The following is a 72089-nucleotide window of genomic DNA, read 5'->3' on the forward strand; positions in this document are numbered from 1 at the left end:
GTCTAGCTGCCGCCATCGCCAATCTGCATATCTGCATATTATGGCCCGAAGGCTGGCTTTCATTTCCTACTAGAGCAGATAGTAATCACCTTGTTTAAACAGGGGGGACAGGACTGATACTTGGGACGGCAGAAGGGAGGCGCTGATTAATGCGCCGCTCCCACGTGCGTTTTCATTGCGGTGGGAGTGATGGGGGCTGGGGGTCGAGGCCCATACGCAATTTATGAACCTGATTGATTTATTTGTTGTTTTGGTTTGGGAATCAACGTGCCTTAAACCGCCCGCAAAATACAATTAATGCCAGGCAGGCGAGGGTCTGACCATTAGCTTGAGAATAACCATGGTGGGGGGTGGGGGGGGGTGGGTAAGGTGAGTTTGTGTTACACAGAATCACAGTCTTGTAATCCACATCTTCTTCTCACACATTTCTATTTTTTATAATTACACCTATAGTGCCCCTGGGAGAATCTTATTAAATTATTTTTAAATGCATGTAGACTAGGTCCCGTGAAGCCACCTGTGAAGCCGCCTGTGAAGCCCCCTGTGAAGCCTAGGTCCCGTGAAGCCGCCTGTGAAACCGCCTGTGAAGCCGCCTGTGAAGCCTAGGTCCCGTGAAGCCGCCTGTGAAGCCGCCTGTGAAGCCGCCTGTGAAGCCGCCTGTGAAGCCTAGGTCCCGTGAAGCCGCCTGTGAAGCCGCCTGTGAAGCCTAGGTCCCGTGAAGCCGCCTGTGAAGCCGCCTGTGAAGCCTAGGTCCCGTGAAGCCACCCGTGAAGCCGCCTGTGAAGCCACCTGTGAAGCCTAGGTCCCGTGAAGATGCCTGTGAAGCCGCCTGTGAAGCCGCCTGTGAAGCCGCCTGTGAAGCCTAGGTCCCGTGAAGCCGCCTGTGAAGCCGCCTGTGAAGCCGCCTGTGAAGCCACCTGTGAAGCCTAGGTCCCGTGAAGACGCCTGTGAAGCCGCCTGTGAAGCCTAGGTCCCGTGAAGCCGCCTGTGAACCCACCTGTGAAGCCTAGGTCCCGTGAAGCCGCCTGTGAAGTCCGAAGGGCACACAGGTCGCTCACGGTATACCGAGGAACCCCACAATGGGGTTTTGCTTCTTGTCGTGCCAAATGAGAAAATGAAATTGTTGCTGCTGCAACTCTGCCCTGTGGGGAGTGACATAAGCCTCCCTTCACACGTGGAAAAGGCCTTCTTAATTAAATCTCACCGATGGGGAAATCGTCGTTTTTCTTCCGCTGAGGCTCTGAGCGGCCCCTGCTGCGAAAATTGTAGCAGTTTGGAAAAAAAGTTTTTGAAAGCAGTGTTTAAGACCCATGGCACCTATTGTCGGCCTACTCCGAGGATCTTTGGAGGCAGTAGATGGTGGTGTGTTTCATCTACCTTCTGAAATGAGCTTCATGTAAAGCAAGTTGTCCATCTCGTGTCCTCCAGGCCCCAGAAGCAGTAAAGCGAGCTGTGAGGTCAACGACCCGTGCTTCATAACTGACTGAAGACAAAGACAAACAGATGCTGATTTACTTCAGCTTTAAACACCTGAGCGGTCTTTTGTCATGATCGTTGAACTCATGCAAAAAAACTTGGGTTAGCATGAAAGGGTATTAACAATTAACAATGTAAACCGGTAAAAATCTAAAATCGTGGAGTAAAATGCAACCTGTTGTCTGCTCTTGTGTTTCTGAGAATGAATGTATCACTTGCCTGAATAATAATTATAATAATAATAATAATAATTCTCAATCCCCTGGGTATCCCCTTTGCGGTGACCTCCGCCAGGCCCCCCCAGGCCTGTAAAAGCCCTTACGATCACACATGCCTTGATAACACAGCTTTCTTGGCTCTCATGCCAAATGAATTGGGAATATTATTGCTTTCTTTTTCTCTCTCGTGGTTTTTAATATCCAGCACCCGGTGAATGAAATGGCTTTTAAAGGTGGAGAAGATGCAGATTAAAACAGAAGCTCCAACCGCCCCCCCCCCCCTCTCTCTGCCCCAAGATGTCAAACAGCTGAATTCTGAGGTTCTCTTTGAAACTGATGCCTATTGTTCAAGTGGATTTCATGCTAAATCCACAGGGCCTTTTGTGTGTCTCTTAAACAGGGACTTGTGGGCTCCTGCTCTCTACTGCATTATTTTGGGAATGAATGTTTGGGAAATGAAAGTGGACAATTCTTAGAGACACACTATGAATCGTGTATCTGAGTTGGGATTACAGAAAACTGAAATATAATGCAGTGATTCAGTAAATAATTTGCATATCTAGAATTTACTCAGAATCTTTGTATGGCTTTTTGTGACCATGCATGGAATATAGGCCTATTGTCATTTAATGTGTGGCAGATTTTCTCACTTTATTGTACTAGAGCTGGTATTAAAGGTCTTTTTTTTGTCACAAAGGGCTCATGGCACAAAGACACTAGTAGGTAATGATGGCTGTTGTAACGGTGTTTGCTGAGGCTGTGAGGGTGACGCTTTGCTAAGTGCTTCCTCAAACACATCAAAAGCTCATCCATCACGGAGGCATTCTGCTCGCTGGCTGTGGGGAAACTCGGCGGGGTAGCGGGGCTTATCTGACATCTGCCTCCCTGATCGGCACAGATGACCCGGCTGCCGGCTCGCTGGGCACCTTCACACCGGGGAACGACTCAAACTCGCTCGTCGAAGCTTGATTAGATCCACCGGGCTGGTAAACTGGATTACACCGTTCGAACACAAGGGCCTGTTATTGCTTATTGATTTGATTTGAATTTAGGCCACAATGACCCCACCTCCGTGACCTCAGATGGGAATACATCCAATTATGATAGGATCTTGTGAAGCCTGCTTGGCCGCCGATGGCCTCCTGTCCTGAAGGGAGGCGCTGTTACACCTGCCCCAGGATCCATTGATCACATTGACTGGAAATGGTGAAGCCGTATACACAAACTGATCCGTGATGGGTGGAGAGAGAGCGGACACAAGGTGCGAAATAACCCGAAACAACCTCTGTGGGCCTGTGAGTGAACAGTGGATCCAATGGGGGGGGGGGGGCTGGACCCTGTTACTCTCTGATCTACAGTTCAGATGTTGATTACCAGCATCTTGTCCATGCACAAATGAGTTGCTCTCTCGTTATTATCCTGTCAGACAGATTGTATCTGTGTGCCCTGGGTCTGTACCATGGGGGGGCGGGAGGGGGGGGGGGGGCGGGGCTGGGGGGAGGGGGGGTAATAGACCTGCCATGATGTGACAGGACCCAGCATTGGCTGGTGCAAGTGTCACCGGGTGAAAGAGGGACAATTTACATTTAGAAAAATTAATAACAATGTGCAGGATGAAAAGGGACAACCTTTCTTGTGTTTTTTTTTCAGGAGGGGAGAGGTGGGTGCAGCTGTGACAAGGCCGGTGGAATTAGTTCAATTAAAAGTGCTAATCGCTTCGCTAATTCTTCCAGTAATTTCTTTTCTTGAGTACCGGCGATGATGGCATAATAGCAGGTGCTTCATGTCTCGCCTTCAGACCCCCTCTTGCTCCAAATAGCTCCCCGGTGCTTCCAAAGTCCCCCCCAGTGTCGTTTAAAAAGCCAGACGTGGACCCCTGCTCTCCCCTTGTGCTTTTCACCCCAAGATCTCAGGACCAGCCCAGAAATGCTGTGGGTTTAGCCGCAACTCAATTTTGGGCACTAAAATTAATGGAGCCCCCTTCAGTCCGAAGGGTATCGCACTGTACTGAACGCTGCCGCATTGTGTGATATTGCATCAGACCATGCTATACTGCATCATACTATGGATTGTTATAGCAAAGAAAGAGGTGTTGGATCAAACAGAACCTGGTTGATTGGTCACTGTGCCTTTTGTCCTTTTAGTCCAGACAAATGTTTGACTGAACCGGGAGCTAAAGGAGTCTTCTTTGGTGTCAAAGCTGTTAAAGTCTGGTGTCAAAGTCCTTTAATTGATTTTAAATATATTTTTACATCTCACTTGCCAGTTGTGCATGTATGTAAAATGTGCTCAAGCAAATGGATTTATACTACCTTTATAGCCAAAGAAAATGCAGAATAAAGTTTCACACCACCACTCAAAAGTTTTTGCCCACCATTGGCTTTTATCACTTTTAATTTATTTCATAAACTGCAGATTTTTTATTCCTATTAAGTCTCCTTTATAACATGCAAAGAGAATGTAACAGCACATGTCTGACATTCTATTGTCTTGTGTGGTGATGGCAGAGTCAAATTCTAGGCTGTCCTTTAACTTCAAATGCACTAGTTACCTGTTTCATCCCATGAAACAGAGCAGTATTTAATGTCCCTTGTAGAAATAATGCCTCAAATTTGGTCTGCTGTTATAACTGCTAGAGTAGGTTATTTTGATGAATGAAAGATATGAATTTTTTTGTTAATAAAGGTACTGAAATGGTGAACATAGTGTAAATTAATTTGTTAGCAAAGAATGTGTAGTATATTTTTAGGAAATGTTAAGTGAGTAACATGCAAATATAGAAAATCACAGAGCGTGCAAAAACTTTTGACTGGTAGTGTGTGTCTTACATGGTAGGTGGGAATAGAAGAGATGCGAGGAGATGGGATTGGGTGGGAGAAAATGCTGGGGGGGGATTGTAAGATGTTACGTGATTGGTGGTGATATATTCTAATTATTCATGTTTCTGCAGGAGCTGGATGTTGTATGGTCTCTTGGTTTCCTGCTGTCTCGGATCAGATGAATGTGTTCATGCGATTGCACGACACACAGGCCGGCTCTTTACCGGCAGTCCATCAAAAACTCATCTGTCTTGATTTCTTTTTCATTTCTCATCCAGTTTGCTGTCTTAAGGTGACTGTTGACCTGACACCATCTATTTTGGACTCAGGCCTCTTTAAACTGATCAAATGAGATGCCCTGCCAGTGTTAATCAGCATGAGCTGCGATAATCTATTCTGTAACACTCATAAGTGCAGATTGTAGAACATCATAGACCTGTAGGAGAGGCTGAGATGGTATCTACGCTGCAACCAGTTGTTTGCTGGTCCTAATGGTGGCCCTCTGGAGTACTACTGAGTTTCCTTTTGTTCCATTTATGATTTTTCAAACCATTGAGACTGATCACCAGTTTCTCCCACACGGAGGCATGAGGACGTGTTGCTCTTTACACCATGTTTTTAACTTCTGCTGGCTTTCAAGGAGATGGGAAGGTGAATTGGTGTGGATATGGACTTCTTGGAGATCTTGAACTAACATGTCAAGGTCATCGAGTTCTCCTTGGACCTAAACCTGTGGCCTTCAGCATATCACAAGGCCTGTCTTTCTGCAGAACACTGCAGGGTCTTTGTTACTGTCCTGAATAGTTGCTTCTTCAATACTTCTAGTGTCCCAAGGTTATTTACAGGCTCATTAAAATACATATAAATATCTGCTATTAGATGATGTGCACAGTTCACAGAGTAGATAGATAGATAGATAGATAGATAGATAGATAGATAGATAGATCACAAGGCATTTTATCACAGCATCACAGATTCACCAAAGCATGGCCATATAACATCACAGCATCGCTGTGACAGCAGTAGGTGTACTTATACACATACCCCCTGCGTAAAAGCATCATTTATTGCTTTGATTTTGCCATTGTTATGCAGCATGTTTATTCTGGCTGTTAGAAACAATAGTTATAAATTCTCGTATAATTAAACATAGGTGAAAACATAGATAAACACTGACTAGCCTTGTGGGGCAGGTTGGGCTGACAGATGTAGCTGGCCGTGGTTTTCATTCGCTCCCACAAGCCACCAAACATAAATACACTCTCTCAGCTCTAAGATCTTGAGGTTAGGACAGTACTTGCATATGAGATAGATATTGATACTTCCTCTGCCGCCCCCTGGAGGATGGGCTCCCCCTTTGTCTGGTTCCTCCCAAGGCTTCTTCCTTCTGGGGAGTTTTTCCTCGCCGCTGTACCCTGCGGCTTGCTCACTGGCGGCTTTGGGCGGGAATGCTGTAAAGTGCTTTAAGACAATGTAATGTTGAAAAAACACGCTGTACAAATAAAATAGAATTTGAAATTGAATTGAATAGCGACAGGCTGGCAGGAGCGAGGGTGAAAACCGAGGGAGAAAAACAGGGGAAATTTCAGTGGTACTCTCTTCCCACCTCGAGTCGAGGTAGATAGGCCCATTTGCAGCCCTCAGCTCTGTCTCCTATAAGGAGGCGTCGTCTTGTAGATCCTTCTCACCTCTGGCTATCTCCTTGTTTTAAGCAGTTTACATGCTAGAGCAGAAACCAAGAGCCAGCGAACCCCGCTCTGCTCGGTCGGTAATGTGTGAAACACCTCGATTTTCTTGTTCTCGTAATTCTATATGCCACGGATCACATATCCTTCCTGTAGTGTCTACGGCACATCTCCTTAAGCCACGTCACAAGCCGTGAACACATCACCTTCATCCGTTTCCATGAGTCCCATCGTAATTTCTGCTCACATCTGACTTCCTTGCTGCGGGTAATGGTGGCAGTAAAGCTGTTTGCCATCCGACACTCTCGTGAAGAGCCTCATGGAATTCGCCCGAGTCCTTTCAACATCGCTGACTATGATCAAAGGTAGCTGCACGCTGGTGCACCTGGGAGAAATGAACGACCCATTAATTATAGAGCCGGTGAGGGTTTCTGTCCTGCTTTGTTACAGCTGGGAGGCGGCTTGTGACTTCATGTGACAGAAACGTTTGTCTTCTTTTGTGAAGTGCACCGGAGGAGGCGTGCAAGGGACTACACCCACAGATCTCGCCAGGTTTGGACACCTACAAAATGATCGAGGTCGAGGCCCCAATAGCCTTTAAGAACCATGAGGCTCAGTAGCAGCTTGTGCGGATTAATTTTGTCATTAAACCTCAACGTGATTAAGTGGATGCAGTTGTGTGCAGTGCGACGCCACCATTAGCCCAAGCGAAGTCCTCTTAATGTGGCTAATTCTGCATTCCCAGCCTCACCTGGGCACGGCAGAGTTGCACCTAGCAAACAAACAGAAAGCAATATCAAAGGTGAAAAACAGCATTAAAAAAATCAGGTTCGGTGGTGACGTCGTGTCACAAGGTTACAGGAGCATTGTTAGAAAAAAAAAAACGTGCATAGAATGTTATGAGAGTTTTTGTGGTTGAGCTGCAGTGACGCAAGCTTCGGGTCAAGGTTCTCCGCTCGTTAGCAGGCACAACGACCCATAAAAAAAACCACAGGTCCAACCTCATTCTTTCTGATCCTCTGCATCCAGAAAATCGTTTTGCATGCCCCCTTACATCTCTGCTGAGCTTGTTGACAGGCAAAGATGGTCTCTGCTAACCTGTAACAGGGCTTATTTTGGAGAGTAGCATTTGGCTTTGGTATGTAGCATTCGGTTAGAAAGACAGTCAATTCTCCCAAACCCTGAGGAAGTGTCAGGTGACAAACACGATTCACTTAACCTGTGCCTTATGACTGATCACATAAAACTGGCTTCTGTTTCTTCTCATGGATTCAGAGCAAGCAACAAGGCTTGACACCTAGTTTGTTTTCCAGTCTGTGACTCCTTTGTGCTGATGTCAAGCCATATTTCTTCCTCCCATGGTTCAGTTTACCTTTCCATCAAGAGCCAGTTTTCCCATAATGCTCTTGGTTGTAATTGTCAATGTTAAGAATCTTGTCATTGATTTGTAAGGTCTTAGCATAAGGTCCTTGTCTTTTACTTCCAGTGAACATTATTTACACACGTCACTAGGATAAAAAGTGGTAAATAAAATGTGTGGCTGGGCGTTTGGGTAAGGGGGGGGGCTTTTGTCAGCGGAGAAGCCGGGAGTTTGTTGGCTGAGAAGCATGAGCGCGTGTGAGGATCGGGGGGGGGGGGCACTGTCGGGCTGGCACGATTCTCATGGGAGTTTGGCCCCCTCTCCCAGAGAGGCCCCAGTGTGCCTGCGGCCCCTGCCCCCCCCCCCCCCCCACGCCCTTGTCTCGCAGCTGTCACCACACGCGCGCACGCACACACCCTCTACAGCCGTCAGCTCGCAGATTCTCAGCCCAAGGACATTCACCAATTGAAATGCTTTTTCAGAATCACATCAAACTCACAATTTCTCTAAATGCCTGAGCTTTCAATTAACATTTAGCTCATGTGAAACACCTTGAGCCTCGCCGAGCTCAAAAGAAGTATAGAATTGGTTTTGTACGGTGTGGATGCACACAATAGATGGGGAAAGGATTTGCAAAATGATGAGAAGACCTTCAAAGTTTTTTGTCTTTCTCCCCTCCCTTATTAAAAGCTTTCCTTTCTCTTTTGTTTGTTTGTTTGTTTGTTTGTCTTACACCCTTTTCTGTGCATATTCGCCCTGTGGTCCTGTGTCAATATGTGCATTTGTACATCTCCCAGGCATAAATAATTAATGCCTTGGGGACACAAAAAGATTTAAACAAGTGAAGATGTTTCTCCCGGAGTCTGCAGCTGTCTGCTGAGACCTCTCGCCCGTGGCTCCGCCGTGTCTGCGCTGACGTTCGCGCTAAACCGCGATAGTCTTCACGGGCACGGTGATGCTTAGCGACAGCGTCTCAGTTTTTGCAGACGAGCTGCGCCGCGTGACGCGTTAAACGCCTCCGACGTTTGTTTACAAGGTTTCTCGTGTGAAACAAGCCAGGCTCTATTACTGTGGAAATGAGAGGCGTTTGCGCCCCGAGTGACATTTTGGAGGCCAGACTTTTCCAGCGAAATGAGCATTCCTGGATCGGCAAAGCTGGATTTCGGCACAGTGACCGGAAGCGGTGCTAAAAAAAAATAGGCTCACGGACTCATTAATTCAGAGATTTGCTTTTATTCCAATTTTTACATATTTATAAATCTGTTTCTCAGTCCTTGCTTTTTCTTTTCAACTCCAAATTAAAGGTATGGGAATGAGCCAGGTCTTTTATCTCCTGGCTGATAAACATCAAGTAATGCTGAAAATGAGGACCGCAGGAGCTGCGAGACGGAGGCTGGTAGCCTCCCCATTCACTCCAACACCTGGCAAAATTATTCATTAATTCAACAACCGCATTTTGAAAGCGGCAGTTCAAAGGCTTCGCAGAATGGTGGAACAAGGTGTTCGAAAAAAATAAAATCTAAAGTGCACTTCAGCCCTGGCTGTGGCAGATAGAACCATTTCCGGGGAGAGATGAAGAGTCGAGGCTTGGGGGAGGAGGGGGCGATGGGTAGGGGGAAGGGGTGAGGGTGGTTGGATATGAAACATGCTTAAACCCCATTTCCCCCCCCCACCTCCACCTCCTGTCCTGTGATTTCTTTACTTCTTGCATTTATTCTATTCTGGAGGAGACACAGAACCAGGAGCAGAGGCAACTTAACCCCCTCCCGCCCCCCCGCCCTGATTCTTCCTCTCCATCTCCTCGCTTTCCGCATTACGCATTACCATCTTTTACCGTTCGGTTATGGCAGAGTTCTGCTTTGAAGATAATGCTTTTGTAACTGCCACCCTATAGGGCCGGGGACTATTTGCAGCTCCTGCACGCTTTTGGGAGGTGGGGGGGGGGGGGTGTCCACTGGTGGCCCAGTTGAGTCATACTTGAAGGGTCCCTAGGGACTTTTCGCCTGAGGCGTAATTGCCATAAACATGGAAGGGACGTTTTATATGCTAACCTGATACATTCCCCTGGACGACGGTCACACGAGAAGGAGCCGTATCAGCCTGTTGTTAGAAATTTCTGTGTGGTTCTTAAATCGGCAACGCCTCAGTTCAGAAGGAATTAGCAGTTTTAATGGATCTTCACTCGGTAGTAACCACAGATTTTTTACCCCTTAATTTTTTTCTGCCAGTCCGATCGCTCTGTTTGTTATGCAAGTGGTTGGGGTTCCCGAGAAACACTTGACACCACAAGAGTGTCTTCTGTCTCTTTCATTATCTAGATCCACCCAATTTCTTGCTTTTTAAATTAGCCCCAAAGGGTTTTTGACCCCCCCATCACGGCAGGTGCTTTCCCCACCAAAGAGTCTTCACGGGGTCGTAAGTGTCTCTCCGAATCCCACATCGCTCCCGGCAATGTCCTCCAGTCCGGCAGGCGGGGTGGGGTCCGCCCCTCAGTGGCAGGTGGGGTGCTGGTCCGTGACAGAATGTCACGTCCCGAGAGGGACACAGGCAGAGAGATTAGTGAATAGTGCTGGTCACCAACAGGCCATGGTGTCATGAAAGCTCCTCCTCCTACAGGGGGCAGCACTGAGGACTGCGGTTCTAATTGCCTGCCAATGTTCCAGCGCCGGACTGGGCCTGAAAACTAACTGGCATCACATTTTACTGCCATTAGATTAGACTCTAATAGGCCCAGTGACCTGGGGGGGATGTACATCGTTAATTTTGCACCCCCCTACTTGAGCCAACCCCCCCCCACTGTCACCCCACGCGTTGCCTTGCTAGCGGCAGTTCATCAAGGGTCGGGACGGGTGAGCGATCGTGGCAATTTGTTCCGCTTGGTAATATCTGTCGTCGGTGCTGATGGGTTGCGGGGGAGAGATGGCCCCACCGAGATCCCCCGCTGTACAAAGACAAACCCACATGCTCTGGAGAGCCAACACGGGTCAGATATCAAATTAATACAAACCCCGAGGTTAATGAAGCATCACCCACAGATCAGCGGGTGCTAATTAGCTTCCTCTGCAGCTCATGCGCCAAATATAATCACTGCGATCCCACCGTTTTCAAACGGCCATGATTATACTGCGAATTAGACAGAAGAGGTTACGACTACAGCTGAGCACCGCACCATGTGATGTTTGATAAAATAATTTTTCACTTGTTCAACACTGGATATGGACCGATTTACCCATTTTAAGTAAATCGTGGATCGCTAACGGTCTTGCAGCGTGAATGGTCAGGAGAGCGTTCCTGGGTGTTGGTTCTCACGGTGATGGAGGACTTGAGTGCCTGGGATTTGGAGACTTTCTGGCAATTTGGAAGAGCACCGGATTTACCCACCAGGAAAACGTACTTGACTCCCTCAACCTGAGCAAAGCGAAAGAGGAAAGCACCAGTGGTCTGTGTGCATTATGTTTCCATTTTGGGGCTTTTACATAATGCGGCTTTGTGTTATTGAATAATCAGAGAGATTAAACGGATTAGCAGCTTAAAGAGGAATGGACAAGTTGCAAGCTTAACATCTTTCATATTCATACATGGAATACACTTTATTTCTTCCGAATATTTTTTTGCGGTAAAAATCGCCAGTAAACATTTTTAGCTCCAAACTTACGTATCAGACGGTGCACGAACACATTTGTGTTGGTTGTACTTTTTGATTTTTGTCTTCAGAGAAATCGTGTTTTGTCTCCTGCTATTAATTTATTTTTTAATTCATTGAATATTCATTGATCTCGGATGAAGTCTTCGGCTCATTTGAAAATTCCACAAAGCACTGCTGTTTTGGGACCTTCTCAAGACAGGAAGGTGTAATCCCCAGTGCTGGAGTGCAGCGATGGTAAGCAGAAGATCCTGGCAACAGACCTTCACGCTGCTGACTGCAGGACTGGCAAGAAGAACGATAATAAAAAATCAATATCACAATTCATTGTTAAAATCATTGCCACCACACCTCCTATTATTATTATTATTATTATTATTATTATCGTTATTATTATTATTGGTAGATTTATTGTTACAACACAATAAAAACCAGCCTCACATATTTGTGGAGAAAGCAGAATGTAATACAGTTATCTTTACTAACAGCGGCTGATTGCAGCCAATCGACATAGTGATGGCGTAATTTTGGTTTATAATTGTGCTAATTAAAATGATCAAATAAATCGCAATGGGATAATTGTAAACAATTGAACAAATTGCGTCGAAAGGTTCACTTGATTGGCACCCTGTGGAGGGAAGGTGAAATACAACCAGGAAATTCTCAAACGGAAAATGAGGAATGGGGCCTTGCTGTTCGGATGCATGTCGCGCTGTAGCTATGGTGGGTGTGACTGTATGGTGTCTTAGTGTTTCTCAAGGCGCCCAGGGATGAATGACACTATTCTGGGAACGTGAGAGATTCCCTCAGTGCTCCTTTGCTCTTTGGGATTGGACCCCCCAGCCTTTGGACACACAGCCTTTGTTGGTGTTTCCTTGGGACATTACCAAGAAAACTTTAATGCACAGGGTTACCCAGGCTAAAACCCAGGGGGCTCCATTAAAAAAGGCGCCTCAACTGACCTTGTTTAATAAAATGTATACATTTTTGAGACGAAATTGGTTGCGATTTGTTCTATATTTTGCCATATTTTGTTTGAAAAACGATCCCCCCTAACACTTCTTAAAATCTTACTGTTGGGAACCCCCCTGCTTTGCAAATCCACCCCCCCGCGTCCCAGTCAACAGCTTTTACCGTTTGACTTCCTAGTCAACAACCATTGTAGGTAACAGTCAGGGGCCCTCTGACAGCTCCCACAGCCCAGGGCTGTCCGACCCTGTAAACACGCCTTGTCGGCCGGGCTTTATCCAAGACAGAGGCAAAGCCATCACCAGTTTTGTTGTGACCCTTAGTATCTGCAAGACAGATTCATCCTTAATGGGGACTTGGGGGAGGGATCTTATTCTCCAACCACGTCCCACCAATTCCCTGCTGCGGACCCCCACGAGAGCTTAAACATTCGATGCTGGGGTATTTTAGCAGCTGTTGTCGGAAGTGCGCTAATAGGCAAGCGTGGCTGTGTAAAACAGTTGAATATTGCCAGAGGAGGTCCTACTGCTGTTAGAGCGGATGTGTGAATTATGGCGCTGCGTGTCGGGTCGGCGCAGTGCCAGGTGAAGGAGACACACGGACGTGTGAAAAAGGGCCCATTAATAAGTCCAATCAGTCAGGACTATGAGTCCTGCAGTGGCCACTCACAGTTCGCACTTTGCAGGCCAGGGACGAGCGATAAAGACCCTCGATGGCAATATTTTCATTATTCGGAGACCCGAGGGAAAACTGTCCGACACCAGGGAGCGAAGTGCCGAGAAGGGGGCCGAGACACCGCGGACACCAGGTCGAGATGAGTGTCAGACACATGAACGTCGGCTGGTGCACGTGTAGCGGATTCACTGAGCATGTGCGAGTCTGCTGTGTCGCACTTCACTACAAAGTTTCATTGGTTTCTTTAGCTACTGGACTCTGGTTTATATTTCAGCAGGCCAGGCTTTACAGCAGCATGCTGTTTAGGTCCTAGTCGTCTTTGCCCGGTCCTTTTACGTATCACTGCACACCCAGCAGTGAAAAAACACAGCAGTAGAACTGTGTGAATACTATACTACCTAGCAAAATTCTCCTAGGCGATGGTTATGCATCAGCACTCATAGAAACATGAAGCTCATTTTGAGTTGTTGGGAATGCCTTTCGGTTTGACTGTGGTGCCTAAATAGGAACTTCATGAATCTCCACTCAGTGGTAAAGAAATGTAAGTCTGACAGGAGACGTTTTTGTCTCGTTCATTTATGGGATTTTGTATCTCATTTTAAGCGTCCTGGATCCTCTGAGAATGCATTTGGAAATAGCTCCCATTCAGAGGGACCTGAAATCTATCATATAATAAGCCCCTCCATCAAACCATGATCATTGGGAGGGACTTGAATTAACCACTTTGTCTCGCCTGACCCCCCCCCCCCCCCCCCCCCATCCCCTCGGCTATTATCTTTGCACCGTCACAGTAGCAGAAGAGCTACGGGATTAGCTACACAAGTTACGTCTGGCAATTGTGCCGATTTAGCAAGAATCGATGTAGCTTTTCACTGTACGACATACACCTGTTTGAGACCAGCAAGACAGAGAGAAAAACAGAAAAACACTGAGATACCATGAGCAGGTCAATCCAAAATAAACAGATCAGCTGTCAAATTGGAGCCTAAAGCACAAAGCTGACCGATGACTGACCAATCAACTTTTGTTCTCTACCTGCACTCAGCCTATCCCTGTTTGGCAGTATTAGGTCATGTGACCTAGCGCGATGGGGGATGTGGTCATTTCTCGGGACACAGGGAGACGACATTAAAAATTAATCTGGGCCATATTTATTTAATTTTTTTCTCTGGGTACAGAGCTTTTATTGAGCTTGTCCCTGAATACGATAGTGCCGCCACTAAGGCCTGTAATTGGACCTGTTTTTCACAGGTGGGATCAGTTTACAGGAACACCAATCACCTGTGACTCACACAGGTAACTCTGAACTGTGCTTGACTGTTTGCACTCCTGTGCAATTACAGTATAATAGTACCTGACAGTACCGGTTAGTGCAGGGATGGATGGACCCGGTAAAAATTATTTGATATGCCAAGGTGTACATTTTTCCACAGGAATTTTAAATAAAACCAGTTCAGGGTTCTATTACAAGTATATATGCTAATATGCTTGTTTGTTTTGCATTCCTTTATTATTATGGAATCTATTTGGAATGTTAGTGGTCTTCCTGCATTAATCTCCCCAAATTCCCGTCGCAGTTTATCACTGGAGTTTTCCTGACTGTGTTACTTTGCAGACTCACGCTGCTTGTTTGCCTCCAGTTTTGCGTTTCTAATGATTACTGTAATCTCAGCAAATTAGGCATTAATAATCAGCACCGAGCTTGTAATTATGATACTTAAGGTAAATTAAGCATTGACAATCGGCTGGTTGCGTCTGGCACACAGGTGTTTTAATTTATCGCTGTGTCCTGTGGAGCGGGAAGGTGATTCTGTTGAAGAGAAAACAGCCTCATTACACATTATGGTTTCCCCCCACCCCCGCACCCCCCGCCCCCGTCTAGGTGTCATAGAGAACGGCGTTTGTCTGGAAGAGACCGATACACAGGTTTAGTCTGTCACTCGTGAGCTTCTTCCCCGGAGATTGTCTGAGAACTCGGCAGTTTCAGAAGGAAGCTGATCTTTCCACAAAACACTCTTTGTTTGTTAATCGCTGGCTGCCCAATGTGGAGGGACACACACACACAGCAGCGGTGGAACCCAATAACTCTCCGGTCTATTGTAAATCTCAAAAGGCCGGCTGTTTAGGACTGTGGCGAAACATAATTTACGAATGATACATGTGTTCAAGTACATTTATATAATGGATATAATTAGAAATAATTCCACTGTTGTCTTTATTGGTTATTTAATATATAAGCGTGCTTCGCTTTATGAGCTCATTGATGAATATGATATCAGAAGAATGCGGGAGATCAAAGAGACTGTGATGTCACAGACAAATAGAGGAACTCAGTGTATTACAGTGGTTTAAAATAGTGAGCGATGATGTAAACAATCGGCATGACAACAGCCTCAGTCCCGGGAGCTCGGAGGGTTACCTGTGCTTGTACTTCATCGCACCGGGTTCTGGCAGGTGAGCACATTACCTGTCACAGATGATTCGTGTGTCCCCCACCCCTCTCACCCCCTCCCCTCCTCTTTCCGTTTGTCTATCTGATCCTTTGGCCTTTCATTGCTCCTTTCAAAGCCCCCCTCCCTTTATCTCTCCCTTCCTCCCCCCGATCATGGCTGTCGAGCCTGACAGTGGCCTCCGCAGAGGGCCCATCCATTACGCTGTCACAGAAGCGCTGCTTCGCTCGCTCGAGGTGTAGTGTCAACAGAAGGTGCTCGCTGGAAATCAGCAGCCCCCATCTCCAGCTAATTACCCGGCCTCCAAGTTAATTAAATACGCGTTAGGAGCAACAGGGAGGATGGATAATTAAACTTGTCTCATAATTGCGTGCTGAAACATAGAATTTTCTGTGGGGCCTAAATAAATGTGTAAGGGGTGGTACATACTGTATGTGGCATACTGACTGGAATCAACCCTGATGACTGATTTCTACATATATATATATATATGTGTGTGTGTGTGTGTGTACAGAGGAAAGTAAACCAGCAGTGATAATAATGATATTTCATGAGAAGTGTGTATTTTTCATTAAATTAATCTGTTTAAACATTGACATTGTTCTTTGCCCTGTGTAATTGCTAATTGAATTAATCTCCTCAGAAGTCACACACCAACTTTTATGGTGTGTGAATGTGCCCTGTGATTGGTTGGTGCCCCGTCCTGGGTTGTTCCCTACTTTGCATGGTGTCTGAATGTGTCCTGTGATTGGTTGGTGCCCCGTCCTGGGTTGTTCCCTACTTTGCATGGTGTCTGAATGTGTCCTGTGATTGGTTGGTGCCCTGTCCAGGGTTGTTTCCTGTCTTGTGCCCATAGCATGGGTCACCCCCTCACCCCCATGACTCTAAACTGAATAAGTGAGGTATCACCAATGCAACATCATCACAGTACGTTTGTCTGCAGAGTCTAATACTGCGTAACCACTGGTACATCCTTACATCACTGATTCTCTTTCCAAAATCTGTGTACAACATTTAAAATCTAAACTGAGGAGAAGGTTAGGGTTAGCTGCAGTTGGGACACCTCACACATCAGGGAAGGGTTGTCACACTGGTGCAGTTCACCCCTCTTTATACATGATGGGCGTTTGCTTTTCGGCCCCAGCAGGTCCGGTGATTCCCGTCCCAAAGTCGTGTTTAACCAAACAGGACGCGGCACACAGCTCCCACTGAAGCTCACTTTTCAGCTGCTTAACAGCCACAAAGAGCCCTGACTTGATGTGCTTTGACTTGACGATCCTCTAAAATGAGACTGGCTCCCATCGCCATTATAGTGGCGATATTTTCATAACCCCCCCAGTACACACACACACACACACACAGACACACACACACACAGACATGTACTGATATACTCATATCTTTGTAGAGACCATCCATTTCTATGGGCAAAACCCTAACCTCGACAATAAAATCCTTAACCTCTATCCAGCCCTAAACTTAACCACAAGTAACCGAATAAAATACAAAACTTTAACAAAAAAAATAGGTTTAGGCATTTTTTTGATTGCATTCACAGATCTTTCTGAGGATCTGAAACATAATCCCCACAATGTAATATAAACATAATCCACACACACACACACACACACACACATACCTATGTGCCTTGTAATGAATACTCCGCTCCTCTCACATCCCTTACACATCCGGCCTTCGACGGCGGTATGCACACGTAACGAGGCTGATTGAGCGGGCAGCCAGAGTGAGGGTACCCTGCGGTGTCGGGTTCGGCTCTTCCCTCCTAAGCATGTTAAAAACGTGTGAACAGAACCAAGCACGTGTGGGGGGAGGGGGGCTTCCCAAATGACTGATAGCCCCCCTTTTCATACTTTAAATGCCCTTTTCCAATAACCGATGATCACACAAAATGAAACACCCCCCAGCTGGCAAAATTTACCCCAGGGCACCACCCCTGGCTACACTGGACGGCCCATACGCCCCCCCCCCCATTCCAGCACCTGCCCTTCGAAAACCATGCATGAGTCACTGCCAAATGCTGAGTGAGTAAGTTACGCCACAACATTCCTTTTTGGCAGTACGCTTGTACTTCTCAGCTCTCTGTGGACGTATCGTTGCATGTTTTTATCTGTGATTCTGCGAGCTTCCTGCTACCTCAGCCTGTCCTCTTCCTCCATGTCTGTACGCTTCCTGGTGGCACACTGTGGAAAGTCGAGAGCCCACAGAACGGCTGGGGGCACATTGTTGGTGTGTAATTTCCAGAGGACGCGAGCTCAGCTATTGCTGGCATGAGGCCCGTGCCTCTCTCTGCTTCTCCGCTGACCTGTCGCTCGGCATGAATGCCATCCCGGTCACCATTGTGTCACAAGCTTTACGAGAGAAAAGCATGATGATACTGGAAACCTGCACGGGAATGCTGATGAAGGCAGGATGTTCTGGAAAAAACATCATGGTGGATTTTATTTGGTGCAACATGACCTGTGGGTCAAATCTGTATTTCATTTTTCTGGATGAACCAAATGTGTCATATGCATCGGTCTGTTTTATTATTATGTGTGTATCTATACATGCAAACATATGGTGATAGATTAATAAAAATGTGTACATTACAAAATGTATTTTAAAGAAAACTGGGATAACATTATAGAATTCTGCAAAGAAAGTAGGGTACATATATATCCAATGTTATGCACATTTTTTGCCTAATTTTGGTTCAGAAATTAACTTTACAGAAATTTGATTGCTTTTCACAGAATCTGCACGATTTTGTCATGAACATTGTGCATGGTGCTGATTTCTACACTAAGCAGATGTGCTTGTGAATGACTGTAACTTTAGTCCTACATTTTTCCTCTTGTACTAAGAAAAAACGTGCAAGATATTACAGCACACAAAACCTTAGAAAAGTCCCCTTTGTAACTTTATATGGAATCGAGTGCGGTTTACTGAGGCCTGAGCTGCTCATCCCTGAAAGGTGGCGCTTAAATGTGTGTGTTTGCTGTTCCCTCACGTTTATTTACACAGCAACATGCACTTGGGGCTGAAACGAGTGCGAGATGGTGAAGTGTTTCACTTTCAGTATGCACTGGGCGAGCACACAGAAGGTGCCTACCTCAGCAATCAGCGGCACATCATATCGTAGCTCCAAGAGATGTGCAGTCGATGGTGGGAGTAAGTGTGTGTGTGTATGTGTGTGTGTACATGAGCGGTCCCCATAAAGATATGTTTACCCGACATGCGTGTGCATAAGTGTGCCTGTGTTTGCGTGTGTGTGATCCCCGTGTGTGCGTGCACTGGTGGTTCATCACACGGGCTGCATCTTGGTGTGTGTATAAATGAATGCGAACCTAACTGCCCACGCAAGCCCCGCCCCCAAACCACACCCTCATTACAATGTACGCCACAAACGGCAGATGTCCCAATCTGTATGTTACACTGTGCACCATTAAATGCAATTAATACGTTCATATTAAACGTTAATTGTTGTCCCCGTTGGATCGGGTTATTTTCGAGTGCTTTTTCCTGTCAAATAACTCGCCTGACTTTTCAGCAGCGATTCTGGGGGCCCAGCAGGACAAAACCAACAGTCCCCAGGCCGAGAGAATAGAGCGAGCGGCGGTGCCCGCGAGCCGGCCGGCCGTCGGCGGCCTTTCTGTTTACACTGGGCACATAATGGGCGCTAAAGCCCGGCGCGCTGCGTCTTTTCTGCCTGCTCCCTGGTCCTGAATGTGCGGCCCGAGCCGACAGCTGAATAAGCCCTGTGAATATTGCCAAGACCCCGTGCTTTGTTCAGCATTATTCACCACAATAGATATCACACTTTGGAAGTCATTTTTTAAAAAGGGAATCAAAATAGTATTACTTGTAGCTTTTGTTTCGTTTTTTTTTCTCCCACCCCCTGCGTTGCCTGCACCCCATTCAGCCGCCTCCATTATACTGACAAATTAAATAAAGCACTTCATTGCCTTGGAGGCCCGGCCAGTCCTGCCTGGACCGGCTCACTCGCAGGAAGGTGGAACCCGTCCGTAGGTCGCCTCTCCCGGGTCAGAATCTAGAATCCGAGCCAGACTTCTGGAGCCGGACACGGGGAGACCAAGAGGACAGCTAGGAGCGGTAGGCGAGGCATGGATATGCTTTTCCCTCTCTGCTGGGGCGTAGAAGCGATAAATAGGAGACCACCCTCCTCTCCTCGCCTCAACAGCAACCACACCCCCCCCACCTAAAAAAAAACAGCCAGGTACCTTTCTTTATTTGTTTGTCTGTTTATTTTAACGTTATCGATTTATCGTAGCTTGGGGCATTCCTGTCACCTGGTATGGGGGCCTGTCGCAGCGGCGTCAGGGGCTGTGTCCGCATGCTCACACTCAACCAACAGGACGCAGAGGGTCTGGCGAGATGGCGCACGCGGGGGGGGGGCGCTGTACCCATGCTGATTCTGATGATATTTTTGGTCACTCTCGATAAACTCAAATGGGTGAAAACGAAAGCAAAAATCATTTTCTCGTCTGTTTCCTGCAGAATGATAGTGAGGTATAGCACAGACAGGAAAGGATATTCTACTGAAATTTTGCTTACTTTCAGCTACACTGAAACGTTCATTTTTTTGGATGTTGGTTGCACAATTTCTTAAAGAAGTCAAATAATATTTATTTTTATGTCCAAGGGAAATAAAAAAGATTAAGTAGCTCAGGAAAAGTTACTATTTATCTGCACTAATATTTCTGAAAAAGAAAAGATTTCCAGCGATTCATGCGATATTGTTCTCAGGCTGCATTGAAGTTGAATGTTTGATTTCTGCTAAATAAACCCTTGAGATATGAAACAACTGCAAACTAGCTGCAGTAGGGAATCGCTTCTGTAGTTATGCATAGATGATGCAGATTTGGCTTTTATTTGTGTGTGACTGTGAACATAACGATCTTTGTCATTGTGATGCAGACAGACACTGTCAGGTTGGTCCATCCTACCTATACGTGGTAGGAAGGTTACTTTTAAAGAACTGCTATGAGGTTATTTTATTCTTTGTGTCCTCTGAAGGAAGGAGTGCGAGTCACTCATGAAAAATAAAGGAGGAGCGAAAGAAAGAGCAGGTGAGAAGGAAAGGGCAGGTGGGTTAGGGCAGCTTTGAAGGCACCGGACCACCCTGGGAGGGTGACCCCATTTAGGATTCTAGGAGTCTGTGGGACGGAGCATGGCCCATCGTCCATCCTGCTGGGGACACCGCGGGGGCCAGGTGGGCTTGGGGCCTGGCCTGAATTGAGGGGACCACAGATGTGCCCCCCCCCTCTGGGCCATGAAAATAGAGAAAAGGCTCACGAAGAAAACATGGCGGAAACTTGTATACCTTATATTTGGAAGACAAGATGAGTGTGGGGAGTAAGGGGGGGCCGTGTTAGTGAAAGGAGCTGGTCAGTTGACCCCCCCCCTCGCCCCCCACAGAGATTGGGGGTAAGCAAGGGGGTCAGGAGTCAGCGAATGGCTTGACTTTGGGGCTAAAAGGCCTTCATGTGTGGAGTTTCGCTGATCCAGCATCATGTCTGCTGAGTAGCGTCCCCCCCTGTCAGGCTGTAGGCCCCAGGATCTGACCCCCCCAGAGAGCGAAGCTGAGTGTCCTTCTAAAAGGGAGGAAGCGGCGTCCTCGGCTAGACTCTCTATCCTGCTCTCTCTTTCATTAGCTTTTTTTTTTTTAAAAGTCTACTTTTCTGTTTCAGGTGCAGACTATTGGCTTTTCAGACTCTGTCTGAAAGGCGTCAGTGAGCAAAAGCGCGTTCACTTTCCGCGGCTTGCGCGCGTTCACTTTCCGCGGCTTGCGCGCGTTCACTTTCCGCGGCTTGCGCGCGTTCACTTTCCGCGGCTTGCGCGCGTTCACTTTCCGCGGCTTGCGCGCGTTCACTTCGCCGGGCTTGCCGGTCGCTGAGTGGCCCGTGAAATGTATGTGATGCGTGATCAACCGCAGGTGATGCGACACGGCGCAGCTGATTCAACAAAGGTAGCGGCTCTACTGCGGCCAAAGACTCGCTGAGCTCAGGTGCCTAAAGCAAACCCCACTCCGTACCACCCTCTGGGTTTTCACTAGAACCCGAAACTGTTATAGGCCCAAGACACATAGCCCATATACAGACACATAGCCCCAATTACTAACTCCTGTGTGTTTGGTTTAAAAGAGAAGCATTAAGTGTATAACTAGATGAGAACATGAAAACATTTGCCAGAGTTAAACAAGTAATTCTGTGGTAGCTGCTGGCTAAAAAGGAATTGAGGAAGTAAGAAAATAATGCAGATTACAATAGTAAAATTGGTGGTATGGGGATCCAAGGTTACATTTTGTCAGGGGGCAGAGTTCTGTCTACATCCCTGCCTCACACCAATATAATAACAATATGACTGATGCTTAACTAGATAGGGACTGTTGAATAATTTTTAAAAGCATGAAACCTCCACAGGTTTATACATGTAATAGTATTTTTCAGACTAGCTGCCTGACTATAAGGTACAACATCAGTGCCATACCTGGGATGTGAACTGAAACCTGATGTTTGGAGTTCATACTTTTAATGACCACCTACTGCCTTAAATCACATTTATCTCGTACTAAAAATTCAAATGCAGAAATGTAGATTTTTTTTTTTTACCAACCACTATCAATACACAAATCAAATATCTGTGCATTAGTGGAGGGGAATCTTTAATCTGCCTATTTAATGATTAATTAACCTAATTAACTTTTGTTATTTGTATGACATCATGTTGTCTCTTTAAAGCTCTTGAGAGCTATTTAAAATTAAACACTCCTCTATTAGAGTATGTTTGCATATGTAAGGCTAGAGAAGTCGGTCTGGCTGAGTATATGGGCTTCATCTCCATGTAGAGCAGTGTTTCTTAACCCGGTCCTCAGTGACCCTCAGACAGTCCACGTTTTCGCTCCATCCCAGCTCCCGGCCCGGATCCGCGGGTCTCCGTGGGACTAGACTGAGAAACACTGTTATAGAGTCTTCCATACTAGGGCTGGTGAAATCCTGTATTTTTGGTGCTTGTTTGAAATGGGTGGTAACCCTAACCGTGTCTAGCCTCTTGCCGGGTGAAGCACTCTTAAAATAACCCATCATCATCACACCAACACTTACCCACCACTCACAAGAAGCGGCAGTACGCTAGCCTGTCAGTATACACACACACACACACACACACACACACACACACACACACACACCTACCTGATCCTACCTCACTGCTCCACAAATTTACATAGACACATAAGCATACCCCATAAACTGACCGAGATTATTATTATTATTATTATTATTATTCACCATAGCTTGGTGTCACTCTGCAAAACACAAACCTTTCCCGAGTCTTCTGTCACATTGCTGTATCATGCTACACTGAGCGTGAATGAAGCTCTCCACATCAGACCCTCCAGCCATTATGATATCATCTTTCACACCAAACAGTAATGCTTATTAATTCTGCCGGCCTGTGCGGCGCAGGCTGGGGGGTGGAGGGGGGGGTGGAGGGTGCCCCCGCAGCTAGCAGTTAATTTAATTAGTCCAGCTGGGCTTTCGTTTCAGCTTGCCTGTGTCAGAGGCATTGTTGGCATGTTCCAGCGCTAACACAATTACTGATTGCTTTTAGATAGGCAGAAATATGATTAGGGTTTTTGGGCGACTGTATCGTAAGCCTTATTAGTTTCATTTGAAATCTGCAGATAAATAGGGAAACTTTTATTTGCTGTGTAATGAGATTATGCTTATTAGGACGGGGGGGGGGGGGGCGTGTGACCCTTGTGCGGGGATTACAGGGCCACTGGCGAATAACGAGGCCGACTGCGTATGGGCCGCTGTTCAAAGGCAACCACCCCCACCCCCCCCCCGAAATCCCACACATTTAGTGTCGAGTGGATGCCTGAGGCAGCGAGGCAGTGAGCAGCACCTCAGGGAAATGTGGGGATGGTTTCTCAACAAGCCGGCCATCTTGTTTTTATATGGTCATCGTTCCCAGGAGCCGCGAACGACTCGATTTTTGCTTGAAGCTGACGGACGACGTTTGCCGAAGGAACATCTGTAGAACTCCTTTCTTCTGGTCAAGGTCCTAAACTCCGTGTAGCGCACCTGCTTAACGAGGCCAAGCCACTAAGTGGTTAATGAAGGATAGCCCCTCTTTCTGGCCAGCACGTAGCAACCATTGTGTTCCAGCGAGTGCAAAGAGCCTCTTTCACAGCTTCTGACCCCAGGCAACTAAATGACTACATTAAAACATGCTTTCACACTAGACCCTCATCTGCTACCCATTAGAGTTAGGACCTATTACTCGGGTAATGAATGACACGGTCCCTAATTATAAATGTACTCAGAAACGCTGACATTATTAAAGGCAAGAGAGCTTGCAATCCCATTAACAGGTTTGCTCTAAGTGATATGCTTGTGAACTGTTTGAACCATTACATTCATTACATATCAATCAAAATAGGTGTTGCGATTAATTGATGAATGGAACAATGGTTAAAATCTAACAATAATTGCAGAGCTCTCAGAGAAAAAAATACTTTTGTACTGACATGAGCATATTTATAAATACATTAGTAAAACAGAAATGAATGTGTTGTGGGTGATTCTGAAGCTGTGTACTGTACAGAAGCTGATTAAAACAGAATATGTATATACACATGTACATATGATCAGATGGTGGCCTTACCTCCCATTTTCAGGGAAATTCAGCACAAGTTACAGTGTCTTGAATAGCTGTCACAAGGGTGCGTGTATGTTTGTTCAGCTTTAATATTTTGCATATTATTTTGGGCAGGTGGTACTGTAGCGCAGCGGTTTGCCCTGTCGACACATACCTCTGGGACCAGGGTTCAAGTCTCTGAAATGTCCCCACGAGTACGTGGTTTGTGTGTTCTTTCCATGTCTTCATGCTGGTTTTCTTTGGGCACTCCGGTTCCTCCCCCCTTACAGTGAAAAAACATGCTGAAGTTAATTGGGGTTGTCAGATTGGCCGCTGGCGTGCATGCGTGAGCGTGCCCTGTGATGGGTTGGTGCCCCCTCCTGCGTTACTCCTGTAGCTCCCAGGTTAGGATCTGCCCTCTGTGATCCTGCACAGGAAAGGCAGCCACAGAGGATGCATGGATCTTGTCTTGTTGCCCTGTTGACGCAATAAAGCAAAGTGACTCACGCAACTCGTGCTTTTCCATGAAGCCATTTCACATATCAACCGTCTGAAAAGTACAGCAGAAGTTCCCACTTGGGGATTCGAATCTGATTCTTTAGTCTTCGCACGACCCACCTTGGCGACGATCAAGGTGTTTTCAGTACCGCTCGCTAAGAGGCGTCTCCTTCGCCAGACATCTGACTCCTGTTGACAAACATATTCTGGTGAGAAATAGCAGTGCGGTGCTCCCTAAACACGCAGCCCTGTGAGTAATTACTCACCGCCAAGAATCAGAATAATTCCAGTAAAAACAACTGGGAAGCATCACAAAGAGTTTGCACAATGGGGAAGAGCAGCAAGTCAGATATTAAATTGCAGTAAATTACATAGCCTTCACGTTAAGGTTAATAGATAGGAAGGCTTTTGCACATGCTAATGTTGCTAATGTCTAATCACTTGGGTTAAAGAGGCAGCTTGGTGGTAATAAATATTTTTGTGTTCTGCCATGTTGGGCAGTGCTACCATGGCTCTTACCAGCAGGCCTGCTGAGGACAGGTTAGAGCGGGGGAGTCGGCCATCTGTTCCCCCCCGCCCCTGGAAACCTTGGCAGTGGCTGTGAGGACCCGGAACATGGCCAGAGGCGGTTGCTGGTATTTACGTAGAATTAAGCGCTACGCTGCAGTCCTGTTAAGGGCTGGGAAATGACCATGTGAGAGTGTGCTAATGGTCCTTGTACAGCACCCTACACACTCTTAACCCCAATCTGTTTAGCAGTACTAGGCTCTGCATGTTGTGTTTGGTAACAGAAATATTACTTTTTTCACTTCGTTCATTTCTGTTCATCTTATGATTCGGAACATGCCAGACATTGTGTATCATCGATAACTTCTGGCTGTAAGAAAGGTCAAAGGATTGAGCAGGAAATTCTCTATGTGCCTGGTGCACACCAGACCTGCTAGCTTCCGACTTTCAAGGGCATCTGGTTGCCAAAGGATTTAAGCATATAACTCAATACTTGGCGTCCAGGGTATTGAACCAGTGGAATCTTGTTCTTTGCGTCTGCCAGCATATTTTCTGAGCCGACATCTGAAAATATTCATCTGTGTTTGTGTGTGTGCTAGATGGTGTCGGGTTGAGAGTTTCTGTCGCACTCCCTATGTGCAGCAAAGCCAGAGGCTGCGTGTCTGATTTGCTCGATGGTGCTGGGATTTTGGCGGCGTGTGAACGAGATTGGGAAGCTTTGGCGATTTTCCGCCGGATTTGGCGGAGGGAGTCGGAGTGTAAAGCGAACGTGTGCGCAACGGCCGTCGTCATACGTTTAAAACAAACCAGTATTTAACACTAAAATTAATAACCAGCAGATGGTTAATATGTAAATACATCACTGGCAGTCTGAAGGGTCTCACTTCCCACCTTGCCGGGCCGTGAAGCGTGGCCGAGCGTGTGCACCACACCACACCCGAAGTCACATGTTCTCCACGAACACACTCCAGCGTTGTTTACAAAGCGACGCGCTAAAAGCAGAGGAACCGCAAGTGTTTGGCAGGGCCGGTCGCGGCAGAGCGGCTCCCAAATGTGCCTGGAGCTGTAGGGGAACATTAAATCAAAGCCGGATTGTCTCTGGCCCCGTGTCAGCTAATAGACGAGTCGAGCTCTGTGTTCGATGTAAGGCCTTCTTCAACATGCTGGTTAAATCTCTGGTAGAGGTGGTACTATCTCCAGTGAAGATTTATGTGTGTGAATTCAAGTCTGAATCAAATTCAGAACTCCTCCTGGCCCCAGATTTACATGCCCCCCCCCCCCCCACCCACCATGTTTTAGGACTGTTTCATTTTTCTCTGCCTTTCTAGAAAGTCCTTTAGCCCCGGGGTTTGGGGCAGCATGCATGGTCCCCCTCCCATCTCTCCAGGTGGCTCGTTCCATCGATGTTCTGATCCAGGTAGTGACTGGCTTTAGTGTGACCCGGGTTGAACTGACTTCATCTGAAAAGGTGCCAAGCACAGTCATTAGAGTGCTTATGGTTCTCTAACACCATTTCAGAGTCCAGTATGGCCTAATTAGTATACAATGCATTATAATATATGTAGGGGGATCTACAGTAGAGGATCGAAACAGCGCAGTTAATCGCACTGAAAGTCATAATTTGCCCATTGTAGATCTATTATTCCATGTGCTGTTCCCGTAACATCTGCTTTCTAGGAGTTTAAATTGTAGCTAAATTATACAGATCCGATAACTAGGCATAACTTTGACATTGGACAGAACGAGTCGAACGCGGAGCTCTTACAGACTGCGTCAGTTACGGAAAAGCACAGGGGTCACTCTGCTCCGATTTAGTTTGGCTGAGACACACGGTGCTCAGATGCAGAGTTTTGGGGTTTCTGGGTCGTCAGAGAGAAACTCATAAGGTTCATCGTGGTGAAGCACAGTCAAAGTGTGTTTTTTCATCTGAATCAAGAACTGAAAGCCAATATATTCTTATTATACCCAGTGCTGAACTCAAAAATCCAGTTAATCCCAATCTAATAATATAATAGGCAAAAGAGAGTGCTTAAAATGTAAATGTGTAGTGTTTTGTGAGTAAGGCTGTCTTTTATTCAGAATAATCACTTTCACTAAAGCATATTCACCAGACATTATAAAACGGCAAATTATTTGACATAATTTGGAATATTAATGTAATACAACATGAAAACAATTATTTGCATACCAGAACCTCATTACCACGTGTACCACTTCACTGATTATGAGTGTAAATAAAATCCAATAATACGAGAGCATGTTATAAAATTACACGAAAAGGAATATTATTCACTAAAATGAATAAATAACTGGCAAAATGGTATCTTCTTATTTATTTCGATGTGGGAATCCAAACAGGTTTGAAATGCAAAATTAATGATGGATTTTAATTATTTCTGCCTGGGGTTTTTACGCATTGGTTTGAAGACAATGGAAAGCGCAGACCTGTGGCTGGGATGCTGGGATTATCCCACCAATCAGTGTTTGTAAACAGATCGTGGCGTTAAGCGTCTGACACGAGGCTGACACCTGCCGGCATTTAAATACGCGCAGAACGGCGAGATCTGATTAGATGTGCGGCACTAATAAACAGCGAATCAAAACAGAAATGGTGCCGTGAGCAGGAACTGAAAATTAGAGGAAGGTATTTAGACCCGATAAGCTCTGTTAACAAACAGGGGGAAACAGCGTGCTGGCGAATGAAGATCTGTTTGGTAACTACTGCTGATTACGCCTAAGCGTTGCTCTGGCTGCCGTTTGCCATTGGGGAGTTGGATGCTGGTGAAAGCCATCGTACCCCAGTCTGTCTTTGCGTATTCGCCATAAATAACAACAGTGGAAATAAACTCCAATCCCAAGACCCAATAAGAGAGAAACAGTCGCCCTTATGTCACCCTAAAGTGCAACACAACGTCTCGCTCTGCACATGGAGTCGCCTAAACTTCACACCTGTTCCTGCTGCTTGTTCTTGTTTAGGTCCTGTTGACTTATTTATGTTTCCAAGGATCATCGAGCACAGGAAATTTTCTTGCAGTCAGGTGACCTGGCTTCTCATTGGCTGCTCCCGACAGTTATCACATGATGTTCTAGAATTCTCAAGGAGCCATTTGTGACATAATTACCAGTGTGGTACCTTATCTTCAGGGTTGGGTGTACGCTGAAAGGTTTCCCTCACTGCCGAAAACAAAAAAATGGATAATCCCCAGACCAACTTTCTAATCATGTGTCTTAATGAGAGGCGCCCTGAACGTTGTAAGTAATCTGATTCCTTTCCATGAGAACATGAGAATGAAAGGGAATTTAAAAATAACTCTTTCAAAATCCACCGAATCAGACATCTCCCCAGATACTTCAGAAAGGAAGCCCTCGCAGTGTTCCACACACACACACACACACACACACACACAGACTCTCACTTTGATAAGATATATGATTGTGCAATTTTGTGTGATTTTAGGCTAAATCTACAGATCTGAGCCATCTCTTTTGGGGGGTTGAAGGGGGGGGGGGTCAGGGTTGAATTGACCCTAGTGTTGTCTGCTTCATCCACATCTTGTTGGGAATGTTTTAATGTATTGTTTCGATTTTTAAAGAGATGACTCTCTTTAAATTATTGCTGTTTGTCTTAATAGTGGAAAGGGATAAACTGGTTAAATCGGGGCGGTCACAAACTTAGAGACTCAAAGACCAACCCAAGGAGATGAATTAAAGAATAGTTCTGTATGCAATGGCTTCATGCTTTCCTTTATTATTATTATTATTATTATTATTATTATTATTGGTGACATGTTTTAATCTATATAAAACACCTACACAAATTTAACATTTAAATGCTGATTCATGTAGAGTGTCGGGAGACCTGCTATTTGTGTTTCTGGAAGGAAAAAAAACTGTCAAGATGTTCAGCTGAAATGCTGGAAGCCATATCTGAAACGCCGAAAAAAACGACAAAGTTTGGCGCAACCAGAGAGCCGCAAACGAAGCGCAGCACCCGTTGACCTGACATCTGTTTTCCAGAATGATCTGTGGCCATCCGCTTCCAGCCGTACACAGTGTCAGACTGTGACAGGCTGTCAGGGCCATGCGGGTGCCAAATGTGCGCTCAGATGACGGCAACGCACGGCACGCATTGCGCTCCTGCTTACCTCACATTCGCCAGACAAGACCGGAACCTTTCAGAGATTCTGTCGTATTCATGACCAAACCCAGTGACCTGCCCTATTACTCTGTCATTTCGGAGGAAGTTAGTTCCTTATTAGTTGCTGTTGTTTTATTTGTTTGTTTATACATTCGGATAATGGTTTCTTAAAGTTACACAGTGCGAAACATTCACGTTTCATAGTTTCTCAATCGTGGACGTAAAATCTAAGTGCTTTGTACAAGACTTTATTACACGCCGTATAAATAACTCTTGAAACTATGTGACATTTGATTTATTGACATTTGGAAAACCGCTGTGATATTTAGACTGAACAAACGCATATAATCGATTTATATGATGTATTTGATAAATATAATGGGCGACAGTAACAGATGGCATTGGGTGGAAAATGTTGATTATCTTTTCAAAATTAATTAGCAGCAAGTTTTCTTAAGTTCTTTAAACGCCATCACGCCGTCCTGACAATAGATTGGGGAATTAATTACGTGCTATTGTGGATAATTTAATGGAAAACTTTAGTAGGCTACTTCTGGTTTTTATATTTCGCATGAATATTTATCTTACTTACAATATGAGTTCATAGAAATAGTTACAAAATCGTACTGAGGACTTAAATCAACTCAAGCGTCAAAAGAAAATTACAGCGTTTGTATCTGTCTGAAAGCCTTTTGATCATACATGTAGCCCTACTAGAATGTCAGACGTATATTACGGTATTTACGTACACCAGACGTTTTAAAAAGAGTTCTGGAGTCCAGGATTGTTAATTACAACAATTTATCTTGGAGTATTAAGAAATATGGAACAACAGGTTTGCATGCGGGGGGGGGGGGGTGGACGAGAATCGCCTATATGGCGTTAAAATAAAATTAAGAGAAGTACGAGAACGGCTGGTCGATATGTTAGCGGTAAGGGACTCACGGTGGAGCGAGTTAAGCGGAGGTGCGCGGTGAATGGAGTGGGCGAGCGCAGCAAGGAGGCTGCTGAGACGGTGCAGGCGCTCTGTAGGTCGGTCCCTGGAAGCGCGGGGCCGCGGCGCTCAGGCTCCACCTCCATCTGCTGAAAGCGTAGCAGCTGTTTTCAACCCAACTGTTCAATTCCATTCATCGTCGAGAGGGAACAAAAAAGTGGCTATATATTAGAATACTTGTTTTGTATTGTTCCGCGTCACACAAAAGGCGCTTCATTATGTAAGAAGGAGCCCTTTTGCCGAGAGAAACAATAACTTGAAATTGTCTTTAAAGTCTATCAATAATAAATTTCATTTTCTTTTCTCTCCCTTTCAGTGTGTATTGAGTAAGTGGTGGGTTTGGGAGCTGGGCACGGCCGGCCTTGGCACACTTAGACGACAGAATTTGGTGGGGATAGCGGGTTTACGTGAGGCTTTTATATATATATACACACCACTTGTTTAGGAAAGGACATAGCGATACGAATGAGTATGAAGATTACTTTTTCAGCACCACTGTCTGCGATTGAGGGACAATGGAACCCGCGTATATCTGCATGACCTAAAATACAACGGCTAGCTTTTTATATAATTTGAATTCGGTAAGTTGCAAACATGGACGTCTTTTGACAAAACAATGTGTATATTGTTAATAAATATGCGTACTAGAATGTGCCTTTATTTCGAGCGTTTGAGATTTTGCGTTAGCACGTACGGCGTTTTAAAGAAACCGGCAAAAAAACGACACGGGGGTTATTAACCTTATGGCAAAGGTCACAATTTGTCGTTTAATTCGGATCAAATGTGTGGATCATTTGATCCTGTTTCTGAGCGGACGCAACATGTGTAGCGCGTTTGAAGAAGGAGCAAAGAGCGACGCATTAATCCCGTTTCGGCTTCGTGTGGGTTTAATACTGCAGTTGTTCTTAGAAAAGAAACATGGTTAACGAAGTCGGCAATATTTTGTTTATGTCTGCTTTTCTTCCAGACTGTTATCTTTAACTCCGGAACTATTGAGCGGTTTTCGGCTTCATAATTAGTCGGCTTTCGCTGCATTTTCAGTCGTTGTATTGGGGAATTATTTATTTTATTTTAATTAAATTCTTAATTACCTAACTTCGAATTTAAGACGCAGGATAGATGCAATTATCAATCAATAAAAAGGCGATACTATTGATCGATAGTGGAACGCTTAACAAAGTGTTTTCTTGAGTTTCGTGCTTTGGAATTAATACATTTTAGAATCAATTTATAAATCCGGGAGACTATTGTGCGTTATTGTTAAAGTTACGATATTACACATAAAAATTCTTCATCCATCTATAGTGTTTTTGCAGTATAGGTCTGTCTATGCGAGTCTTCCCGCTGCATGTAGAATTAGTTAAGTATTTGTAAAAGAACCTTTTGTATCTATTGTTAGTTTTGCTGTTGTTAGGCACATACAGGATGTAGCCGGTCAATGAAACTGCACAAGCGTTACTTCGGAGTTCGGAATGAGTTGGTTTGTTCATGCAGACGGGAGCAAGGAAGTAAAAGTGTCGTGAAATTGATGTGCAGATACAGTGCGCACAACGGCCCCTGCAGAAACAGGTGTTTTCGCACGATAGCGGCGACAGTCAATTACGCCAATAAAACGTAAGTTTAATTGCATTGGCTGTTTGGTGGAAAGGCCAGTTCGCCCAGAGTGCCAGAACAATTCTGTTTGGGATCACAAATGCAGTGTAAACAGTATTTTGGTTACAATAACAAGTTTGTCATTAAGGACTTTAATATTTTTCTTGATTTAGATAATGAATAAGCTGATAAACATTAGACAAGGACAACAAGCTATAGCTTATTTGACAAGCCGTACAAACCGAAAATAATTTATTTTCTAATGGTATTGAAAAATTATAATATTCGTCTCCAGGAGCGTAAGAACCGGTACTGACGAGGAGACATGAACCCCTGTATTTAATTTGGCTTCATTCGTCCCCAGCCCCCACCCCCAATAAGTAGACCTTTGCATTTTAATTATTAAGTTGTGTTTCCCCCCACAGCAAACTCTCTCCTACGTCCATGTTCGTCTCGGTCTTATACTTGTGAAAATCTCATAATTAACTGCTATTATATTTTACAGTTGCACCACCGACGTGCATTTGCCTTTAACGTTTGTGTTTTCATTATAATGGATCTTTTGCAGCGCGCGCGCAGTCATGCAGAGGTTCACGCACCCAGCTCGGCACCAGTATTACCAGTCTGTAAAACCAGATAAATAATCCATCAGGACCCCCTCTACCCTTCCAACCTCAATTACGTTTACAAAGTGCGCTTCGGAGCGACCGGCAACACCTGTCAGCCGACGGCCATTTTAAACTAGGCCTTCGCACAAGTTCAAGAGACACTTTAGCTTCACTTTTAGAGAAGAGGGGAAGGAACGAGGAGGGCTGTGCTGCTAAAGATAACGGTTTTTAAAAAGCAAAAAGCCGGTATTTAGCGGCTGAAAACCGAAATACCGAACGCCGTATAAACACGCTTCCAGTTTATGAAGTATTGATTGTACAGTGCCGCTAGGTAAAATGAAGCACTAAGATTGGTAATGGCATGTGAAATTGCACATTTCTGTCTGCACAAATACGACGATATACATAAGTATGCCAGAAAATGCTATTTTTGTAAAACCTTAAATTTCTTTTTAGGTGTGTCTCTTCTCATTTAATAGACTTAGTCAAAAGCAAAGTGTCGTATCCATATTGTATGTTTTAGGAACGTGTACTGCCAATGTCGCAGATGATTGACTTTTAATAACTCCTGGCGCTGTATATTCGAAAAGTAAATAGTAACTGATTACGCGGGATTAGGGTTATATGATAGTCTATTTCATTTGTAGACAGATGATATGTGACTCTTGATGTCAAAAGAAATGAAAATTGTGGAAACGCAAGGAGGTAGGGAAAATTCCGTAATGTAAAAGGGAGTGAATAGATTCTCCAAAGTGTTGTTCCCTAAGGCGGCGGAGGGAAGGGGGCGGGGGGGGGGGGGAGGTGGACGACCCTCATCACGACCCTTGCACTCGCCGCGTGCAACGGCAAATGTATATTAGGCTGCTCTTCGGAGGGGGCTGAAAGACCTCAGGAAATTTCCGAAAGCCTCCGTGAACGACAGAGAGGGATAAGACACAAGTAAATATCACCCCCCCTCCCCCGCCCACTGGGTCCACATTGCTAGTGATGATCAATTTGTACTCCTGTTTGTAAACGAGGGGTTTTGAAAACGTCGTTTAGTCCTTGCATACGATCCATTTATATTAAATGGTCTTTACTGCATTTAACTATAACAATTTTTATATGGGCCCTTCCGATAAATCCTAAATCACGTTTTGAGGCCCAATGAGAATGATGACTAAGAATAATGATGCAACAAACGTTAATATTTTGGAAGGATTAATACTGTTAGAATGATATGTAGAATTATTAGCACCGGCATTATTATAAAGTACATTATATATTATTAATACATTAAAATGTCCGCATGAATACATAAAAATGTATTATTGTTGTTTGCAATATTATTATATAAGAAATATTAATATTTCTTATATACACATTATGTTCTTGTTAAATGTGCAAATTTCTTAAAATATTATCACATCACAGAAACTTGTGAGTACAAATTTACAAAATATTAAAAAATATATTTTTACAAAGCCAAAAATGAAAAAAAAAACGTATTTGCATATTCGTGACATTGGAGCGATTAATCATTCTAACGTCCTCTTATTAATCATGCTGCTTGCAAATGGCGCATTAAATGCTAAAATGTATCATTATTTAGCTAAGTAAATGCGGATAAGTTATTTGTAATATACTGCATCATAGTGTGCCAGCCGTAACGGCACTGAATAGTTTTCAGTAATTTAAGAGAAAATTAAAATAATCAAATCAAATAAAAACGTCCCTCAAATCTACTAACTGTACTTATGATTTTACAATCAGATAACCCACACCTTAATTCATAATGGATACTGCCACCAAAGTAATACAATAGATTAAGCACAACAGTTGAAATGGCTCGGTCGGAGCCCAACTGTGATTTTTTAATTTATAGTTAGATAAATCCATCCAAATCTTATTTGTTACGATTACCTTCAAATGCTTATAGTTTTTGTATGAAAATTTCGGACGTTAGCTTTAGATCTTCGTGTCATAATTGTAGAATTAGTTTGTCGTTGTAGCTGGTCGTCATAGACGCGTTCGGGTTGTTCTTGTTGAATGTTTATGTACTGATGCTGGACGTATTGGTTTTATTACCAAATATCATCTAATATATATATAGACCTTTTCTAAAAATCTAGAAAAAGAAAAAACAGTAAATGTACGCATTCCGCTGATAAGCAATTTACACACTGCACCACCAAACAGATCTCCATCTGTTTTGTTCACATTAGTCTACTACAGTCGTTAATGGTTGTATAAATATTTCGGTTATGGTGAGCACTGGGAGCCACTGGGTGAGCAATAACATACAATTTTCGGTAGTCTATAGGACATCATGGATTCCGTGGTTAAAATATGCCCAGTTCTTCATTGCAAACCGGTAAAGTGCACGGCTTGAACACCGACGATTACGTGAGCGTTATGTAGTTAACACAATTACAGAACTAAAATACATCAGACCAGTGTTGTTTCTTTGTTAATTTAGCATCTTTGTGTGTCTAATTAAAACCTATAAATTCTGTTATTGTTATTAAAACGTTAACTGTTGCGTGAGGAAGTAATATTTTGTTTTGCCCTCAATTAGCAGTCGACTGGGGTTTTCAGAATAGGTCAGCTGTGAAATTTGAATTATACGGGGTAAGTGTTACTCAAAAGTTAAAACACATGCACTGCACCACTGAATGGGTTATAGTGTTTCGGGACTGTGACAAAATGTAACAGTTTATGTTATTCATCAATGTATTTAGGCCTATTTGCGTTCTCGTTTTTATTCATTAATTCGCCAAATGTACGGCTTGGTCGGCTCCAATTAAATAAATACCAATAGTTCCTGTAAATGCGCGCATTAAAAGATGACTGGGTCGGAGTAAAACATAATTGCTAGTACTAACTTTTTTTTAACTTGGTCAATCTTAATTTGAAACACAAATGTGCCTTTGTGGTTCAGATCTTCGTTCGTTGTGAGATCTTAAATTGGATATACACTTTGGGAATATATAGGTACAAATCGTAGGATATTTTTATAATGTTGCCTTTTTTTTCACCGGCTGTTTTGTTTGCTTTGGTCTGCGGCGTGTGCGCTAAATGCACCAGCAAACGGCCGCCGGCTGCAGTCCCGCCATCGTGCTCGCCTGCAGCCTGCGGGGCGCTGTCTTTCAGCACCACCTCGTGTGCTTGCGCCGCCTCCGCCACCAGCAGACGGCGGTCAAACTCTGCTGTATTCCCGCTGACTGATTTCCCGGGGGTCTCTGACCCGAATGTTCAAATTATGGTTCCGCGCTGTTAACGAATAGCAACGTTTATAAACTTTCATACTGACCTACTGCGGCGGCTGGATGTTTTCTATAGATACCCAGTAGTATTAGTGAACCTACTGAAATGACTGAATACAGTGTTATGACAGAACACCACTTGTACATAAGCGACTTTGTACGAAGGGAAAGAAGAAATACGATCGGCAAAGTACCTTTAGCCTCTTACATTTCTTCATAAATCTATAGGCCTATCTTAGATAGTCTATATGATAATTACCTAACAAAAAAACAGGTGCACATAAAAACACGGTACATGACGTTAATAGATGTCTACATATGTCTTTGCAGCACGCAAATAAATATCAGCCTCCTTGCGATCTTTTGCTAAGCGATTACAGTTTTAGTGTCTCATTCATGGCTTGCCTGTAGTACTGGGATACTGGACAAAAGTGCCTCGGCTGGCACGTGCTGTGGGCGTCAGTCACCTGTTTCTTAGCAACCGTCACAACAAGAGAGCACCTGTGGCTCCCATTTGAAAAAGGCTTTCACGGATTTAGTTTTTTAAAAGGGCAATGAGGCGAAAGTAACATAAAACTGTGCTTTAAATGCAGAGCGGAGAATTCAGTATCCTTAATTTTTTTTTTTTTTAAAAAAAAGAAAAATATTCCCCATAGCTAAACATCGCTTCCAGCATTTTAGAAAGAACATATTACAAGATTAGACAAGCACACTGATATTATTTAGGCAGATTTTTTAATCGTTACGTTTTAAGTAGAGATAAATAAAGTGGAACATTACAGTACATGTAAACCGAAATAAATTCGTATCCTATCTTAATTAAGAAATCCACGTTATTGGCTCATCAAGTCAGAAAAATGTGCGAAATATTATTATTATTATTATTGCTGTTGTTGCGTTTAGGTTCATAATTTATAAGTGTAGCGGTCCATACCCTTATGATAAAGTATACAGGACTGTGAAAAGTAGCCTATGAAAGACGAAGACTATCATTGTCTCGCTTACGTTTGATATTAACAAATGCGACGCTTTACTTGGCCAGAAAATGCTCTTCTAACTGGTTTATTACTATTTACCTTCCGTTAGAGGCGGTGGTGACCCCCTGTTACACCCCGCCTACTAGTTAGTTCTCACCTCTCTACGTCACCTGACCGAACACCATGCAAATCAAATCTTTTCTAAAACGCCATTGGCCGCCTTCAGCTCATTTAATCGCTGTCAGAGCGCATCGTATGGCTGCTGCTCTATTAACTTCCCTACACTGTTAGAGAAAGTAGCTCAAAGACGCTTTTCATCGCTGTGGATCTGAAAAGCAAAGTGGAGAGGGGGAAACACTCTGAAAAAGTCCAACGAAGTATCATTACCGTCCTGGATTACATTGCATTGTGTGCCTCGCTTTTTGCCGGAGGTTCGCTCGTTCGCACCAGCTGAGCCGGACTTTAGCTCAGAAACTGAATGTTCTTCTATATTGGTTAAAAAGTTAAATCCAGCTGAATGTATAGCATGATGATGGAAACGGACCTGCATTCCCCAGGACCGCAAACAAATACGAGTTCGGGGCAGACGGGGCCAAACAATGGAAGCAAATCTAACCAAGACCGGGTGAAGAGACCGATGAACGCGTTTATGGTTTGGTCTCGGGGTCAGCGGAGGAAGATGGCCCAGGAGAATCCCAAAATGCACAACTCCGAAATCAGCAAAAGGCTGGGTGCTGAGTGGAAAGTCATGTCGGAGGCGGAAAAGAGACCCTTTATTGACGAGGCGAAGCGGTTGCGGGCCATGCATATGAAAGAGCATCCGGATTACAAGTACCGACCCAGGAGGAAGACCAAGACCCTTCTGAAAAAAGACAAGTACTCCTTAGCTGGAGGTCTGCTCACCGGAGCTGGCAGTGGCGGTGGAGTTGGTCTAGGCGTCGGGATGAATCCGGCTGGGGTCGGACAGAGGTTAGAGAGTCCTGGGGGTCACGGTGGCACAGCAAGCGCGGGCTATGCACACATGAACGGCTGGGCAAACGGCGCTTACTCCGGCCAGGTCGCAGCTGCTGCAGCCGCCGCGGCGATGATGCAGGAGGCACAGCTCGCGTACAGCCAGCACCCGGGCAGCGGGACTCATCACCACCACGCACACCACCATCACCCTCACAACCCCCAGCCTATGCACCGCTACGACATGGCCGCTCTCCAGTATAGCCCCATCTCGAACTCCCAGAGTTACATGAGCGCCTCTCCGTCGGGGTACGGGGGAATTTCCTACGCTCAGCACCAGAACTCGAGTGTGGCTTCCTCGGGGGCTATTGGCGCCTTGGGGTCGCTGGTGAAATCGGAGCCAAGCGTGAGCCCTCCTGTCTCCACTCACTCCAGAGCTCCGTGTCCGGGAGACCTGAGGGAAATGATAAGCATGTATTTACCCACGGGCGATCCAGGTGACCCGTCAGTTCAAAGTAGGCTGCATACATTGCCACAGCACTATCAAAGTACCACAGCAGGGGTGAACGGCACAGTTCCGCTGACACATATTTAATCGTAAACAAAATGAATACAAACTGCAACGAACATACAGAAACTCTTAACCAAATATTTACCTCTTTTTTAGATTGTCACTTAACTACCTTTTGTACAGAATGTTTTGATGTTCATGTAAAATTTAAGTTAAATATTGTTTGGATGCCTTTTAGGAAAAAATGATAAGATATACCACAAGAAAACAACATGGTTTTGACATCGGCTACTATTCCATCATTTTGTTTATATTAAACCCTTAATTGTTCCATTTTTAGTTCATTGACTAATTAAACGTTTTAAACAATTGCGATTTTCCTGTAAATTCAATCTACTGGTTTTGAAGTCATCCCCATTTTCTGTGCGAAATGGCTATAGCGTTATTAACAAAAATTACAGTAGCAATTAAGTTGAACAAACACGAACATATTTTTAAAGTTTATAGATTTCCCCATTTGACATTTTCCCAGACGTTTGTAAACACGTGAGTTTCTGTATCTGAATGATTTATTTTTTGTTGTAATATTTCTTGTAAATTGTGAATATTTTTTCAATATTCTAGAAGCTGACAAGAGACTACATCTGTAAATAGTTTACTAAATGCATTTCTCTTAAAGAAAAAAAGAAGGAAATCTTGACATTGCTTTGAATTATGAGTTAAATAAATTTTACAGACATGCTGCCCTGGTTCTGAAAAAAGTGTCTCAAGTTTCATTACTTGTGTTATTGTGTGTTTCAAATGTAGTTAAAACTAATATTTCTAAACTATATTATTATTATTATTGTTGTCGTTATCAAGGTCATTGATGAAGTATTGTTCAGGTCAGTCGGTAAATAGACTTGTCTTTATCATTTAAAACCCTTTTCTTTGCAAAATAATGCATAAAATGTTTTGCTGAGTTAATCACTAAGGACAGGCCCGTTTGATACATGTTTATACGTAATAATACGTGCAGAATATGCAAATAAAAATGTAAATTATATTTGGTAAAAAAATAACCTCTAAATTGCTATTTTAATTTTAGTTAAGTTTTATATAAAATAAATTACAACCAATTACACAGAAGCGAAGGCAGAAGGGTTTAGTTTGTAAGTCAGCGGGTTAAACACCGTTTGCCAAAAAAAATAAAAATAAAATGCTTTGTAAAATTTAAATCCAAACCGATCGTCCATAAATTCTTCAGGTTTTGATACTATTACATGCAGCCATATTTGTCGCTCGAAGAACTTACGTGAGTATAGTTTTTTTCCTAGTTCTGTTCGTATTTAGTAAGCAATCAAATTTTGCCACAATATATTTGATGTCAAACGTGGTTATGCAAGTAAAATGAATATATTTTCGCATGGAATCTATAATCTAATATCGTCTCTGTCTTTAGTATAAAGGGAACAGACCAGAAGGCAAACTTTAACACCTGTTGAATGGCAGTGTCTGGTTTTCAAAGGGAATTTCTAATGCTTTGATTTTTAATTTTTAAGAGCAGTTTCGGTGTCAGCTATCCCTTCAGAAAGCCAGTTGTGCGCGGTACTGGACGTTGACAGCCCGTTACCGTTTCACGGAAGATTTACAACAGTGGCGCTTAAATGCAGCATGAAGCCAACTCAGAATGCTGAAACCAGTTTTTCTCAATCTATTTCATTTCATTTATTTTATTGCCATTTTATTTTACGTGCGCATTTTTCTTTATAAACATTTGTGAATTGATTTAAATTCAGCCTTTAATATAATGCTTCTGTAACTGACAATCGCTATGTCTATTTCTTTTTCCTGTAAGCCACAAACTAAACGATAGACTTGTTTATTTCTTCCTATCCCACCTTAAAACTGTCATATTTTTGACTACCAGGACTTATTTTAATTGTTGAAAATGTATAATAATTAATTATAACATTATTGTGTTCGTTTTGCATAAGAAAGATGCGTTTAGGAGAGATTAGGGTACATCGTATAAAATGATGTAACATTGACAATAGCTACATTATAACAAGAGGAGAGAATAAATAATCAGTAAAACGCAATTTCTGAGATTTTTTACTTAGAACCTGCTTAATGATTATGTTTTGCGCAGATGCACTTTTTTAAAAAGGCATCATCACTATTACAATCAGGCTGGAATTTTTTACCTAAAACAGGCCTATAAATTGTCTGTTACACATAACGGTGCTAAAATAAAGCGATACGCTAACATGTTTTTTATCTTGTTCTTTAATGTATTGTCATTTTCAATAATTAATTTCTTCTTCTTTCACTACAAAAAAATAAGGATATTTAATTGCCGTCCTGTTAAAATGGCTTACTCTGTTTTCCGTGGACTGAAATTAAAAAGCGATTCGGTTATTTGCTTGTTTAGGATCCAGGGGTCAAAGTTCAGGCTTCCTTCCTTGATCTTTTAACAAAGAATGTCCATTTAAATGCGGAGTGCTGTAGATGAAAAGAAAATCAGAAATTCATTGGTGGATGGATCCTCGGCCGATGTATTACCCGCTAGATGCAGACATGGGCACACGTTTTAAAACCTTTTCCACTTCAGCTAAATCCGTCTGGGAACCAGGGGAGCCTTTGAATTACTTATTCGCTTTGTATCAAATAATGAACTATTTATATGTGAAAAATACTGAGAACATTATATATGTGAAAACGGACGTGTACAACGTCGGGAGGCTTAATATTCATTCACCGAGACTTTATATTGTTTTTTTCTTTTTTTGGCGCGGGGGGAGGGGGGATAACGATGCACTGAATTATGAAGCCGTCAAGGAAATTTCGCTAGCCCTCCGTTAGGTGTCAGATGGGATTAAGATGGATGAGAAGAGTAGTAGAGAGTTTTTTGTGTCGCGGAGAATAGGATTAGTCAGCAGAGGGGTTGACCCCAAGGGTCAGCGGCAAGTCAATCTTTTACAATTACCGCCGGAACCGTGACGTCATCCGCTGAGATCTCCGGCAACAAGTGGTTCTGCCCGCGGACCCAAACTCCGGGAATGCGTTTCTCTCAAGTCCTGACTTTCCGTGTGGTAATTCAATATATACAATAAATAATAAACTCAATTAGGTTTCTATATTATTATTTGTGCCAAAAATCACTAATGAACGCTTCGCAGACATATATTATATATAATAACTTATATTAACAGTTCATTGATCATATTTCTATAGCATACAATAGAAATGCGTATTTGAATTAAATGGCAAAATAATATTGTAACCCTATACTATTCAAGTACAATGATTTTAATCTGCCTATGACGTGTCCCATTAATGCAAAGTTAAATATAAATTAAATATAGTTATATAAATTGACATTTAAGACGTTTCATATTGGGGAGGTCCTCTGTAGCTACTTTTACCAGTACTGAATGAATTACAGTCCGACGAAATGTTAAGCTTTTTAGATAGTAGGACTGAATGTTGTAAACTATCGACTGTATGACACTGAAAAGGAAAATTTTAAGCCTGTTGCTTCTACGAGCGTCTCAATCTATTATTAAAATATGATTATCTATCTATCTATCTATCTATCTATCTATCTATCTATCTATCTATCTATCTATCTATCTGTCTGTCTGTCTATCTATCAAGCATATTTATCTATCTAAATAATCTTTTAATTTCTTTATTTGTTTATATGAAGTATGGATGACTAATTTTATATAACTCTGTGTCAACCTTGAAAGTGCGCACCCTGGTTTTACACTCAGTCACGTTTTATCCACACGTCATCAGTGTCAGTGGTGGCTTATTAGATTTCCCTATAAAACCTTAATGAAATTATTGTACCAAGCAACACACGGTCCTCTTTTGATACACAGTGCTATCTGAAATACAGTCAGCAGATAATGCGGACACTGAAACGAGATAATCACTTGAATGACGCCCATGCACTTTTCTTCAATGATGGGAGCGAAGTGCAGGGTTAGCAAACAAACTTACTGACATCAGACGTGAAGGGCGAATTTCCCCCTTCGGTGTAGTGCAGGTGATCGAAACTACGTTAACAGTTACGTGGAGTTCACTCCAGCCTGGGTACGCATCGCTATAAAATAATTGCTATACGAGCGGCTATGTGCGGTGTCCTATCTACAGATGCAGAGGCCTGAGGATTTGCATTGGAAAACAAAACGACGCGTAAGTCGTGGCGCATTGCCAAATAAAAAAAGAAATGTTTATATATATATCACCAAAATAATATATTGCTGTAAAGGTGGGAAGTGGGAGGGGAACCTCTGACCAGTAAATCTCTTCAGGATGTGATACCCTTATCTTGTAGCCACCGATATATTCAGCACCAGGAAGCCGTCGCATTTGGCTCGTATTTGTTATTTGTAAACCCGATCTCTTGCACTTGGTGTCCTAAATGTGGATAATTAGCATCAGTTTATCACGCCTCTGCATATTTTCTCTCCTTTCCAAAAACGCACGCTGCCATTGGGCGCCATTCTGTCACAGAAGATTACGGAGACAGATTGCATAGAACGAATGTGCTGAACGAGATTAGAGGGGAATAGAAATAGCAACTGGGCCAATAAATTCCTCGCGAGGGCCTTATCGTGCAATTACACGTTGACATGTTTAACAATCTTCCAGCCTCTTAATCCGCCGCCCTTCCAAGAGCAGAAATGCTGCAACGTACTTTCTGCTGAACGCCCTTACAGTCGAACCCCAAAACGTTGCCGTATATTATAAATCCCCCTCCCACCCCGCCTCACCACCACCACGAGCACCACCAAAAATGAACACAAACTTTATTTTGAAAAGTTCTACCTCCCATTTCTGCTTTCCGCATAATTCACCTTCTGCACACTTTCTGCGCGGCCATCATTTAGAAGTATGGTTCATAATTCTGACTATTTTTAAAACTGTTAAGACATAGCATTGTTTTAAAATGCTTACCCATTAAACTAACATACGCTTAACTATATAGAAAAGTATTAACATCAGATTTAGAGCAGACGTGAGAATATTCCCGTACCATGAACTCATCATCAAATGTGTTCGATACAGAGAAATATGAATTGAGATTATAATGATCAAGTATGAACAACAAAATGACCTTGAGTGACGAACAAATAGCAAAAAGTATTTTCCAGACCTCCTCCTCTGTGAGTGATGAGGAACATGTTTTGACTCGATCATTTGTTAGAGTTCGTCTTGACCCCCCCCCCCCCCCCCCCAACACACACACGCACACACACACACGCAGATACGCTCCCACCCCCCCTTGTTCCCGGGGTCTGTGGCTGCGCGGTCTGTGTGGGAGTGATTGTGAGTGACTCTGCTGGAATTTGGCAGAACCCGGTTTTGGAGAGTCGCCCCACGCTGACTCCCATTCAGCGGGCCGGCTCGCTGTGAGGTTGGGAAGTTTCACTCAGCCGTGCACTCAATGGCTCCACAAAGCTGATTACAAGCCTCAGCGAATTCCTGAAGGGACAGAGCAGCAGTGCAGGTGCAAGGGGGCCTGGGGAAGCCTTCAGAACAGTGACAGGACGGGACGGGCTGGGAAGGGCCTGGACCACACAAAACCGAGCTCCCCGCGGGAACGGACCGCAGTCTTGGGAAAAGATTTAGCAGAATGAGAGTGGGACAGACGCGGTGCACTTTAAAACGAACTCAGCCCTCGAAATAACCAGCAAATAATGTTGTCAACATAAAACTGGAGGGGAACTGAACATAAACATATTTTATTAACATGACTGGCAGGCCATGCACTGCCACGAAAAGTGAAGTGGATTTCACTGGTAATTTTACACCAGAGAAAGTAACGCACTTATTAGTTTACGTTACTCTTAGGCGTTAAGCCGGTGATTCGCTTGTCAGTCTCCAAAACCTCCTGCGTCCAGCTTTTGAGATATGCGGAAAAAACACTCGCCAAAGTTATTTAGTGAGGTTCACGAATGCAGTGGTGTGTCAGGTTAGATGCACTGACAGCTATTTAAAGCAAGTGTAGAGACTATGATTGGTATGAAAAAAAATAATGAAAAATTTGGGGATTAAATATTTTAAGAACAAAATACATTACCGTTTTAAAATAAAGTATAAATAATTTATTTAAACTGAAACAATACAACTAGACTAAGTTAAGTTCAAGGTTTTTCGCCAAATCCCTCCATAAAACTGCAGCAGATAAAGCAACAACAACAACAACAACAACAACAACAATAATAATAATAATAATAATAATAATAATAATAATAATCATGCAGTACTATGCGCTTCCATGCTTTGGCCAGAAGAATTTTGTCAATTTCTAACTATCAGTTGCTGGGGAGAAACAGAGCATCCCTAGGGACAGGTAACCCGCTTGCCACTGGCCGGCCGATTTCTCATTTCCCACAAATGAATATTAATCTGAACGCAGTAACGCATAAAGAATCCATTGTCCGTCGTGTTCCTGTCTGTTTGACAGGAGACGGGCTATTGCTATAAATTTATAAGGCAATATGCCCTTTCGATTGATCATACATGTCGCCGCCGTCTTCATTTATTTATTTGTCCATTTATTAATTTGTTTGTTTGTTTTAGCCCGCATTGTGTATTCAAATTTACGTGCTATTCTGTTTTGTAAACACGCAAAACAGTTATAACACTGGAATACCCAAACCACGTTTTTGCTTGCATGCACATTCGAAATGGCCTTAACAAAACCACAAATGACAATTAAAACAACCGCAAACTTTAAATAAACCTTTCAGTAACATATTCTTACATTTCCCCGTATTCGCCGTGCGTTATCCAGTCCCTGACTTAGGGTAAAAAATGCCAGTCCACTAATTTCTCTTTGTCTGTTTACTAATTCAAGTGAACTTGATATGTCTTCAAAGCTAACAGCGGGTAATTGTCTGTTTTATTCGCTGTGGTCTCAATCACAATCAGTTATCTTAAAACCTCGTGTTCAATACGACCTCCAAGTGAACAGAGAGACGGGACAGAGGTTACGGAAGGTGGGTTCACCGTTATATTGCCCATAAATACTTAATTCCTTGGTGTTTAATGCTAGTTGACTGGTGGATACATTTGCATGAAGTTTTAAAGTGCATGAGGTCACTTTTGCAGGGTTGGTCACCATGCAGGTTAATCCTTATTTGTACATCAGCTATTGATGTTGCTTCGTTAGACATATTTGAAAGTTTAATTGCTCTGAAATTACTTCCCGGTTTCTGTTTTTATTGATTTATCTCCATTTTCTTTATTTATTTTAGTTGATGAATAACATTATGAAACAACTAAGTATTAAATACAGTTAAGTCTCTTGTATAATGGCGAATAAGTATTAAAACGTGCTGAAAACTTTGGCTAGCCAACATGAGTTAAAAAAAGAGGAAATAGTTTCATAACTATGTCGCTTTAAGCATATCGGATAGTTGTGGTATTTGTAGAAGATATTTTTCCAAGTTCCCATACTTCTGCTCCAAATAAATTCCTAATCCATGTCTTCTCTGCCCTCACCTGAGTCCTGTCAGCACCGCCGTCTTTGGCTGATTACAGAACAAAAGCGCTCTCCCGGACTGGCTATGGTAGTCAATCAAGCAGAACGGACTATACAAATGGAGGAGAAAGGCGAGAAGATGGCCAGCGCTGGCCCCAATTGTTAGGCCAATTTCACAGCACCACACAGCTGCGGCGCTACAGTCGTCTCGGGCACTCTCTTAAATTATGTATCGACGCCTTGAGTGTAAATTGGATCCCAAAAAAACTACAAACAAGTTAATTCTAGATTATTAAATCTCTCATTCGTTAGATTTGAAGTGGACCCACTGAATACTGAGTAGTGTGAAAGCGACTTGCTAATAACTGCCACCGAACTGGGTAAAAGTTTAATTAAAGAAGTTTATTTCTTCTGGGTGATTCACAGCCGTTATACATATTCAGTCGGCCGGCGGTCTAATTTCCATGCAGTTCGCGTCTGCTCCGGACGTCGACATCCCTACAACTGTTTGTCTCCTACTGTTTGGGTTAATGCAGCAGGAAAGTCGGCACAATAATCGGTAAGATTGTACTTAGAAAGAAGATGGGGGGATTATTACAATTCCAACTTGATATGCATCCTTTCTGAAGTTCTTAATCTTTCAAATGAGCGAAAGAACAAATGCACTTTGTATTCAACGCTGATGTAACGATCGTGAGACTTTCAGGTATTTATGGCTGAATTACGCACCGGGAAGGCAATTAAATAATCATACGGGGCAACTGACCGAGCATCTGGGAGAGAGAGGGAGAGAGGAGGGGGGACGCGTGATGAAGAATGAGTTCGTAAGAGTGAAGCAGCTCGTTCTCATTTAAATAACTCGCCTTTTCCTCAGAGGACACGTACTTCGTCCGTTGTACGTGGGAGCTGTCCGAGTGCTGAATTCAGGCAGCCCCGACTTAAAGGAAGAAAGTCCACCTTCTGGATTTGTGTAAATGCAATATTTGCCCTGCTATTTAAAGTAAACTGTCTCTCAGCACTTCAGCGGCGACAGTCCGATAGTAATGTCACATGCATGCACTTTCGAGTCGCAGAGACGCATCGTATTTTCCAAATATCCTGCTTCAAAGACACACAACTGAACTGTTTCTTATACACAAATATAGACCACGAAGAAGAGGGTGAGGCGCGCCCTTTCATCATCAACCAGCTTGGAATAGCCATTTAATAAACCCAACCTTAAATCTTGGATATCAAATAAGTAGCCTATTATACTTAGACCTATTTAAAATAGAGACGCGTGTTAAACCTGTGTTACTTTGAGAAACTGCGCACAGATTTTAAAATTAATTTCTGGGGCTAATCCGAACCAGTCTGGCGTTTTGTAATCGCTGTATTCACCTTCTAATTTCTACATTAGAACAACCTTGTGCTAAAGTTATTATTTAAAAACGAGAACAGTAGCATGATTGATCTTTTAAGAAGTAAGACTGAGAACCTGTGAACGTTTTCTTTTATTAGCTGGCGTCGCCTGACGTATCTACACGCCTTCGTGTTTAATGTATGTTATCAGTGTGAAATGAGGAAACATACGTTACAGTAAAGTCATTTTCCTCTTATTCTACGATTACAGTCTCAGATAGAGAATTTCCAGGGAACCAGCCGCTGATGAAGTCCAGCTCTCTTGAGTCACGGATCCCAGGATAATTCATCTTAAGCAGTTGTGTTTCTTTGCATTTACATACGGAATATAAATGCTTATATGCCAAAGAACTCAGTTTTAATGTCGGCGTACTCAAATAAGATGATGTATACCATGAAAAAGAAGCGCGAAACTGTGCCTTTGATAGTGTCGCGGAAGATCCTCCAGAAATTTCTAAAATAATAAATAGTTAAATGTTTTTTCTTTACTGTGTAAATTCAAAAACCTTTGTCCTTAAGGGAGATGCTATATTAACCATAATTCGTGACATTAAACACTGAACTAAGTGGACTAAACTAACGTCTTGGAGTAACTCGCCATAGAAGTTTTACATAAATCAAAGAACGGTCACTTTTGTCCGTGAACGCTGTGATAGAACCTACTTACCACAATAGTACTAGAGAAGAAATATGCGTGCTTGTGAATGATTAGAGACATTTTTATGTTAGAATTTAGAGGCATTGTTTATACATTTAACCGGAGTGTTTGCAGTGGGTATGACTGCGGTTATGTGTGGGTGGTCAAATTAATGTCAAGTACCTTACATTTATTGAAAAAACTGCTTTAAATCCCAGTAATATGTCATATAAGCAAATAATCCTTAAATAACCAATCAGTAAGTTTTACACACAGCATGCTATAGCTGTATGAGGGTTCATCACTGTTTCTTATTGAAGAATGAGCAAAGATGTGGACTTCAAACTAACCCAAGTGCAGATTAAACTGGATCTCTTTCTTAGATCTATGTCTTTACGGGGAAGTTGAAGTTCAGCTCCCCGGTACTTGTGTCCCATTTGTTGTCTTGCTGCTCGCAGCAACAACAAACTTTGACTTTCCCTGGAAATATCGTCATGGCTCTGCAGTTCCCGAATAATGAAAGCCAGGCATTTCTCGTCAATGGATGGCTCATTGATTTCAGACGTCGTCTTTGATTTTTCATATGGAAAACAAACGTGATCCACTCTGTAAGTCCAAACACACAAACATTCATGCAGAAAACGCTGGCCATCATGCGCGCGCACACACACACACATACACACACACACACGCTCGCAGAGCGACAAAGAGAGGCACTGTCCTTCAGTGTTGGATACAAGGCTCCCCGGATGATCGATGGCTGTGGGTTTTGCAGACTCCCACGGGTCCACCGGTCTTTGCAGAATAATGACACCTCCCGTCGTGTGTTATTACTTAAAGACCATGCCGCAGCAAAATTGCAACTTAATGGGAGGGTGTTTTTAAGAGTTTCATAGCCCTAAGTGTCGACTGTACGATCCTCACTTTCTTCCTTCTGTTCTCGGCTTTGTCTTCAGAGAAGCATCTCCTCTGCCACTTTCTAATCTCTCTCTCTCTCTCTCTCTCTCTCTCTCTGCCCATACAAAGACAGACACGCTGGGTCTGCCAGCAGGGCAGGAGGATGCTCTCGTAAATGTCTGTGTTTTATTTTTGTTGTTTTTTTTCTGAGCTTTGAAACAGAGGTTCAAAATTGGCCTCCGACAAGGCAGGGGGACCAACACAGGAGAGCCGGGACTCGCCGGTTTCGTCTGGGGCGTTTCATCGTCATGCCCACAAACCGAGGGCATTCCTTGTTGGAAAGGATGTCTGCCATTTTGTCAGGTGTCTTGTTTGTCTATAAAAAGTGTGTTGCGGTAGGGATGAGCAATAAACACAAACACCGCCTTGGGTGTGTTTTCGGCCTCTTGTTAGGGGGCTGTCTGTCCTCCAAAGGAACTGACAGTGCCGTCAGCACTTACCAGTTCCTCTTGCCTTGTACCCGTTTTCAGGAGCTAATGAAATAAAGAGAAAATGGAGATAAAATGGCAGACGGATATAGGAATAACCTCGCATATAATTCCGCGTCGTTGGCAGCGAGACGAGAGGTCGGCTGAGCCGGGTTTCACCGGGGAGGGTTAATTAGCGCAGCGAAAAGCTCCGCGGCGGGGTGGAGGTGGGGGTGAACTCATTGTGCCCCTTTAGGCCCACGCCAGACTGATTAGCACCGATATTCCCGCCTGCTGGTTTGGTCACAGCTTCTCTTGGATCTGGTCTGTGGTCGGTGACTCAGGTGAGAAATCCTGGCACTCGGAAGGGCAGCTTCACCCACTCTGGGGTTCTTCCTCTCTTGGGATCACAAATCCTAGTGCAAACCCCCCCCCCCCCCCCCCCACCATCACCACTATCAAGAGTGTACCAGGGCCACCACCAGACTGTAGACAAACTGTGTCCCTACACTAGTTAGGGAAGGAACTACTGAAAAGGTCATTTCAAATCAAATATGTTGGACCCGCTAACTCATCAAGACACAGCTGTCACTCTGAAAACTGGATAAACACGAGAAATCTTGAGTTGAAGAGACCAAAGGAGGCTCACCACTGAGCTTAACTTGGACAGAAGCTCCCTTCAGCTCTCTCCGTGTTTGTGAGACACAAGCCCACTAATGTCGGTGGTGAGGGAGACAAGGACAGCAGAAAGTCCAGGTGAAACTGATGGACCGGGGTGGGGGCTGCACATAGGCAAAAGTGCTGGGGGCAACTGATAGCTCACAGCTGCCCTCATGACCTTTGACCCCCCCCCCCCCTTAGCAGGCCCAAGAACATTTAGATGAATAAGATAATGTTTACATAGCCTGACATTTTCTACAGTTAACTGATTTGATGCACAGAGAGCTGCAGCTGCTCTTACGGTCATTTGACTCCATTCAGAATGCTCTGCAGATAATGTGAAAAAATGTATAATGCAAATGAGTCATGAAATATTTGCCTTACGAGTTATTTAGCTCATTTGACATTGTTTAGTGGAATGAACAGGACAGACACCGCAGAGATCGAAAGCGGGGATTTTCCGTTTATTGACTTTGTCGGCCGTGTCTCCGACTTTGGTTTTGAGTTTTTTGTATAATTAATCTCACTAATCTCAATGCGGGAGCTGAGTGCATTGTGGGTGATTCCCTTCAGTGATTCCGGAGCTGAGGAAGGAGTCAATGGAGGTTTGGGTTTGCCCCTTGTATGTCCGCCAATGCCGGTGCAGTCTTACTGCAGTCTTCCAGTGGATGAGGGGTATTAGTAGGTGTGCGTATCTGTATGTGGGGGGGGGGATGTTTGTTAGCAGGCAGGCTCCTTCGCCATGCCTGTGGATTTCCTGCAGCACCCACCTCCTGTCACAGCCTGCCTTTATCCCCTTTTCGTGGCGATTAGCACAGTGTCCACAGCGAGGGAATTTCAGCTTTGACGGCGGATCTCGGATTAGGACGTCGTGCGCGGAACCGTCACCAGAGCCGTGCGATTTCTCATTATTGCCTCATAATCAGGCTCCGTGCGACTTCTCCGGAGTTTTCCTACTCTCACGACCTCACCCCCCCCCTTAGCCCCCACCCCAAAATAATCGATCACGTTACGTCTGCTAAGATATTCCTGCGCCGTTTGCATGTAAGAGAACACCATCCATTACAGTAGGCAACACAAATAAACAAAGAAGCAGTAAAATTTAATCAAGCTCTCCCCTTACACACTACACTGTGCTAAAAATAAATAAATGCATAAATTCAAATACTGCTGTGCTCATTCTTTATCATTGTGATGGTGCAAACATTCCTAATTAGTGCTGCTGACAACCGTTCTGGCAGTGTTATTTCTTACATATAAATGATTAATGAGGGCTACTGTGCTGGAAAGCACAAAGCATTCCATAAAAAAAGGGAATCAACACATTCAATTAGGGAGAAGGTGGTGGATGTCGCTCCCGTCGCAGACACAGAATTTAATTTTGAACCATATAATTTAATATGATGTAAGACGATCACAGCAAGTCCCCGGGAGGCGACACGGCCAGCCGTGACAGAGGACAGGCGGGGCACCCTGAGAGGGAGAGCAGGGGCCCCTCGGCCGTCTCCGCGCGCTACCATGCCAGCCCGGCCGGGTCCTCGTTCCCGACATGACGGTCACAGTGATCTGAATCTCTGCTGGCTCCAGCTGCTGCCAGCCAATCATATTAACAGGTCAAAGCAAAAAAAAATCCGATCAGAGTCCTTCCAGTAAAGCCGTTGGCTAGTCGCCCTCGAGCCGTCAAATATGCACACCTCCTAGCGTCAGAGGTATAATATTTACTTGTTTACTGACATAATGCCACAAATAGAGCTTATTTGTTGTCTGGAGGGTGTATTTCAGTTGTGTTGCTATTAACGGCACAATGCTGTAAGACCTGCATCTCCCTGGCCTACTCAGCAGCAAGCCCAGACAGTATGGGGTGAAACTCTTATTGTTCATATAGTCTAGGGTTCGACATGCACCAAAGCCAGGAGTGTAGCACCCCCCCCCCCCCCCCCCCAGCCATAACACCAGCACACACGGAAAGACGCTTACTAATCCTTTCCCCACGATAATTATTTGTTGCAGTGTGACCTTAGTTTCAGGTTGCCGTCTGAGAGTGTCCACCACGAGGGCGGCGATCTCTGCCAATTCGCACTACGTCATTTGAGTCGCACAGTGGAAAAATAAATGGGTATGTATGTGTTTTGCACAGCAAATGGTAAAAAAGCAGCATACTGATGCATATGGATATGGCGCTGAATGCCTCTGCAGGTTTCCATTTAAAATGTCTTATCTTCCATATTGGTGACTATTATTCCAAATGTACATAGTTTCTGTGTGGTTTCTGTATCGTGCGATTCCATTAAAATTAAATCACTAGTCAAAATTTATCACTGTGTTGTGTGTTTCATTGTGTCCTTCCTGACATGGTCTCATAACATAACACTGGACATGCCCTTATATAGTATTAAGCTACTTCCCAATGCTGGCCTTATGGAGATTGCTTCAAAAACATTTACGTTTGTCTTTCAATCATTTTATATGATGATTCACGCTGCATGATTCCTTCCCACCTGTATGAGAACCACCTCCATCAGATATGCACCGATCAGCCGTAACATTAAAACCACTGGCAGGCGAAGTGAATAACATCGATTATCTCGTTACAATGGCAGCCGTCAGGGGTGCCGTTACAGATTAGTGAGAGTGAACAGTTCTTGAAGTTGTTGCGTTGGAAGTAGAACAAATGGACAAGCGTAAGGATCTGAGCAGCTCTGACAAGATCCAACTGCTGATGACTGGGTCAGAGAATCTCCCAAAATGGCAGGTATTGTGGGGAGTTCCCAGGAAGCGCTGATCAGTACCTACCAAAAGTGATCCAAGGAAAGCCAATCAGTGAACTCGCGACAGGATCATGGGGGCCTAAGGTTCATTTCTGTATGTGGGGAACAAAGGCTAGCCTGTCTGGTCCGATCCCACGAGAGATATTGTAACACAAATTGCTGAAAAAGTTAATGCTGGTTTTGATAGAATGGTGTCAGAGCACACAGTACATCCCAGCTTGCTGTGTATGGGGCTGGGTAGCCACAGACCAGTCAGAGGACCCATGCTGACCCCTGTCCACCACCGAAAGCACTTACAATGGGCACGTGAGTGTCAGGACTGGACCATGAAGCAATGAAAGAACATGGCCTGGTCTGACTAGTCACGTTTTCTGTTACATCATATGAACAGACAGGTATATGTGTGTTGTTTACCTGGGGTAGAGATGGTACCAGGATAGACCATGAGAAGAAGGGAAGCCAACGGAGGCAGCGTGACTCTCTGGGCGATGTTCTGCTGGGGAACCTTGAGTCATTCGTGTGGATGTTACTTTGACACGTACCACCTACACACCTCTTCATGGCAGCAGTATTCCCTGATGGAGGTGGTCTCAGTCAGCAGGACAATGCACCCAAGATGACTGCAAAAATTATTCAGGAACATGAATAAGACTTCAAAGTGTTAACTTGGCCCCCAAATTCCCCAGATCTCAATCAAATCAAGCATCTGTGAGATGTTCTGGACAAACAAGGCCAATCCATGGAATTCCCACCTCTCACCCTGCAGGACCTAAAGGATCTGCTGCTAACGTCCCGCTGCCAGGTACCCCAGGACACCTTCAGAGGTTTTGTGGAGTCCATGGCTCGAAACGTCAGAGCTGTTTTGGTGGCACAAGGAGGTGCTACAGAATATTAGGCAGATTAGATTTTAATGTTAATACTGATCAGTGTATACTAATCTAAAAGAAATCACTATCAAGAACTGTTAATGAATGTTGATCTTCTTACATCCCCCCCCTAGTATCTTGGAGGTATGATGACAATGTTGCTTTGACTTAGTCCCATGTTCCGTAAATGAGCTAAAAACAAAATTATTTATCTAAAAAGGGGGATGTTTCTCCTTACTCTGCTTTGCTCTTTCATCTCCCAAGAAACATACAATAAAACAGTCAAAACGAAGACCGACGGGCATCTAGGCCACGTTCCAGCACTGTCCTAGACTCAGGAACAATAGATCCTTGTTTCAGGGCTTTCTTAAGGCTTAGATACTCAGATACCCCACCCATCCCTAGCCCTGGGTTTCCACTTACAGCCCCCCCTCCCTGGGGAGGGGCGTCAGCTGGAATGCCCAAAGGTGAGCAAGGAAAGGATGCCGTTTCCACTTCCTGCTCAGCTGGGCAAAGGCAGAGCTTACAAACTCCTGGTGTCTGCTGGTGTTTCGGGGAGTGGGGGGTGGGGTTCAGTGAGGGCAAGGCGTGAGGTTTCATTTCAGCAACCAACACAAACATCCAGAGGGCAAGGAGACAGTCAACAAGAAACCTGGGAACCTGTTTTTTTTACATAATTGGTCTTATGACCCAGGGAACATCTATGGGATTGACATGCTAACAACATTCAGGCTAGAGATCTCGGGTTATTACAGTGAAACCTTTTGCAGATACAATGTTTGCGACATCTCAGCTCTGCAGACCTTTACTTGGGCTGATAAGGCAACATCATTGTGTTTCACCCACTCTAGTCTCTGACAAACTAAAGGTCACGGAGACAACCTCAAGCTGACAGAGGTCATTCGTAACTAGAAGAAGACCGTCATGGATTCAACCATTGAGATTACACAGAGCGCAGGTGATTAGCATGATTCGATACTCATGAATATCTAGGGATATTCTTTTGCAATGGTACATCATACCTTCCCTGTTTTGCTTCATGGTCATCACACAGCTTCATATTTGAAAAAAATATTTGAAGTCGTGTTAGCGAGCGCTCTCTACTGTTGGTGGTAGCCGATGCTAAGCACCCGGTTGTTTTTTTACCATCTCAAAATTCCCGGCGTTGCTAAGATGCTTTAGGAGAAGATTAGCCACCGCTTGGCGCCGAACAGCAAGTCTCGCAGATTTCCTACCAGCGCGTAAAGACAAAGGGAGACAACGAGAGGGGTGCAGAGGAGAGGAGAAGCAAAATAGCAACGGCCCGTTGTGTAAACATGGACGGATAGAGGCTTGCCAGGCAGCTGGCAACTAAAATCATCCCTGGAAGAAAATATTTCACTTTCATAACATGGCCTGAATGAGAATTGACACCTTGGCTATATGTTATCAGATGAACAAAATTCCAGGTCTTTCTCCCTCTTTCTCTCTCTTTGTCACCCTCTGCCCAACTCACTACCTATGAATCACTGTTTGTCCTCCACAGAAATGGCATTAAAAAGTCCATGTGTAGGACACTGGGATGCGGGATGCTCTCATGAATGCAGCTTCCGGACGTTTCTTCACTGACACCCTCATGGTACCTCCTCACTTACGAATACCTTTGAGGTGTTCCATTTCAATATGAACTTTCAGGAATACACACCATCACCCAAGAGGGCCTCAAGAATGTCCCGGTTTTAAGTCTCGCAGACTCTTAAGACACGGTGGACATATTTCTCTCTACAGCACCTTTGAGGAGAAACTCAACCCTTATTTATATAGTTTTTCATCTTCAGATGATGAAGTGTGGTTTTAATATATTTCCGGACTCCTCAACAGCTACCTGTTTGCTGTAGACTGGTTGATTATAAGACCAAGTGTTGCTGTTTACAGATGTAATATATCAACGAAAGCAGTCGCACTGTGCACTAGACGTTCTAGAAGGCTGGGGATAATTGTGTTTCATCCTTGTAGACGTCACGCCTCATGTGATTCTAAATTGGCGTTCTCACACCCCCACAGACGCATCCCGCCGCCGTTGCCGTCATGCCTGCCTGTGTCATCCATCTGGTCAGCGCTTTGGAGGCTGTCTGTGTTACTGCTGTTAGTGCTTGTAAACAGCACAAGTCAGAGCCTGTCGGAGGCTCAGGGTCGAGTAGAAGGCCTCTTTCAGAGTGCGCCTTGGGCGTCCTGTTTCAGGCCGAGAGGAACAGGATCTGTGTTGTTTGCAGAACTGCACACAAAGGGCTTGACAGATCGCCAGATTTCTCCTCTGGGCCAGTTTAGGGTTACCATAACCTCATTATTATGCTTGAAAGACGACAGGTAATCGAATCTCAGGTGGCCGCCGTGTCTTTGCTTGGGGTTGGCCTTCCTTTTATTCCAATTTGCCTTGATTACCTGAACCGCCAAGGCTCCATTTCAGCCACTTATCTCCCCGAAAATAATCATCTGATCGGCCCCTCGGTGCCCCGGCGGGGATACTGTCCCCCGGGTCAAACACGAAATTAGTCCCTTACAGCGCCCCCTACGGAATGCCATCCACAACTGCCACTTGCAGATCAACCAATGGCCACCTGTCTCTTCTCACCCACACTTTGCCATCCGAAGGGGGGGACAGCGGGGGGGTTCAGACCGGTGTGTCTAATACATCTTCTAGACCAAGACCAAGATATGCGTAACAAGAGAGCTGAGGAATAAGGTGCAGCTGGTCACGGGGCAAGCAGAAGGCTCTCTCCTGATGCCGGACGTAGCTGGCTGGGGTTTTCATGCAGAGAACAGAACCTGGCCCCGTTGTCCAGGGAACGGCCCATCGGACGTCACTGCCACGTTCTTGGTGATCCGGGGAGTTACCTGAATTAATGTCTTTCCAGGAAGATAGCATGAACTGGATGGCCGAGAAAAGCCAAGCAGACCTCGTCTCAAAAGGATGAGCCTTGTGCTGCAGTCTGGCTGCCCTCCAGCAGAAGGAATCAGGAAGGTCTGCCAGCACTGGAGGAGAAAGACGAGGGTAGAAATATATGAGGTTCATGTACATGACAAAGGGATGGAGTTCCTTCATTAATAGGAGCAGAATGGTGGCCTCATGTTCTTTCACGACTCCGGTGGCTGTGTGTGTGTGTGTATTTTTTATTTTTTTAACCAGTCACTTCTTTACCCAATAGCATCCATCCCCTGGGTCACATGTTCCAGAACCAGCAGACCACACAGGTTCAGAGTTCCCTCTACAAACCAGTGGGTATCCCTGGTTAATCCAAGGCTGTCCTCATTCAGAGAATCTCCCAGCACACCGCATAACCAGCTATGCAGCTGATGAGCACGCCTACACGAATTCATATTCGGTATTATACATTTATAGCGGTATTCATTGCCATAATAATCCCACATGTTTGGAATATACCCAAAGATATATAAATAATTTCCAAGTTGATATAGTGGTGAATAGAACTGTAAACAGATATCCCCTTATTGATTTTCCCGGGAGAAAGTGCGGTGCCGAACTCGAACAGCAAGTCACAGTTTTTCAGCAACAATTTAGCCATGGCTGCCACCCTCCCAGCTGCTGACTGAAGAAATCAGAAAACTGTAACACACACAGGCCAACAAAGGTCTCCAGCGGAGCCACTCCGACCAGCTCCGCGCGGCCGCAGGGAAACGGAGGCAGCAGTGGTGGGCCACATTATTCTCTCCCCTCTGCGTCTGTGCCCCCCCCCCACCCCCCACCCCCAACCCGCCTGCCTAGCTTCTAAGTGCAGAGCGAGGGACCGAGTGACATTTCCACAGTTCTGACCTTTGTTTTTGCATTGACCGGGGTTCACCGTTCAGCGTGTGAGGAAGAAACAGCTGAAACCGGAGCCATGGCCTTGATAGACTCCTTCCAGAATCCTCTGTAGGGTCTATGCTGGTGTTCCAGCGAAAGTCAGAGCATCACAGGTGGCAAAGACTCATTCCCAAGGAACAGGTGTTGCAAACGGGTTTGTTTTCTGAGGGTGAAACTTCTGGAGAAACGCTAATGGCAATGGATCATTCCAAGACAAAGGTAATAGGCTAAAATGCTAAAAATAATTCTAATAATTACATCGCTGCAGTCTAAGGGCGCGGAGAGCGGCACTATGCCTGGCGCCCACCCTGGCATGGTTTTGTTCTACATCGCCATCTCTCTGCAGCGACTTTTCCACCCGCCAGCGGCAGGGACTGCCGAGAAAATGCAAAAATTGCACTAAATAGCAGAGTATTTAGTGGCGCTGTGCCTCTGCTCAGCACGTCGTGGCTCCGCGGCTTTCGAAGGGCACATTAAGCCTCTGATTCCAGAACCACATAATGACATTCTGACTGCTGCCCAGGTTCGGGAAATCAGCCATCCGTTGATTCCCCTGAGACTGCTCCCTTTCAGCTCGGCCGCGTCGTGGAGCGAATCCCTCGTTTTGGCCGCGGCTAATTGGTCACCTAATTGAACGCGGTGCTGGGCCGCCGTTCCATGCCCTGCAATCAAGGCGTGTCGGGGGTCGTTTTGCTACGTTCTCCAATTCTGACATGACCTCATATTGTTTTTCAATTCCGATTCCTTCCACCACCACCCCCCTCCAACCCTCGTTTATTGCCAGAGGCTGAACAGGTATATTTCATTTTCTCTGACATTTTTCCATACGTTCTGTGTTCCACCTGAGCTAGCTGGAACGCACATCTGAGACAAACAAAATCAGCTGCAGCTACTGGTCCTGTATCCGCTCCTTTGTCCCTGGCACTTTGTGCTCCCATGAGAACTCCGGTGCTGTCTGCAGATGTCTTATCTTTCTCATTTGCATATCCTCAGAGTAATTACAGACTAATCAGATCGCTATTTTATTGAAAATGTCAACATATAACGGCATGGACTTATGCACAAGTAGAGAACTTTTGTTTTACTCCTTAAAACGGTCCCTTCTTCTGCCAATCAGACGCACCTCTGTTGAGGCGCGTCCCCGAAACACTCTGCGTTGCTGTTAACCATTTTACAGGATATATGTCCACTGCACTGTACACAAAGATTGACCTGTGTGGGAGTAGTACTTGCAGCTGATGGCAGGGGGAGGATCACAAAGGCAAAGGTTTATGTTGTGACTTGCTGCCACTTATTTCAGTGCTACCCAAGGCTAACTGTGCTGACTGGATGCTCAGTGTCTACAGCTTATCATTTAGCTGGATATCTGACATACGTGAAGAACAGCATGGATAGCAAGGAAACAGTCCTTCCCTTTCTCTCACTAACCCCTGCAACCCAGCCTTTTTCACGAGGCCTCTTAGCAACTTAGCGCATTGCAAAAGAGCCTTTTGAAGACCGCGAGAGAGAAAAAACGGTGCTTTCATCTGTGGCCACGGTAGTCTGTCAAGTGTCTGGGCAGTTCTGAGCATTTTGGTCTTATAGTCTAGTATGTTAAACCTCATTCTGGATTTTTGGCAGCAGACTCCAGGAGTAGTTTATAGGGCAGACTGAAGTTGACACCACACATCAGGGATGGTCTGTAACTCTCCCATTTGGGAGTCCCCAGCTTTAGAGCGGCTGAAAACCTCCTTTTGAGGCAGACACTGGTCCTTAGGCGAGGTCTTTAAGACAGGCTGGTGACAGAAAATCAGCTGTAAACATTCTCTTCTCCATCCAAACCTGACTGCGATGGGTTGGTACCCCATCCTTGGTTGTTCCCTGCCTTGTTGCCGTAGCCTCTAGGATAGACTCCTCGCACCCTGAGTAGAATAGGCAGTTACAGAAAATAGATGGATGGATGGATTCAAACCTGTTATTTTGTGTGTTTTGTGTTATTCTGTAGCTGTTTTTGAATCTCAATAAACCACAGCTTGTTAGTAATAGAAATGATGAAGTTTATTATGCTGGGAGGTAACGGATGAGAACTTTCTTCCATCACTTTTCCTCAGATGCTTCTTAAGAATACCAGTGTGCCCCCCCCCCTCCTAAGACACACATTTTCCAGTGCCCCTGCTCCTTACCAATCCAGTCAGCTGGAAAATGAGCCTCTGCAACCCCCTCCTCCATCCAGACATCTGGCAGATTAAAGGTGAAGCAGGGGGGCCACACTGATGCCAGCCCTGGGGTGGTGGTGGGGGGGGGGGGTCATGGGGGGTTGGGAGGGCAAGTCTGAAGCCTACGGTTTCTAAAGGAATGACCCCCCCAGGAAATAAGAAAATACAGGAGGGCTAATAGACTTAGGGTTTGCCCTGTGAGCTGGTGGCCAAGGAGGGATTCAGCATGCGCAGAATTTCTGCCCAACTAGGTCAGACAGTGTTTCAGACACAGCCCTCCCACCCACCCCCCTATTTAATTCACAGCTCCCACAATGGAGGAGAGGAAAACCTGTATTACAATGGGAAAAGGAATCTCTCCTGTTTTAAGAATCTCAGTTATGCTGAACCTCCCCCCCCCCCCCGCCCCCCCCACTCTGTCCATCCCATAATTCTCTCCGTTAAGCTTGAAAAGCCTCGCGGACAGCAGCTTCCCAGACAAACAGCTGGATAGCATGCAGAATGATCCTTTAAGGAGGCGCAGTGTCCCTTATAACAGAATAAAAGTACAGTTAGATCTTTACTGAACATCTTCCTGAGTGACTCACTTCACTGGTGGGAAGGCGGACCGCAGTTAAAGAGAACTTCCATGCCATCTCACTGTGCATGTGCGATCGGTAAAACTGCGTGATAGAGGTGTGTCACAATCCTTCACAGAAGATGTTTTCCTTTCAAAATTCCTTAAAATCTAACTTTCGTGTCATCACCCTTTTCTAGATACATAACTAGAATTTCTCATATCCTGCATCCTGTACAAAGTCACGGTAAAGTGGCATTTTTGCTCCACCTTTTGTTATATCTGAAAACACGGAAAACATCACTATAGTGAAAACAGATATAGTTGGGCGACCAGTCGCCACTGGACAGAAACACGAAGTCAAATATACGCAAACAAAACATGCCGTTAAATAGGAAAAAATGTAGATTTGTATCTGTGTCACGTTGTCTACCAAAGGTGGCGAAAGGAAAATCATTACGAGTGACTATTTTTCTTCATTTGATAGGTGGCAATCAGCCCTAAACAGTCACATACTTTTCCTTTGGGCTCATTTTGTACCTTTTAACCTTAAAACCCTCAAGCTTGGCTTTTAGCGTGACAGGAGCACGGAGCCCAGAGAGGGACTGTAATAGTTTGTACCCAGCAGGGTGGAACGACACCAGGGGCAATGGTCGCTGCATAATGTCATCCGCACAAGAATATGGAGAGGAAAGCATTGATCTGAAAGCGCCCAGACCATGACTGACTGCTGTTAACTCTGTGAGCGCCCGACTCGGCAGGGAAGACAGGGTATGAGAGAGAGAGAGAGAGAGAGAGAGAGAGAGAGAGTGTGTGTGTGTGTAATTAGGTTTGTATTACATTGTAGGGACGAAATGTCTGTTCTTTTTTTGTCCCCTACAAAGTGACTGCAATCAAAAAGTAAAAATGCCAGAAGTCTAGTATTTTGTTTCGTTACTTAAGGTAACGAAGCTGGGTGGGGGTTAGGGTCGTCATGTTGGCATTAGAATTTTCACCACAGAAATGAATGGAGAGTCCCCACAAAGAGATCATTACTAACCTGTGTGTGTGTGTGTGTGTTGAAGAGAAGCAGACCCGTGGTGTGTTAAAACACCCATGGATGTGCCAGTATGAAACCCAACAAAAGGCAAAGGTGCTGCTGGATGAAATGCACCCTCATTACACACATCGGTAAGCAGGTCACCTGTATAAAATGGGCTGTATTGCAGCACGTCTTTCTGAATTGTCCTTTGCCCTGACTTTGGGAATTAATGGCTTCTTGTCATGCAACATTTTATTAAAATGTCTAACTTTTATCTTTCCTAACATGGATACCCCATGTGATTAATATAACATTCTGAACCAGGACTGTCATGTTCTGGAATCTGACCCCTGGGGGTGAGGTGGGGGGGGGGGGGGGGGGGGGGGGGCTCAGCCTCCCGTGGGGCTGCCACTTTCAATGTGAAATAATACAGGGAAAAATATTTTTCAGGGGGGCTGAGAAAAAGAATAGGATTGGTGAAGCTGCCTAGGGTCTAAAATAGCCGTCTTCGTGTTAGAGTGAAATGGACTGTATTTATATAGGGCTTTTCTACTCCTACAAGTACTCAAAGCGCTTTACATTTCATGCCTCACATTCACCCATCCACACACTCATTCATACACTGGTGGCGGAGGCTGCCATGCAAGGTGCCAACCTGCACACCGGGAGCAATTTGGGGTTCAGTGTCTTGCTCAAGGGGGTCGGGAGGAACCAGGGCGCGAACCTGCAACCCTCCGGTTGCCCCCATCTTCCCCAGTGGCACAGAAAATGACTGTTGTACACTAAAAATATCACTGTGAAAATTCTGAAGAAACTCGTGAAGATTTTTAAGGAACAGGACAGTATTAGCATGTAATGGTATGTGGATACTAATATATGCAAAATGTATCTTCTTATAGAACTGAATTTGACATACCGGCGTCCCGTCCAGGGTGTATCGCAGGATTGTGCTCTGTGCTGCCTGGGGTGGGAATAGACTCCCCACAAGTCTGACCAAGATAGGCAGCAGAAAGATGGATGGATGGATGGATGGATGGATGGGTGGGTGGATGGACGGATGGAACGAATACGACATAAGACATCAATGAGCCAAAAATTTAGAGCTTACCTGAAATAAGTGTATTCCCTTTTGTGTGTCGACCCCAGCTTGCAAACAGAAAAGCGTATCTGATAAGAGGCTATAAAAGACTCTCTTGAAGTCTTCATTGCTGGATGAATTTCAAGCCTCCCTTGAGGGAAGTTAATAGTGCCTTGTGGTGTCGTGGGGGTGGTCCTGTTTTGAACGCTCTTTCAGTACTGTTTTGATCGTATAGGCTTTCTGTGTGAGAAATGTCATAATGCTTGCACCATTTCAAGAGGAGCCAGCTGCAGTCCTAAGGGTTACTCCTACCTGACCAAAAGCTGTCAGTCACTGTGTGTCTTTCGCACACTGTTTTTACACATTGCGCTTTTTGGTTGTCTTTTCTTGTTCCTTATATTTATTTATATTGTGCCTGTTATGATGCAGTTGTATGTAATTGTTGCCGTAACACCTGCAATTTCCTTCAAGATCAATCAATCAATCAATCAATGTAAGATTAAATAATGTACACAGTTTGATGGTAAATTTAACAGATTTTGTCATTCCTGAGTGGTTCCTGCTGCAGTGTGTTTGTTGGTGCTCCTCCTGAAATGCACTTTCTGATCTGCAATAAATACCAGCTTCGCTCTCAGATGCACAGCTCTGTGCCCTGCTGAACAACCCTTGGCTCCAGGTCGGAGTAGGAGGCTTGTCTTTGGTCCAGTGGGGCACGGAGACAGCATTTGGTACCTCATCCCCACCTGTGTGTGCGCTCACCATCCCTCGGCCGGGTCACGGACGCCGGGGTGCGGAGGACGGACACACGCAGTAACACCGCCCCCTTTTGAGCACACAGACACAATAACAGCAGGAGTACAATGGAACATGGGCAGGGGACGTAACTCCAGCAGAGTGGCCCCCTTAAGGTCAGCTGGGCGCGTCTGCAGGCGTCTGATTACTTATACATTCTGAGTTTCTTCCCTCTCTTACTATGGCCTCCTGATTTGAGTCTGATATAATCATTTATTTTCTCCAGCTGCTGTTACATCCCCCCAGCAAGCCCCTCAACACCACCGTGGGCTAAAAAAAAAGTAGAACCCGTTAATTTATGTTAAAACATGGAAGCCAAAACAAGGCATGTGCATTAGGAGTGAACATGCACTGAACAAAACTTTGATAAGGAATCAAACTGAAGGTTCCCTCTAGGGTCCAGTGTGTGGTTCCGAGGGCTCGGCCTCTGTGCCTGCGATTGGCAGCAGAGTCATTTCACTGTCGGGCTACTGAGCGAGGCTGCTCTCTCTGAAACGTACATCACTTCGGATGAAAGTGTCTGTTGAATAAGAAAAATGTCTCCGCTTCAGAAGCAGCTACCTGACTGTTGCGAATGGCATCTAACCCGAAAATTCGCGTTTGAGACCCGTCCCAGCAGCCGTTCGCTTCACGGGACAGTGCATATCAAAGGAGACCAAAAGGGGTAGCTTTATGCATTAGGTAAAAAGATTAAAAACGATAGATAGATAGATAGATAGATAGATAGATAGATAGATAGATAGATAGATAGATAGATAGATAGATAGATAGATAGATAGATGTTTTAATAATGTAGCATTGTTTTTAATGTACAAAAACAATCCGTTTACTGTAATGGTCTGTTTCAGTCATGGTGGTCCGGATACACTTGGAGTATAGATACCCTAAATGTGAGGTAATCAGTTCATCAGAGTGGCACATTTGTGCTTTGGGAGAGCATTTGGAGAACACGGACAATCTGGAGTTAGATAACAGGCCGATATGAGTACGCGAATAGGATGGGGACCTCTCACACGACTCGCACCTGCACCCCTGAAGGTGTTAATAAGCTCGTCCTTAAAGCGAGCCACCATACCTAGTGGGAAAGATAAGAAGACGATAAAAAAACACTGCGGGTGCATATCTGACCTGGGCAGAAGCAACCACCTAGTCAGTTTAGCTCTGCTTTCCAAATCTGTTCCTGCACAAATGGCATATAGAAATACACAGATTCCGGGCAGATTATTCGTTTAAAAGCTTGCGGGATTAGTGGTGTGAGATGGTTCACACTTTCATACCTCTCCCACTTTCCACTAATCCCTCCAACTCATCCTGCACCAGGATGCATGATTGACAGCCAAGATAACCTTATTTCAAACATCAATACTGGCCAATAATGAAACTGTATATCCCCACAATTAGCTACCTTTGGGGAGGGATAACTGTCAGAGGGTTAATCAAACCAAAAGGCATGAACTTTAATAGCCACAAGCCTTAACCATCCTCGTTATTAATTTATCGGCATATTCAGAGGAACTCATGTAATTATACACTTGCTCTACTGGCACACGGTTGGAGACACAGTCAACAGACACACTGTCTGCTGTCAGTTCTCTCTGCTGTGCATTTGTATGCGACAAGAAAACAGAGGTGGTTTGTAACAATTGTTTGCCTGAAAGGTTGCATGACAACCAGCCACACCTGCAGACCTGAAGCAATGGGCCTTACCTGTCCAGGTATGCTAGTCTCCCAGCTGGTCTGGGTCTTAGCCAGGTCTTGTCAATTACCAGTAAGCTAATACCACGGCCGAGGACGTGATGGGGATCATGTTCGTTTCGGTGGGGAACTCTGCATCAGCATGGCACCATGCTGCCGACAGTATTTACAATCCTCGACTTCAATGGTCTCATATTCTCTTATTTCCGATTGACTAGATAATCCTGTTTGCCAAGGACTGCTGGGACAATTGACCCCAGAAGGCTCTTGTTGCTCCCCAAACATAAATGATCCTCTTTGTGTCTGGATTTTAGTTTGCACTTACACAAATAAAGAGAAGATAAGAGCCTCTTTCTGTTTTCCATTGACCACGTCTTCCAGTGGACACCAAAATATACGATGCATACAAATCACAGGCCTACTTTCTCTGTGGCAAATGACATAGACATGAATTCTACTCACACCAAACAACTTAAGGGGTAGTGGACTTTTTTCATCAGTGGAAGGCTATTGTAGATCTATAATTAGTTATAGAGGAACCCTTCACAAAGTTCTCTGTGTGCAACATGATCCTAAGAGTCTCTTAATGTAGGGATGCCTACTGTACAGGAAGGAAACCCCACCAAGATATTTTTTCCTCTTTCGGTCTCAGCCTTTAGAACTTCAGCAGGAACTCAATCAGACGCCAGGTAACGATCCCTGTGTCAGGCCAGGCACCTGACTATCTAGGGGTCACTTACCTAAACTCCACATCAGTGATCTGGGAGGGGTGAGGGTGGGGACAGGAGGGGAGGGGGGTGGGAAGCTGGAGCTTCTGTGTAAAAACCTTTAATTCAGCAGCATTGTCAACCTAATCTCTTCTTGTCCATCATGGCTTAGTCTGCCATGGAAGGATGACATTGACTTTCATCCTGGATCGAGTGGCAGGGAGACGGACCTTCCTACAGGTGTAGCGCTACACCACATTTCTCCCAAGGGACACCCCCACCCCTACCCAGAAACACCACATGGCTCCCACAGGACGCCTCCCCCCAGGTGACCACATGACCCTGGAGATGCCTCCATCCACACATTTTCTCGCAGCCCCCCTTCTGGCCCTTACCCAGACCTCACCATAGTCAGTGAATACGAAAGATTCAAGCGGTGAGTTTCAGTTCATCAGGGCCTGAGGCTTGGAAGCCCAAACAGGCAGTGAATGTGCATTAAAACCTGCAAATTAATAACACATTTCTTCATATTCTGTTCACGGAGCTGGATATTTTTTTTATCAAGCTTAAGCACCTTAATGAGAGGCAACTCACAATTCTTGAACTGGCAACGTATAGGTTAAGTGTGGATTTTTAACCAGCAAGAAACCCGTGCCTTATAAGCAGGTGTTGTTACCAAGCAAGATAACTGGTTTCACAGACAGGATGTCAACATTAGAATATGTGATGAACTTTAACAAGGATCTGAACAGGAGAATGATGTCGGCAGATGCCCATGAATCCAAAGCAGTGTTTTTTGGGAAACCAGTTGCAAATTCTAGAGACCACCCTTAATAGCGATGAAGGGAATCATTTGTCTCAGAATTCTCCTGGTAGCTAAACCGTTAGTCACTCAAGGTAAGGCAAGGAACTTTCTGAAATCCAGAAACTAATCTTGAAGATATTTCCCAGCCCCAACATATCTGGTGTAATGACAACCAGAGGTGGGGGCAGCATGATGGCAGAGCAGTTAGCACTGTTGCCTCACACCTCTGGGTCCAGGGTTCGAGTCTCCACCATGGCTCCATGTGTGTGAAGTTTGCATGTTCTCTTTGCGTCGGGTTTCTTCCAGGTACTCCGGTTTCCCCCCACAGTCCAAAAACATGCTCAGGTTAATTGGAGTTACCAAATTACCCATAGGTGCACATGCGTGAGTGAATGGTGTGAGCCCTGCAATGGGCTGGCCCCCCATCCTGGGCTGCTCCCTGCCTTAAGCTCATGGCCTCTCCCCCGCAACCCTGAATAGGATAAGCAGTTACAGAAAACAGATGGATGGAGAACCAGAGATGTAGATGAGATGAAAGAGAAAGAAGAGAAAGAGATGTAGCATGGCTGACACATCTCTCCAGCCACATTTCAGAGACCCAAGCTCAGGTGACCAAATCACTCACGGTGGGGACCTTTGGCAAAGGGGACTGCAGCTTGTTCATTAACCAACTGTATCTCCTGTCATCCTTTTAACAGACGATTGTCATTCCAAATTTGGACACAAAAGGGTTCCCTGAGAAGCCATTTGTTCTCCGGATTTGGAGTTCCTTTTGTGAGGCTAACCACAGATTTTGTCAAGCACTGTAAAAAAATGGAGACCGGTAGGGGGTCGCTCTCGTCAATAGATGTCACACATGTTAACGAGCAGTTTCGTCGGAACTCAAGACACAAAACATGGCCGTCACAAGGGTGGCTTTTGTGTGGTGCGCCTCACTGTGTATGCTAATGAGTGCCTATCCCAGAATGCCACGCTGGGCACCTACTGCTGGACCGGGGTGCTGGCTTCTTTCTTTGTAAAACGTACGCAGATACCGACACTGGTGGTGTCATTCTATAGCGTGACAAGGGCTGTATATTAAGACAGTAACTGAATTAAGTTCTTATAACAAAAGAAAAAACAAAACTAAGAACTGATTTGTTTGCATTTTTTTATTCAACTTGAGATCTTTGGTGAGATACGAAAGACTTGCTGGACTGATTAGTGCCCTGGAGGTTGGATCGGAAAGGCTGACTTTCTGAAAAATACAGCAGCCCAGAGCAATTTTCATGAAGTTATAAAACCTCCCCAGCTTCCTTTATTAAAGAAAAGCAACATCCTGTTGATTCTTTTCAGTGGAGCAGATATTTGCACAAGTATCATCCAAAAAAAAACTGTTAAAATGCTTAATATTTCATATACTTCCTCTCCACCAAACATCTTTGCAGGATGTGTTATTATGCAGGTTCTCATCATGTTAGCATTCAATTATGGGCCATATTTGCTGCACCTAACCAGCAAATCAGATCACACATCATTAGTGTCACATCCAGAATGAAGAGCACAGTCCAAACAAGCTTTTGCAAATGGCACAAATTATTTTATGAAGTTTAACATCTGATTTTCACCATTAGTTGCTGCCATTTCAGCTCTGTTTATAGCTGGGGCTGAGCAGTGGATGGGGCTACTGGAAGAGGAAACTGGATCATTTCATTAACCAGCTTTTCAGGTCTGAATGAACTCTGTCTCGCACAGGGTCTGAACTTGGGGGATTAATGACCAAACACTGAACAGGCCACCCAAGGCTGCCCGCGGTTTGACAGCGTGCTGATGGATGGGAGCTCGGCATAAATAATGTGCGGATTTCTCTCTTTTTTTTGTGGTTTTATTCTGCTCAGAGAACGGAGAGCTTCGATTCACCTGGACACGAGTGGGGGGCCTAGACCTTGAACAAGGCTGAAGGGGGGGGGAGGGGGCAGCCTTCAGCGGGATTCAGAACAAGTTTTTCTGATAACCTGGAAAAGGGAAAAAAACCATGTAGCCGGAGAAAACACCCACGCCGATCGCTAAAACAAAACTGAGCTCCGGCAAGGTTACGAAATCCAGTCATGGCACTGCACTTAAAACTTTGTCCTATTCAACATTTACTGCTCTCCTCGTTATCCATGGGGGAAAGTGGGGGCTCTTCAACCCTTCCTGAGAGCAACCAAGAAAATACAAGAAAGAGAAAGCCCAGGACTTGTGATGTCGAGGGAGGGGACGCATTCTACGTGCCTGTATGGCAGAGAGGTGAAAAGCCCAGAGTTGGCTGGCTGTATATAACGTCTCCTTCAACCTCCTAAACCTTCACTCGTCCTTTTAAATGCCATGTTTGCGTAAAAAAAACGGCAGGGCATTTTTTAAAAAACAAAATTTTCCATCAGATGACTTTTCTTTAAGGGATGAATCAAAGAGGGGGAGGGGGAGTCTGCTGGGTAAATTCTAACGGCAGCCCCTGATACAATAGGATGGAGGGGGGGTGTCTGGTACCCATGACCCGCGAGCACCTGGTAATTAAAATTGCTAATTACAAGCACTTATGCCGCCAAGCTTCCTCTGGCTGGCTGAGCGGTCTGACCCTTTTCCTTGCAGGAGGAAGAAAAGAGAGGAATGGTGCCTATCTCTTGATGAGCATAGCAGTGAGGAAAAGCCCCAAACCCCCCCCACCCTCCATCCTGAAGAGGGGCTGCTGACAAAAGCTGGGAACATCTGCTGAAGGGCAGCGGAGCGTGCCAAGCCGCCCGGAACAGGTGCGGGGAGCCCTGGAAGACGATCTCAATGGAAAGGTGCCCGTCTGGGCCTCACAGCTGATGCAGGAAAGTGTGCACTCTGCCTATGTGTGTGTGTGTGTAGGGGGGGGGGGGTTTCTTGATATAAACACCTGCTTTGTAGCTTTACTTTCAAACATTTCCTCTCATTATATATTACATGACAAGGGTTGCACTAAATATTTTCTTCAGCTTGTTTTGTTTCATGGACTTCGCTAGAGCTATTTCAGAGGGGAGCTTTAGCACCCCAAAATGTTTTTACCCCGCCAAATAAATTGGCTTAATTTATTGGCTTAATTCATTAATAACTTTTTATATTTTATATGTTTGACATCCACCCCCCAGTAAAGACTCAGCCCCCTATTCATTCATCTCTAACTACGCCCCCGTTTGTTTTTAAATGGCGCTGTACGAGAGCGAACGAGGTGCATTTTATTCACAGCGAATCAATATTCGCTGATTTGAAGTTTGCGTTTATGGGCGGTTGGCGCCATACCCGGATCGGAGCCCGATAACCCGAGTTAATTAGCCGAATAATGACCTCAACCTGAGAGCAATTATCTGAGAGTCCTTTGACGTCATTCACCTGTTAAATAAACCCACCTGACCAGAAATGGTTTCCCGGTACCGACAGGTCCGCGCCGTGCCTGCTGCCTTATTACGCTTGATTATGCCATTGTTCCTTCGAGTGCCCATTAGTTTTAATACATTTTTAAATCTAAATGCGCCTTAAGATGATCGAATGAAATATTTTAAGTACGATTACGAATCTCCAAACATGCATCAAACGGTCGAACCGCGCAAACTGCAACGGTGACGTTGCGTCGGGCTTGATGCTGCGATCTTTCACACTGCGTTTCATAATGAGGATTTAAGAAGCGCCCTCGGCGGCGACACATGAAACTCAAAACATACTCAGCAGTATTTACGTAAAGCATTTTTTTAAACTCAACTAATTCGGGCAAAGTCAGTTTCTCCAGCACGATACAAACAGCAGGAGTTTCGATATATGCAGGTTAGTGTCTCAACTGATCAGTCAACAGATTAGCATAATAAACATTACTGCAAAATTTCTAAATTATACCAGGCCTGTTACAGATTACAGAAAAAGTGAGGTGTCTGTGTGATTGCTGGGCACAGACAGAATCTGTACACGATCTCATGTTTTTAAATCGTTTAATTTCCATAATATAGAGACTCCTTAACTGAGGTGGCCTAGGAAGAGGAATAGTGACCTGCTCTGACTAGGCAGAGAGACTCAGCTCTGTCACTCTGATGGGTATTCTTGTCTTCAGTCATCGACAGTATGAATCTGATCTGTAATGAAGACGGATGGGTTAGAATACAATCACGTTTGGTTAGACCTGCTTGCTGTAATTCACTGAATATTAAGAATGGAAATGCTTTTGTTAATTCTATGAAAACTTGTAGAAGAGAAAAGGAATGTCAACAACCAAATGCTTTATGCAACAATGGGCTGTCAGCCGCAAAAAAACATAGTCAAATATCTGAAACAACGAAATGTTGGGGCACCAGTCCTGTCTTCACTCACTGGCATCCACAGCATCTGCCCTCTAGGTTTTAGTTGGACAGCGCCCCCCTCTGGCTAAGGGGGAAAGGCCATCAGCCATCCATCATCAGATGTTGAGGGAAGCTGGCTTTGAACGGAGAGGCGGGGAAGACAGGGCAATTACCTGTGATCGATAGCAGTAAATATGAAACCATGGATCCAGGGTTGCATTGTTAGCGTAGGAGAAGAATGAAACGTGAGATAACCCTGGCAAATTAGACAGATGTTAACATTAAACCATGTCAGCAAGCAGGCTATATATTACAGACATATTAGAGGCCTATAAAGTCGTTTAATGAATCGTGGCACAGAAGAAACCCTTCTGCTGACTGCTTTAACTCTCTCGGTACACAAGCAGCGGTTTTGTAGTTTCATCAATGTGAACAATGTGTTCTTTTTGCCCATTCTGCCATGGACTTTACGGTGTGTGTGTGTGTTTATTATTAAATGGCTCTAAGACTCCATTAAAGCAAAAATTTGTCTGCTGATTGAAGGTGCTTGTGTGACGGCAGTCTGGCCTGACAGGTGGAATGGGGGTGAGACTGAACTCTGGGCCCAAGGTTTAGGAGAGGACACCCTGCTAGAAAAAAGTAATTCATTGTGTATCTATTTAAAGATCTTTTTTTTTTGAGGAACAATAAGTAACTGGGGGGGGGATGCTGGCCACTGGTGTCCCGCCTGCAGTCTGTCCTGTTACAGTGTCTTTCTGAATTTGCCCCAGGCCTCACTGGAATTACATTACCCAGGAAACCATGTGGCTCACTTTTGATCCTGTCTTCAGAATCGACGTGTCATTTCCGCAAAATACAAGCGCCCGAGTACATATGCAAATTCCCATCACATGTACCATCCAATTTCTGAGGAAGTATTGTGCAGAAATTTGAATTTGCCGTTATGAAAAGGGAAGTATGAGATGGCTAAATTGCTCCGCAGGAAACTGATGAGGGAGAAGCCGTGGAGACGGATTGTTCAGTCGGACCGAGCCCTTTCGTGGTCAGCTTACCTGTACCGAGGGACAGTCAATTCATCCTGATGTGCAGCATCCTTCACATTGGAGTTCCCTCTCGCCGCAAGGATGCGCGAGTGCCAGTGTGCTAATTTCCTCAAGATGGGGGCTGTCGTGACCACTCTGCATATCTGCTGTGGTAACTGAACATCTGTCAAGTTTTACTGCCCGTGGCATCAGATAGAGAAAAAAAGACCTTAATTAGGAATAAAAAATCTTCTCATCAAGGTTTGGGACAGATTTATCTGCTCTGATCCTGCTTCCTGCAGACCTTGAAGAGGAAGGCCGTACTCGTCTCGCAAGCCGTTGTTATTGACGACGGCTGTTGCACTTGATAAGGCGGAGCACAAAATCGATTACCCCCGTCTAAGGTGCCACACAAGGCCCGAGTGCCACACTCTGTTCTCCTGCTTTCACGTATGTCTCAGTAGAGGGGAGGATGGGGGTCAAGGGGTCTTGACCCTCCGTTTGTTGTGGAAATGAAAAAAGAAACCTTTTCATGTCATTGATTAAGGAAGAAAAGGTTTATCTGGCATGGAGGACGTGTGTATATCTCATGCTGTTGAGTAGACATATTCCATCTGATTCAACCACTGATCAAATCATTTAATGTCCTCTGTTCTCGTCATTTGAATAATAACAGATGTTATTTCTTTTGAAAATGCACTCTTGTGAAATTATATGTATGCCACTAATTGCTTTTGAGTCCTTAAAAATGTGTGCCTCATTTTATCTTTTAAAAATAATGGTTAATGGTAATGGTTGGATGTAAAATAATCTTTAGACATAATGCACCATTAAATTACTAAATCTTTTTTTTTTTTTAATCACAGGAATAAATAAGAGTAATTTGGCTCCCTGCATTTGGATCCTCTTC

At 44.5% G+C, this 72089-nt stretch overlaps 1 protein-coding gene across 1 annotated transcript; it reads left to right on the forward strand.

Annotated features, from left to right (window-relative positions):
- The first annotated feature begins 36324 nt into the window (after nt 1-36324).
- LOC125722945 (transcription factor Sox-1a) lies at nt 36325-38688 on the forward strand. The gene has a single exon (XM_048999246.1). The coding sequence runs from the start codon at nt 37037-37039 to the stop codon at nt 38063-38065; it is 1029 nt and encodes a 342-aa protein (XP_048855203.1). The 5' UTR covers nt 36325-37036; the 3' UTR covers nt 38066-38688.
- The last annotated feature ends 33401 nt before the right edge of the window (nt 38689-72089 follow it).

Source organism: Brienomyrus brachyistius, unplaced genomic scaffold, assembly GCF_023856365.1.
Source record: "Brienomyrus brachyistius isolate T26 unplaced genomic scaffold, BBRACH_0.4 scaffold44, whole genome shotgun sequence".
NCBI classification, from domain to species: Eukaryota; Metazoa; Chordata; class Actinopteri; order Osteoglossiformes; family Mormyridae; genus Brienomyrus; species Brienomyrus brachyistius.

What these genes read in the sequence shown, in the direction of transcription:
- LOC125722945 (XM_048999246.1), top strand. Translation starts at nt 37,037, where the DNA reads ATGTATAGCATGATGATGGAAACGGACCTGCATTCCCCAGGACCGCAA.